The following is a 72,089-nucleotide window of genomic DNA, read 5'->3' as shown; positions in this document are numbered from 1 at the left end:
ATAAAATCTCTTCTTTCCTAGTGACTGACTCACAGATGATTTCTAGAAAATTAAAAAAAAAATAAAAAGGAAAGAAAGGAAGAATTTAGCTTTTTAAAACTATGTCTGCTTGTCAGTGCATGCTTGTCAGCCTGCTAAAAAGTAAATAGTAATACAGAATGGAAAACTGCTTGTCATATTTTAAGCACAAGCGAAATCATAGACTAATGAACTGCAAACACCTTCTTCTTTTTAAGAAAAAAATGGTCTTTTAGAGAACAAATTTCTACTACAGATATAGAATATAGGTATAGAATAAAAGATACAGATGTAGAATAAAAGCTGTGTAATGGTATGAATGGAAAAGGTAGGCACTGTTAAATGGGTATCAGTGGAAACAGAGGCCCCATGTTTCCCTTGAGTTGCACGGAAATTATAAGCGCTTCAAGGAAACCCTCACATACTGTGTGCCTAGAAACTGAATTTACAGCATGTATTCTTCAAATAATTGTATTCAGACACTTTCTATAGCTAAGCCTGGAGACTTTTAGGACAGCATGCTCTTTAAACCATCAGGGTGATGGTATTGGACCCACCCTTGGTGTCTGTTTGGCTGATGCCAGAGCTCCCATCTGCTCACCTTCACACTACATGAAAAGCTGCTGTTTTGTTTATCTTTCTACTTTTCTCTTTCTTTATCTATCCACCTTTATCATCTACTTTAGATTATTTTACTAGGCTGTAATGTCAGTCTGGTTAGGGTCATCCTCTTCACCCACCAGCAGCTTAGTGGAGTATGAAACACACAGCAATAATAACAAGCCCACCCTGAGCGGAGTTCAAGCTGGGCTTGCTGCACGTCAGGCTCTACCAGCCTGCAAGGAACAGTCTCAGTCCTTCAACTGCTCGTGACAATCTGAATCCCAAAAATGAAAGCCTTTCTTTCAAACTCTTTGCTGATAGTATATAAATTCAAGGCTCCACATCTGCCAGCCCAAAGGTCAGCACTGAGCTTGGGAAATTTGTTTCTCTTAACCAGTCCCTCAAGGCACCCACCTCATCAGGCACAAATTCCCTACATGGAAGATCTTTCACCTTGCTGAAAGAACAAATGGAAAAACTTGTGGCAAGATAAATGATGGTGACGACTTTTGGAAGATGTTCGCTAGGTAAGAACCAATATCAGCATCAAACTTACTGAATTATGTGCTAAAACATGTCTTCCTTTATGAAAGCCAAAGGGGTCTTCATAACTTACTGTAAACACAAGAGAGTAAATATAAAATTAGACACTAGGTGTCAATAATTGTGTTTATGGAGAAATACACAAAAATTATCATGGATGCGGAGAAGTATAATTTCGTTTATTTTCTGAACAGACCACTGTGAATGACAGCAACTGAAATATAAGTAGCAAAACCAGCAATGGCACATTAAGAATATTTTGTAGACTTGTCTTCTGTTTCAAAATGGAATTGCTGAACTTATTTATAATGGAAGTAGAAATCAGAGCTTGCTGGTCCTGCTCTTAATTGCAACCTGGAAGTTAGGCAGTGTTCTGAGCTAAATTTTTCTAATGAAGGTGAGTCTTTTCAATTAACAGTGTTAAATTAACTTTTTTAGTTAATCTAGCAGAATAAATCTGCTGTTTTACATATGGTAGCACATGTGATTGTTTAACGTGAGTGCTGCCCTGACATATCTTAGTATAGTTAATTCAACTCTTAGTACAGTAAACCCAAATGCCAAAACCATGAAATGGGCTGCATTAAAATCATGAGACTTTTACACATAATAAATCTTGGGGTTTTTTTCCCCCATTTTAAGATTTCTGATACGGAGTTCACTTTGTAGAAAATAAAGACCAAACTTAAATGAAATATGAGGATGTCTTCTAATTAGTGCTTGATGGGAAACGGGTTCCGGTTTGGCTTTTGTGGGTGTTTTTAGCTTCTGAATGAGGCAGACAGGCTGCAGGCTCCACTTCCCAGGCCAGATGTCTTGATGGCTGGGTTACCCACGACACAGGAATAAATTTCTGCCTCTCTGCTCGCTGTCTCCTTCATTCTTCCTTTCCACTCTTGTTTTTTGTTATCCCTAATCACATGTTTGTGCAAGCTATTCTTTCTATGTGTATTGGGTGTCACAAGATTATTTGGTTTAAGGTCATGAGATTTCAAGTTCTGCTTTATTTCCAACTTTTTAATGGGCCTCTTAGAATTCCCCCTGTTAAGTTTAAATCTGCTGAGTAATACAGAAGGGTTCAGTATTGGTCAGACCTCAAATCTCAAGTGAAGCTGGTGATGAAATGCAGCATTAAAAAACAATTGCTCCAGTGAGGCCCTAGAACTCCAATGCTTGCAACCCCACTCTGCTCCATCACAGTAGGGTTTGAGACCTGACTCCTTTCTTCTCCTTCTTCTGGTCTGAGCCACTGATTTGAGTGGAATAATTGTTTGAATTAGCTGAAAGGATGGAGTTGAAGTCCCGTGCTTTCAGCCTCTTGCTAAGCAATGTGATGGTTCTTGTGCTGAACTGTGGCAACTAAGTCTCATGTGCTGTATTTATTTATATCCTGAAATAAGAAGATGGACAATCATCATGGTACAACCCTCACGACACTTTTGTTGTTTTGGGTAATATTTGTTAGTTGTTAACACATGTAATAATCTTGTAAGGAGGAGTTAGCCAATACAACTGAAAACAGTGGGAATTTTAGCACTCAGGGTCTGTCTGTATCATACAATGATTTCTGAGAACATCCCCACACTTCCTGTGCCTCCACTGGCTCTGGAGTTAGATGTCAGTCTTGTCGGTCCCCTTGGCCCTGCTGCCAGCTGCAGAGCACCTCCTCACCAAGGGGACTGAGCTGCTGCTGTGGCTTCTGCAGCACTGGGCTGTGTGGGCTATCCCAGGCTCCCCAAACAGAACAACTGTGGCCTTATTTAAAACTCTAGTGGAATTCCAAAGCTTGAGTTGGTGGTTTTAGTCAGGATTTTTTAATTAGTAAAAGAACAATACCTCTTCTTTCTTCTATAAATCCATTTGTAAATCCAGCTCTGTTTCTGTTAGTGGGTCTAAGCTGCTCTATGTAACTCATAGGTAGGGTCTGTTAAGGTCTTGAAAGGAGGGGGGATATTTGCAAGACAGTGCCTCCATCTGGGTTTGAAATTGCATCTTTCAAATTTCTTATTAGTTTTCTGATTTTGCCTTTTGATTTTTAACACTAATGCTTCCAAAATGTGTGACTACACTATCCTGCAGCAGGCTATAAAAAGTTAAATATGGAAATATAGTTAGGCATTCTACTCTACTGAAAAGATGCTTCAGGATTTCCATTGGCAAATCTCATTGCATTTAATTTGTCAGTATAAATCATGACAAATTTTTTTGATGCAGTATAGTAAATAATTGTATTCATAAAAGATTACAGAGGATCTTAAAAACTCCACCAAACATGACAACAGCCCTTGTGCCCATAGAGTGCTCTGTGAGCCCCTGGTGGTGGATGGCCCAGGTCATTAACCCCATTGATCAGGAAGCAGATATTTATTAGATTTCACCAATGTCTGTTACTGAAGGACTCTAACATAAACTCAAGATTCCTTGCATGTCCTTTGATAAGTGCCTCTGTTTAGAGTTCAGGACCACACACAGTTTAGTTGTTTGGGTTTTTTAAAATTGAGATCACTGTTAATAAAACCCAGTATTTGTCCTTGCTATAATTTATTACCTTGTCTTTCTTTCATTTTGTTCTCTTATCTTGTATATTTGAGTTCCTCACCTCCAGTACTTAAAAGATTAGCCTTCAGTGTGAACAATCCTGTTTATCTTCATAATAGAATTAGTAACCAGATACATCAACAGGATAAACTTGTCTCACAGGAGAAAAAATCTCCCACTTTCTTAACCATCCAGGGAAGTAGTTGCTGGATCCTGCATATATTCTGGATGAGATCTTATCCCAAAATGTTTTTGTACTACCCTGATGCTCCAAGAGCTCAGTCAGAGCAAACATGCCATCCAGGAAACCATGGGAGAGCAGTGTATTCTTGCCAAGCCTCAAATATTTGCTCTGAGGCAGCCCTCGTCAGCTGCTTGCACAGGCTGCAGAGGGGCCAGGCACCAAAACACTGCCCTTCAGGCTTGGCAACCAGATCAGGGGACTGTCATGCATTTTTCAGACATGGCCACAAATATTTATTTTCTTGCTAGGGCAGTGGCTTGAGTGTAAATTCGTTCCAAATTCTTTAAAACATCTTTTTTGCCTTTTGTGGTTAGATGATTTTCAAGGAAATAGGAAAAAAAAAAAAAGTGGCTTGAAATGTCCCAGAGTTGAGCAAGCACAATAAATCTGGTGGAGTAAGGATTACCACCCCAAGATATACAACTGCTCCAGAACCCCTGTGTGGGAGAGGAGATGCTGGGCACAAATCTCCCTGAAAAGGGGGTGGAAATCTCTCTTCTACCACAGCATCTATCCTCCAGAGCACCCCAGGAGAAGCCACGAAAGGGGTCCTCATTCATGGTATGTCTGGTAAATGCTGAGGTCAGCTCTTGGTAAGAATGTCCCAGCTCTGAGCTAAGCAATTTCTGCGTGGGGGTGGTGTTTTTGTTAACATCAGCACAGCAAGCATAAACACAGGTTTTGTGGAAATTTGATGGTCCTGATAAAAATATTCAGTCCAGAAGATAAACAGCAGCACATCTGGGTTTGTTTAATCTACCATTTTCTTTTCTTTTGACTATAAAAAAATGTGACTTGAAAGGAAAGAAACCTCCACACAATGTTACAGCTGACCTTGCAGCCTAATAACATATTTTGATCAAAAAGTGGAAAATTTTGACTAGAAAACATGATACTCTGAGAGGTGGAGGCAGCTCATAACCATGCTTTGTCTAGGGGATGAAACCCTTGCCACCATGGCTGCAGGTCCTGGCATCCTGCTTCTGTGCAAGAAGAGGTCTGAACCTGCTGCACCTGAAATGGAGTGGCCTGCACTGCCATCCCCACAAAGCACCACACCAGCATTTCTGAACTGTAGGGGTACGTAGCCCGTTATTTGACTTTAAATTTTATGGAAAGCAGTCACTTTTTAAAGAGAAATAACATATTTTATTTAAAGAGCAGATTTTATATTTCTTTTGATAGGTATATTTTTAATGGGAAACAGTCTTAGTTACCCATAGATACTGAACCACCAGTGAAGATTTGTAGGAGTGAAGTTACTGATGTTGCAATCTAGATTATGCTCCAATGCTGGTAATCACAAAGTAGGTATCAACACTCCTCTGCTATCTTATCTTTGAAGATTTCTTTGCAGCTTCTTTCAATGGGTGTGTACTGGTGAAGAGCACAGACCATGTCCCTTAGCAAAAGGAGTTTGTTTTCTGGCAAAACAGTTATTCAGTAAAACACCTAATAATGAGGTTTCACTTTATTTCAGAATATTAATTTTTTCTTGGACTGAGATAAAGTGATCAATCTAGATGTAAGAATTTCATTCAACTTGTTAGCTAAACTGAGAAAATATCAAGTACCAAATCCAGTTTGGACCTGCAGCTTTGCAAAGCTCTGTCATGAAGCTGTATTTCAAAGTAGATTTTGACTGAGAGAGGGTGGCCTTTTTTTTGGTGGAGAAGGTGAAGTTTTGGGCTATTTCTTTTTGCTGAAAGACTCTCAAGGTGAAATTCTACAGTAATAAGCAAATTAATCAAATGGAATTTTTTTTCTCCTGTGAAATTTACTGATTGGTTCAGCTCTCCTTTTAGTCCCAGGACACATGAGGTAAATTGGAGGAGGCAGTAACTCTATTAACAAATAAAAGATATAGGGGATGATCCCCTTAAGTAAAGGATGGTTCACTACCTTAATAAGAGCCATGGTGTGATGCTTCTGCCCTTGAGCACTCTTTTCCTTCTTTGATGTCTTCTATCTATTTATAAAGTGCTCTGAGATTACAAGGATGAAGCACTCCATATAAAGTACAAGGTCGTTGTCTGTCTGTATTAAAAAAAGGCAAGATAATTTATGTTTTAAAAAGAGGGTGAAAGAATTTGGCAAAGAAATCAGCTTGCCATGTTTTGTTATAAGACCCAAGAAAAATTGATAAAGACGACATATTTTTCCATTACAGCCTAAATTACACACATAGCTTCAGAAAGATTCATCTGGTTTTCTACTCAGAGCAAAAGAACCTGAAAAAATAGAAACTAAATCTTAACAATAAAAAAAAAATCGCTGAAAGTTGAAATGGATGCAGAATTATGGGTTCTGGGCTGTAATTAGAGTCTAATTCAGGCAAACTGCAATTATACATAAATAATAAGTTGAAGTTACTCTGCCCTGTGGAGATGAAGTACTGAAACTAATCTCTGTTTTAAGGGAAACTTGCTACACCAAGGTGGAATAAAACATGCTGGAGCTACCATAAAAAATGCTTGGTCTGTGCAGCAGACTTTATTTTATTAAACATGTTGAAAGTGATACACCTACAAATATCAAACATAATGGTTCTTCTGGCTGATATCAGGGATTTTTAGTTTTAAGGAGCAAATCAAAACACAGAAGATTACTCCAGGATCTGTTCAGTACTCTGTGACTTTTTGATGCTGTTTTCAAGGTATGTGAATCCACATATGCAGGTAACCAGGGTGACCACTAAACCACAGCTGAAATGCAATGAGATTTATTTCATTACCTCGCTGACAATACCGGGTGGCAGAGACACATGGGGACACAGGCTGCTGTGGGCTCAGTTCATCCCAGTGCCCACAGACACACGGGGACACAGGCTGCTGTGGGCTCAGTTCATCCCAGTGCCCACAGACACACGGGGACACAGGCTGCTGTGGGCTCAGTTCATCCTATCAGCATGTGTGTGTGGGCCCCTGCCTGCCCCACTGTATCAAAGGGCTTCACGCATGTGTAGTTTATCACAAGGCTGTGCTTTTACAATCTCTGAGGTTTCAATCTCCCTCTCTCTCTCTCCAGCAGGAGGCCCAAGTGTGTCTGTGAGAGTGTGTTCTCTCTACACAGGAATTCTACTTCTCAAAACAGGGAGAGGAATGACTTGGGGTGTCTTTATGATCCCATATCGCTGCCCTATGCCCAGAAATTAATTTTTAATTAATTAACAACATTAGGCATAATAACTGGGGTCTGCCCACTCTGGTACTTTTAGCATTCTCAGCTGCAAAGTCACTTGAGTGAATTTACTATCCTCCTTGACATCCTTCTGCTTTCAACCCTTTCCTCCCAACACAAGGTTTTGACCAGACCTACCACTTTTATGGTGCCCAGGTCCTCTTTGGCTGAGGAAAGCTATGGAGTTTATGAATCCTACAAGAGTTGGCAGCAATCTTGATTTGGCTGAGTTTATATGATCAGGCTCTTAATCCCTGCTATATGTCACTGAGGTTGGCAGGCTGGATGCTCTGCCCTGGGCGCAGCAAGTCCTTGGGCAGGGTCTCACACTTAAGACCATCCCCTGCTGGATTCCATCTGCCAGCCCAAGAGGTCCATGAATCTCATCCTTCCCATTTCAGTGTATTCACTGGTGGGACATTTGGGGCAGTCCAGCTTCAAAGGGCTTCAAGCACCTGAACTGAACCATCCCAATTCAACAAAGCTGCCAAGCACATCCTTCCTTGCCCTGCTGAACTACAAGTGAGTTCAGCTGTTGTGTTCCTTTGTACACAGAGGCCAGTGAGACTGTCACACTGCCTGCTGTGCTGGGTTAGAAAGAGAAGATTAAAAATGACACTCTTTTTCCTTGTGCCATGCAGCTAAGAGGTTTTCCAGTTCCTTTATTCTTAGGAATTTGGGAGCTGTTTGAGACTGGCTGTTACAAACAAATCCAGTTAGCCGATTATCTGCTGAAAAACCACCCTAACAAATACCAAAGATTTTGAAAAAAAATCTCAGCCCCAAGCCCTTGTGTTGTCTTTCTTTGTATTTGAAGTTAGCCATCAGCCCTTTGATTGACATATATATTACATTAAATAGCAGAAATGAGTGAACTATTGGACATGGTGTTAATTTATTCTGGCCTAACTCTGGGCTCTGTGTGAGGACAGCTATTGCTTTGTACATGGCAGATATTTTATATGGTGTGTGTCCTGCTGTTGTGACTCTGTAAAGCTTCTGAGGATTAACAAAGAATGTAGAAATATACTGTCTGAAATGTCAAACATAAAAGTGAAAGAAAGAGAAATATATAGGAAAAATGGGCACGCTAGTACCTAAAAGTTTTGGGGAATCAGATAACGTAGGTTCAATTTCTGATTCCACTGATATCAGTTTTTTATGTGACCTTGGGCAAATCATTTAACTTTCCTTTCAGTACTTCTCTTCTGTAAAACCAGGCTTTGTCGAAGGAAGGGGAAAGGGATAAGCCTTATTTCATCATGGAGATCATCTCACGTGGACAATGAAAGTATGAATCAATTTCTTTTAAGAAAATAATTTATAATATATGTTCCTCTTGATCTGGTCATACAATATGCAGTGCTTAAATTTTTCCTCTTTTGTGTTGTAGATCTCATATCTGAATAAAATTGATTGTATTGAAAACTAACTGCCCACACCTCCCCAAAGCCATTCACTCAAATGAAAGCAGATATTTGACCTCTTGAAGCATAAAAAATAAGCATTCTACTCAATTTTTTCCCCCATTAAACTGATAGAGTTTTTCCTAGAAGAATTACCTTTGGCAAAAGATTCATTTGTTGCGAATCTTCAGAAAGTGTGGCAGAAATTGGATCAGAACAGTGTCTTGCATGTTTCAACAGCAGCTATAAAAATATTGAGAAGATTAAGGTATATCTCTTGTTACCAGTAGACTTTTGCTAGACCTCCCCTGGGCTGACAGCACTTTTCAACGTTTACATGTCCTAGGATTTATATCCTAACTGTGCACAAGTGAAAAATTGCCCTAATTGGTCTCAAAAAGTCTTCGTGGATGTATTATTTTGGAAATAATTTATTTAGCTTCATGCTGAACTGAAATCATGCATTCTGCCTTGAAGAACTGCCTCTGTTCCACAGTTTACATACGGTGAATAAATATTTAAATCACTCTTTCCTGTGAGCAAAGCTCAAAAGGAAGAGCTTGGCCAGTCTTTACCGAAGACAGGCGAGATGTGGTGCTACATGCCGGCTCCTGAGGGCTCCCAGAGAGCTGAGCTCCATCGTGGCCCCATCGTGCTGTGGTCGAGGGAAGGCTTTGTGCTTCTGTAACCTCCTTGCTGTATATTTCAGAAATACCAGGGGTCTGACCTGCAAAACCAAAAAGTGCCTCTAAGCAAAACTACATTTATAATAAAGGAAACAAAGGCATTTTTGAGCTCTTATAACATGGATATTTGGAATATCTGAGGGGGAAAAAAAAAGCATATGATTATATAATTAAATTATCTAATATTGCACATATATAAAGACTTTGGAAGGAGGTTATTTACCTATTTCTGTTGCTTCCTAATTTTCCATGTTTAACTTGGCATCTTTGGTTGTGTCATTTACTATTCATGAGTCATATTTAAATTATTGGGGCAGCACATGCTCTCTGAATGAAGAGATTTTAAAAACATCATTATTCATATTTTTATGAGCAAAACCTGCTTCTCAAACATCAGTATGTACAAAAATCACAGCCATCTGAGTACTCATGGGAAAGGGACTGGAATGGTATGAAATGCAGAAGTCATGCTTTACCTCACCTTTCATAAACTCATTCATTCTATCCACAGCTTTTTATTTGTGAGTCTCATGTCTGTCTAAATACCTACTAATTCAGAGAAAGCAAAGCTCCACTGTTTTTCCAACACTAAGAAAAGAGATATTTTTATGTGTTCATCACAATAAAAATGTACTCAATTTTTTTTAAACAATTATTTGACAGCCTCTTTCTTTACAAGAGTTCTTTCACTTAGAAGTTGTCTTTCAATGTGTCCCTGAAGTTTTTAGCATTATGCACTGATGTGGTACAGGAATAAAGCTGAATTGAAGGCCTTTATTCTAGGAAAATACAGAAGGTATTGTCTCCTTTCTGTCCTGAAACTGTTTTTTAAATTCCTTTCACATTTAAGGGTCAAGCCCTGAGGAATGCCAAAGGTAATATGCATTATGAATTGCACATGGCATGCTGACCTGTTTTTTCATATACTCTAATTTTTAGTAGACAAATTCAGGTTTTTCTTTTCATGTAAGATTTGTATCCAGGCAAAGGATACAGAAGCACTCGGTGATCCAGGCCTATGAGCTATTCTGCCAGGTTCTGCCTTGTTAAATTTGCACACACCACATCATCTTCTTGACCTCATTTACCTCTCAAGAAGCCAGTGCCTGAAGCAAAGGATATTTAGTTTTAAAGCAGTTGTTTTTGCTTCATATGTTTAAACCTTTTGAATAAATGTCTCTCTGTAAAAGGGCTTGTGTCCCTGCAGCTACTGTTTGGTACATAGAAAATACAAGAAAGCATTACAATGTACTGGATCAGCAAGCAGGCAACCTTTGACAAAAACATGAAGAGAAAACAGATATGTAAGCTACGAACATGCCTGCTCTTAACCTTTTATTTCATTGCTCATAAAGAAAAAAAATGGTTTTAAACGATTTGATGTGCAAGAATGGCACAGACACAATGGCTTCCTGAAGGCTCTGAGTCTAAATATAGAGGTGGGTGTTGGCAGAGGTCTGTTCCCCCTGGAATGCAGATGATCCACTAAGGGACTTGCAAATTCCTTGAAGAAATGTGTTGAACCCATTTGGTCAGAGAGTGTTTGGTTACATGGACAAGGTGTTCAACAGTGTGTCTGCTCAAAAGGGGACCTGTACAAAGAGACAGACAGGTGTGGAGCACTGAAATGCAGGTGAACTGCAAAAAAAATGGCATAATTCAAAATAGCTCAGATGACATACAGCTTAATTCCATATCTCAAAATATTACTTCAGTCTCTGCAGCAGCTGGAAGGCTAAAGGCTTTTAGCTCCATCAGAAGGATTTAATCAGTCCAAGAGAGGTGGGTATATGTGTTAAAAAACAGGTAGAGAAAAGGTAGTGTCCACAGACCTGGCTTATTTGTATGGAAAAACATGTTGCTGATTCCCTGTGATACCAGTGCTACTCCTCAAGGGAGAGACTGACACTGAGATGGAGGGGTGATCCTCCTTCTGGAACTGCTTAGTAGATGTTTGTAAAATCATGTAGATTGTTTGTTTCTTTCTTTCTTTCTTATTTCCCCTCTGTCCTTCTCTCTGCCCCTTTCTTCCCACCTGATCACATATTTTGATTTCTTTTGAGTGTCTAAGCCTTTCCCTACATTAATGAGAACCAGGGCATTTCATTATAAAAAAAGAAAAATGAAGTTACATAGAAAAATGAAGTTACACACCCTGCAATGTGAGTCTCAGGAACTAAACAACCAGCATAACAGTTGGTTCAGTTTAAGGGACAAATCCAAAGCTGAAAGTGCGTGTGGCTCTCTCCAGTGAATCCAGTTTATACACATGGTTGACATTAGTTGTGGAATCGGAATTGAAGTGTGTCACGTTTTTGACAAGGTCTTTGAGGGCACAAGAAAAGTCAGAATTTACTCATATTACTTTCTACTTAACTTCTTTACTTCCTTAGGTATTAATTCTTCTGCACTATTCCTCCACATTAATTATTCTAGTTGATTGCTATTGCTGTTTCTGGGTCTTGGTGTCTGATACCTAGACACATTTTTTGTGGTTTAAATCTCATGGGTATGCACTGCTTGCCTGTAATCAATAATTGTGAGAACCACTGACTCAAGGCTTTTGTACTCCTACTCAGTCTGTGCATCATTTGATTTTACTTTGAGGGAGTTTAACTCAACAGTTGAGCTGGTGACACACTTCTGTAAAAAGATAACACCTTGACCACCTCCAGACCTGTCAGACAGCTATGGGAGTAATCTGGAAGCAAGGTTTCTGTGACTAGGAAGAATTTGTGGGAAACATCAGGTTCTGTCACTGAGAGATGAGTGTATATGTTTAGCGTGCTGCCAAAACCTCAGGGATGGATTTCACCAAAGAACAGCTTGTGGGAATTTTGGAATATTTGATCAGTATTAGAAGAATGGCACTTATGCAAACAGCCTGGCCTTGGCCTCACCCAGCATTCACAAAGCGTTTGCCACCAGGAACTGTGTGCCTTTGGCAGTGCTCCTGTTCCATGCACACAAACACACTTTGCCAAGTCCTGGCAGCACCTGCCTTGCTGGCTGCCACCACCTACACAGAGAACAGCCGAGATAGCTTCCTCTCTGACTTGAACTGCTGAGTCAGGAGTATGTTTCCCTCTCCTGCCCCCAAACCCATCCATGCTGCTGTGAACTAATGCTGGGACTTGCTTTTTATGGCTATTGGTGAACAAGAAACTTGTCTGAGAAAGGTGATGGTACAAGTGACTCAACCTTTGTCCCTCCATCTGAGGCAGATGTTTGTCATACATGCTGTGATCCCTCAGGAGAGCACACAAAAGTCACATTCCTCTCAGCCAGTCTCTGGAAGGTCCTTCCTCACTTCGTTGGCCTTTCTTTGCTCCCTGTGTCTTCTCACACCAGGACATCCTTCTCTTAGAAATTACTGGGTCCAGGTAAAGTGAGAAGGTAGGTGCTGAGTGTCCCGCTCGTCAGCTTTGAGTTTCTTTAGATGTGTTGTATTCTCAAACCCCATGAGCATTCGAGAACAAAACACTGGCTATACTCTGGCATTTCTCAACTGCACCCTAATCTAATGCAGGCTAATTCACAGTTTTGAGGAGAAGAACAAACCACATGCCCTCAAATCTAATTCAGTCTTTCATTATTTTCATAAAACCAGTGTGTGATTCACGGAATACTGACTACATATTTTCTTTTGCAGCCACTCATTCTGTGCTCACTTATGGAAGTAATTTCCACCTAAGACTTGCTTTCATGGAACTGAATTTTCTGGTTTCCCTGTCTGACCCTTTGCTTGCGGTCTCCTAACACCCACCCATTATACATAAACCAGTTTTACAAGCTAAAACAAAAGCTCCCCATGAGCCAGCATCCACTCTTCCACAATGGAACAACGAAGAAGTGGATATATGTTTATTACTGCATTGATGATCTGTCTTCAAGATTCTTTTACATTAAGTGCTGCACAATTTAGTCTTTTATTGAAGCTCAGCTTTATTACATTTATTGCATTTCTTCTAAATATTATTTCTGTTAAAGGAAAGAAGAAAGTGAGATCATATGTGTAAAAGCATGACTCTCTGGGGATGTCATTATTGCTTTGAGATTAAAAAATAACCACCAAGGGAACCAAAATGTTTCATATTGCTACAGGTATTTCATCATAGTTTCATTCTGTGGGTCTCACTGTTCCCAAAATCTCTGCTTTCAGGGGCAACCAATTATGAACTTGTTAGAGATATAATGAATTTATTGCAATTCAAGAGCATTTCCAGAGCTGAAAAGTTTCTTGCCCATTATATAATTTTTACTTGTTCTATAATATCTTTTTTCATGTTTTTTTTCTATATTTTTGACCCAAAGTTGGTTTTTTTAATAGATGAGTGCCTTTAAGAAGATATGAAATTGTTAATTATGTAGTAAATTATAATAAAAGGCAAGATTGTTAATAATAAGATAATTATGAGGAGATATTATTTATTTATTCTAAAGGCACAAAAGTCTGAATTAAATCCTATTTGAAAGTATTAATTAATGATTCTGCTGTTGCTAATATATAGCCTACAAAAAGATATAATATTATGCAGTGCCCAGGAAGTGATTAAATTAAAAGTATAAAATATTTATGTCTCCAGGCTGTGAGCTGGTACTGCAGGTTACAAATAAAACATGAAATATTGAGGCTGATAATTGTAACCCAGATAATTTTACAGAGAGATTTTTGTCCTTTTCCACGGCCTTCATTTTTCAGCATGTTTTCTGATGGTTGCCTCAAGAATATAAACACAAATGCGAAGGTGGACATGAGTCAGTATGAGAGTGGGCTCCTGTCTTTTAGAAAGACACTTCCCAAACAGGCAAGCATATCAGCAAGATCTCACAGCCTTGAATTTGGTAGTTTTTTAAGTAAATGGCAGCTAGTGACCAATTCAGTACTGAAATGATACAGCAGTGGTGCTCTGGGGGAGATGATCAAACAACTCTCATGATGCAGGAGATGTGTGGAGCAGGTTATGGCAATTACATTGACCTCTCCTGTAAGGCACACTGAGATGAAAATGGCTGTGCCACAATTCAAGGAAACACGATTTCTTTCCCAGCACTCTATGAATGCAGTGCGATTACAGCGATCAACTCTGCCCCCAGCGCTATCACAAACTGTGGCTGCTTTGGCTGGCATCAGCTGAAATGAGGCTGGAAAGAAAAGGATGAGGGGTTTATTCTACTCACAGACATGTAACAGTAGAGATTTAAATTACTAGGGCTCTTCAAATTCCTGCCAGAGTCCATTTTCTGGGTATTGGGACAGTCTTTGTGGATGCAAAGGGAGTAAAGATGTGATGAAAGGAACCAGGTTAATCAAGACTTACAGCACATCAGTATTTCAAAGGCAACTATTGCCACTTTCAAATTTAATGGAGTCCAGATTCTTAAAGAACAAGGTATTAGTATTTTCCAGAATACAGGTTAAAGATTGAGTCTTATCTTGATTTATAAAAAATCCTTATGGATAACACAAGCTTCACATACACACTTGGCCTCTTTCAGAGGAAGACGTTTTATGAGCTTACCTGCAAGGTAGTTGTGGTGTGTTCTTAAAAACTAGACGTGGCACATGTGTATGTGCTGAAACCTCATAGGCACCAGTAAAGGATGAACACTTTGTCATGGACACCAAGAGTAGGCTTTCACAGCTTCCTTGGGATTTAGGCTTTCAGGCTTTTGGGTCCCTTCCAACTGAGGATCTTCCATGATTCTACAGTTCCATGGCTTACCAATGCCTGTGAATGATGCTGAGCCTGTTGCACTGTACCTGTACAAATATGGATGTTCTACATACAAAATGTCTGTTGCTTTACAAGGTTTTTCAATCTCATTTTCAAATTACGTCATATTGCAGAGTGGCTTAGAAAGATAGCCAAAATTCAGTTATTACTGTTTGCACCTCATAGTTTTGTTACTGGGGCAACTGGGGACTTTTGCTATGGAAATGCTGCTTTCAGACTTTGAGTTATTGGCAGTACTACACAGACTTATTTTGATTCTTAAATAATTTTTAAAGATGTAACTGGAGTTAATGGGTATGGTTTGATGGAGGACTGAAATACCTTGATGTAAAAACTAGACTAACTCCAGCAGCAAATTCACAAAACGGCAGTAAAATGAACTTCCAAACATTTCAACATATATAAGATTAATTGTCAGAACGGAGAAAATCTGCATTAGCAATTTTCTGGACCAAGACTTCAAATGCAAATTGATGTCTTGAAACTGATGGCTCCTGAAAGACAATGTGGACTTTGAAAGAATATGCTGAGTGCCAGCTAGATCACAACCTGCACAGATCTTTCATGGTCTTCTTTTTTATGCTTCCTTCCCCATTTTTTTGGTCTGATACTGATCTCTTATACACCATGATCGATAAAGAACCAAATCTCAAACGTCAGCTTCTCTCTGATGTGCTTTGTCTGTGTGACAGAAAAGGAGCAGCAGCTTCAGAGCATCAAAACTGGAGCCCTAACTTGCTGATATCACTGAAGTCCAGGCAGACCTCCTGCTGCTCTCCTTCAGCTGCTGTTTGAGGTCTGCACAGGGCCATGTGCCAGTGGACAGAGCAGAACTATATGTGGTCCTGCTGGATCTTACTTGACTGCCAAAAATCTTTCCCAGAACACTGACTTGGGACCCACAGTGCAGTATTCTGCTAATATCTTCTGTTATTCCAATTGCTGTCTACAGTGGCTTCTCCTTCTCTTTTGGGGGAATGAAGTATTCAATACAGAGGAATGAACAGAGGTGAGGGCTTTCACATTTTTCTCCCATATCCTTTTCTCAAAATGTTGCCACAAAAAAAGGTGTCTTAACTTTAAATACAGATCTTTTCTTAAGACACTGTTCAAACTGAACTCAGGTAAGTCATAGGTATTTGATGGAATAGGAGAAAATAAGGAGTCATCTCAAATTACTTCAAAAAGTAATGTGATTAGTATCCTCTTACCCTTGTTGTCTTCAGTATGGCTGCTTCCATCACAGCTTGTCACCTTTGGAGTTCCTGCAAAAACCAAACCGGGAAAATAGGCACCTTTATAGTTGTCACCTGGCCTATTTTATCATTATTAGGTTGCTTCAAAAGAGATTCTTATACTCTGTGAGCTAAACAGCCTAAATGACTGGCTCTATGCTAGGGATGTCTGCATTTAATGAGATGAATTCCCTTGCTTCTGACATTTTTTGCCACGTAATGAAGACTCTCCTGACGGAACAGAGACACCAGCACCTGTTTGTCACCCACACTGCCATGAAGCACTGTGAGTGGGCAGTGGGAGGAAGTGATCACCCTCTATGCTATTTCTGGACCAAAAAGGCATACCTTACTAGGGAAAGAGCAGTGGGAATTTTATCTTAGTAAGGACGGGTAGGGAGGGGGGTAAAGTCAGCCAGCAATGGATAAAGAGAGGATCTGTATCTCTGTCAGCATCAGTCTGACATCTCTCACCTTCTGTGTTCATCAGAAAACCACACACACAGTGAAGTCAAAATTGTAGAAAATTTAAAACATAGCATGAAAAGAAATTGAACCGTTATGAGAATTTCTCGGAAGCATGGTTTCCAGAATTAAGATGCCTGTTGTTACCTATTCTTCTCTATATCTGATGCTGTTCTCTGAAATACCAAATTACACAGTTTCTCACTAAGTTTTCTCTCACATTTGCTAGTTACTCATCCACAAAATCCTGTTTCTGAGTGTAAGAAACAGGAAAAAAAGGTTTCCTCAAGCCTTTTGTTTCGCAGCCCACAAGCTGGCCCCAGCTGCATGTGAATCATTACATCCTGGCTGAACACAACCCATCCACAGCTTTTTGAGGAAGGTTTTGTTATTTTGGGGGGAGGAAGATAGGAGAGAGCCGGCAGGCACCTTCTTGTCGGCAGGGATTTTCCTGGGATTTACTCAACCTGCCAAAAGGTACTTCTAGGTTTTGTTTTGCCCATAGTAAAAAGTGCCCTAGAAACTGCAGATAACTGCTGCATTACCTAATTGCATTAGGTGGAGTATTTTTCATGGAAGGTCAGGGAAGAATCACTCTCACAGTTTGTTTGCAGGGACAAGTCCTAAATATTAGTGGTCTCGATTCCCAGCAGGCTCTGACTATAGGTTGCCACAGCCAAAGAGAATGCTCTTGGAATACTGAGGTCAGTATGTTTTAATAAAATTCCAATTTTCCTGGACTTCTTTTATTCCCCAAATTTTTCAGTCAGCCCCACATTCCAGTTTCACTAATGGGCCATTGTGGATCAAGTGAAATTTTCATTCAGCGGAGAATGCCCCCTGGGTTTCAAATGAGGGTTTCAAAACCAAGAAGGTGAAGTAGAAGCTTGAAAATATGACTTTTTGCAATGATCTTTCTCTTTAGAGTTCCAAAAGCTGCAGCCAAAACGTAGCTTGACAGAGAAATACATGACTGGCTGATTGATAATAGCCTGAAGACGCTTTTTCCAAAGCTAATTCATCCAGACAGATTCTTCAGGGAATTCTCACACTGTGAAAGTTTCTGGGAGGTAAATCAGATTGATGAATCTTCAGATGCTAGTCACATTAAAATGATCTAGTTTAAATGTGTCCTCTGTTGTGCACTTGCTATAATTGCCTGCAGACAGTAAATTGGATGCCATATCTGAACATTGGTACGGTTACCCAGATAAGGCAGAACAGATAGCATGGAAAACTCAGTCTGTGATTTGCACCCACGTGCCAAGACTAGAAGCACAGGGCTTAATTTAATAGGAATTGTGACAGTAAATTAGTGACAGCAGGGATATTGTTCTGTTTCACATGTAGGAATGTCTGGCCTGCTACCAAAGGAAGAATTAATATTCAGGAAGAAGAAACTGAAAAAGGAAGCAGTTGTTATATTTTGTTATTCCTGATTCCCTCAGCATGTAAATACAAAAGAGGAGAATCCTGCAGCTCACTCAGAGATGCTGAGTTCTGCTCTGACTCTTGCTCCAGGCTGGGGTCACTAACATAAGAAGGCAAGAGGAGCCATCAGGGAGCTCAGACACTCAGCCCCAAGATATGCTCAGTGGTGGAGACAGGCAGGAGGAGCTATCTGAGCCAAAAAATTTCTCATATCAGATGAACCAGACCACTAAAATTGAAATCTAACTGGAACTGTGTCTGCTTCTCTTGAACACAGGAAAACATGAGCTGAAGTAAGACAGGTATTTTCTGTTCTGTGTATAGACCAGCCATAGGTAACCAGTCATGATGAAAGGAACTCAAGTTTCTGAATCTCAGAGGTAGTCCCCCACTAAAAGAAGTTGTTTTGCTCTGGCTCTTAAGCTTCCCTGATGCACCAGAGAGGAACAAAACCTTGCCACATTCAAGTGCAATCCTCAAGGAATGTCGAGATGAGCTTTCCCACACCAGAAGAGCAAAGTGAGGTGAGGGACTTGTCAGGGCACTGGCTGAAAATAAAACCCCTAAAAGTGATGTTAATGTAGTGATCAGCTCCTGTGGTACTTTGATTAGGCTTTCAGTGGAAGAGAGTTGCTGGCTATGTGGTGTTTTAGGACACAAGAGTGCTAATCCTAGTGCTTTGCTCAGGGAATACAAGTCACTAATAAAGGATTTAAAATATTGGATTAGAAGATCTGTAAAGATTTTTTTTGTAGTGGTACATGTAAGTTTAAAAAGGATATTGTAATTTCAGGTAAATTCCCACTTGCATTTCCCTTATGCCTGAGCATAACCTGTGGAGCAGAACAGAGCTGGAAAGCTCTATAGTTAGTGATTCCAAACAAACTGGCATCCTCTCCCTCCTCTGGGCAATTCCCTGGGGCTCACTCTCAAAAGTATATAACCCACTGGATATTTTATTTCAGTGTTCCTTTGCAAGCTTTTACTCAGTGTATAGACTTGGCAGCCTGGAAAGTAGAGACGTTGAGGGGCAGGAAAGACTCAGTGAGTGGAGCACAGGAACCAAATTTAAGGCATTAAGTCTTAAATTTACTTCCTCACAGCCCCAGCCACATCAGAAGGCAGGAAGGGGTGACTTCAGTCCTGCTATAAGCATTTAATTTCCATGTGTTCTCACAGGGTGAATTTTGTTCCTCAGCAGATGTCCAGAGGGAGATCTGGTTATGTATCCATTTCAGTAAGGGTGTAGTGAACAATTGTGAAAGCAAACTTTGGAAGCAGATGTGCAGTGGGGACAGTTGGCTTTAAAAATAATTGTGTCAACACCTGCTGTCATTTCTGCACTGCTGTACATGTAGGGCTTGGACCTACGCTTGCCCCCGTTTTCAGCAGTGCCCTAATGAGGAGGCTGATGTGCAGAAACTGTTCACAGCTGTCCCTACCTGTCACATATTCAACAAGCCTTTGTTATAATTTTTGTCTAATTTTTTTCAGCAAAAGAAGCCAAATTTAGTGACAGTAATGATAATTATTTTTGAGTTTCTAATATTTTTGGACCCTGAATGTCAAAATGGGTAGGAAAGTAAACATTGTTGGCCATATGAGGTGATGTAAAAGATAAAAAAAGATTTTCATGAGCCTGAAGGTGAGATTTATCATAATTTGAATTCCTTTGCAGTTCATACATACCACACTCCTGATAAGAAAGACCTATTTCCTCTCTGTTTTTACATATCAGTAACAGTCAAGCATCAAGTATCTTTCATTCTTCTTGTTCAACTAACCATATAATATGGAATATTCTACTCAAGGAATTTGAAAGGATTCCCAAACCCACCTGTAGATGTGCTGTAATACAGTGCTAAAATCCAAATGAACTGTTCCTACGGCAACTACTGTTTGCATCATCTGTCACAAACAATCCATTCAGTGGTGCCTGAATCAGATACTGGTAACAATTATGGCATTTTATATTACAGTAATTTAAAATCCTAATACTTTCTCACTAAGGCTAAAATCACAGGCTAAGTGGACTATTACCAGACTGTTGCTGTGCTGAGGTGCATTTAAAAGATTGTATCTGTCTGTAGGAAGGATGCTGATAATTCCTTCTAATAGCATTTGGCAATTTATAATTGCTATGTTCTGTCTGAAGACCTTCTGTCATGTTCGTGTAATCTCTATCAGAGATTTCCAAACAAAATGATTCATAAAGAGCCATAATTAATTGGAAGAAAGCCAGCTATCTAAAACAAACACTACCACTAGCATCTCTGGCAAGCCCAAAAATAGTCTCTAAAGATGCCACGGTTACAATGAAAAAGCTTTCAAAAAAGTATGAAGATATATGCTACATGTTAATGGAATGATCCTGCCCAGCCCAAGACCTTGAGACCTTATATTTATGAAATATAAGATGGACATAAATTTCTGGAGTGAGTCCGGATGAAGCCATGAAGATGATCAGAAGGCTGGAGCACCTGTTCAAGAAGAAAGGCTGAGACAGTTGGGGTTGTTCAGCCTGGAGAAGAGAAGGCTCTGGGGAGACTTTAGAAAAGCTTCCTGTAACTAAAGGGGGCTACAAGGCAGCTGGAGTATGTAATGACAGGACAAGGGGGAATGGCTTCAAACTGAAAGAGGGAAGGTTTAGATTGGATATTAGGAAGAGATTCTTTACTGGGAGAGTGGCAAAGCACTGGCATGGGTTGGCCAGAGAAATTGTGGATGCCCCATCCCTTGAAGTGTTCAAGGCCAGGTTGGAAGGGGGTTTGAGCAACCTGGTCAGGGAAAGATGTTCCTGCCTGTGGCAGGGAGAGTGGAATGAGACGAGAGGTCCCTTCCAACCCAAACCTGAGTATCATAAAATCATTTCATGATTTTATGATACTCAGAATACCATTTTGTGAAGCTGACTACAACATTGCTGTTAGCTGTATAACAGCTGTCTCTGATTTAAGGACCAGGTCACAGCACACATTGCCCAAAGTTCAAAGGGAATCCAAAATGCCACCTTAGCTCAGCTGAAAACTCCAGCCTTGGAGGACAACAAGAAGGAAGGACTTTTCAGTCAACTGCAATTTGCCATCATTTCTGTGTCTGTGGGAAGGTGTGGAGTGTGCAAATTGAGTAATCAATATTTGGGTATGCAAATATTAGGGTGCACTGCAGAGCCTATAATCAACCTTACCATATTTTCCTGTAGTCTATCTGAATTGTGGGAAAGGGCATGTACCTTAGATAAGCACATAAGCATGTTACTGGTATTAATTGAGGAAATAAACCTTTTAGCAGTCAAGAGAATATTTCATAGAAGAACCCCACAGGAAAACACTACAGATGAATGAAATGGAGGGTGCTATTCAAGATCCTTCAACTGAATCAAACATGCTTGATCAGTAACTTCTCTAATCAATAATGATACCAAAAATGTACATAGTTCATCTTTTATTATAATGGGCCAAATTTCTACTTCATCAGCAAAAGGCATAAGCAGAAAGTTGTGGCTTGCTGGTCCTTTGCCCAGCACTGGCTTGTGAGCTGGTCTGGGCAGCCTTGACTCTGCTCGTAAGTGCATCTGCTGGCCACAGTCTCCACCGGGAAATTTAGAGCTGCGGGTTAGATAAGTGCACAGTTTTCTAACCACATTTCCTTTCTGCCCCTCCTTGTGCCCAACAGTGACCCTGCCTTTAGAGGAGATAAGAGGGAGTGGCAAAACCTAGCTTAACCTATATACCCAGAAGTGAAAAAGTCATCTTCGTGTGGCTCGCTGGTAATCTCCTTTGGGTAAAAGACTTTCAGTCTTTTTTATAGTGTATTGATTGGTTAAGATATACTAACAATTTTGTACTATAAACAACTAGGACCTGTACTATAACCCAGTCTTGTAAAGGGGTTTTGTCATGACATGTTTTTTTCTTTCTGAAAACTCCAACAATATTTGCTATATTGAATATGTGGCAGTGAAAGGAAAAGGAGCTTTATTTGTAGTGTGTGTTACTTATTAAAAATTTGAATTAAATAGATAGTTTCTACTCCATTAGATTGAATCTGAAATTCCTTCCAAACTCTGTATATGAACAGCAGAATTGAAGATATGTTTAAGATGGAAAATATATTACTTCTCTCCAGTTTTCTGATATACCAAAACAAATTGAGTTTTGTGGTAGACCTGACTGCAGATATGTAATGTCATTTAGCATGATGCAGAAAGAATTCCATATAACTGATTGGCTGAGGAGGAAAGGTAGGTGATTATGGGAACACTGTAAAGTGAAACATGCCGTCCTCAGTGAATTAAAAATGTACATGTGTGTGCTGACCTACAGTTGTGCACATTCCTCCTCCAATGCCAAGAGGAGGATTGCTAGCAGCTATCCAGGGTGATGCTAGAGGAGATTGGTTAGAAAGCCTGTTTTTACCATTGTTACCATTGCATTACCAGAAAATGCAATCAAACACCACCCCTTTCCATTTAAAAGGGATGCTGGTCTGAAATGTAAGCATGGCAACCACCAAGGGGTAAGATTGCAGGGGGAATGGACTCGTAGATGAGTGGTGCTGATTAGCAGGCCTATAAACAAAGTAGTTCATTAAAAGCCTGTTTTGTCCCTGTGCTACTGTCAAGCTCTCATCTAGAACTAAGAAATGGAGTAAAAATCAAAGGGCATTTTAAAATTTGTAAGATCTGTGTTTCATCTATTTCTGTACAGCTTTGAAGATACACTGTTTTGATAATGCAGGCAATAAAAGCAACACAGCTTTGCCTCAGTGAGCTGCTGCAAGGGAAGAGCTATTCACTACGTGTTCACTTTCTCTGCATGCAATAATTCAGCAGCCTCAGACTCCTTGTATTCTCAGTTAGCTTTAACCATTTCCTTGCCTGCTCCCTGCATGCAATAACACTAACGCCCTTCAGCAAAGCTGTTGCTTCCCCTACAGGCACAACTAGAATGTGTATGAATAATCTGTACACTATGACTCAGTCTTCTCCAATTCAAAATAAAAGCATTTCAGAGTAGGTGGACAAGACTCTTTCAGCAGCTTCAAGAGTGTTTGACTAGCTAACATGGGTGAATGTGAAAGTGTCAGAGTCCACTAGAGTACACTAACTGCACCTACCCTGATCTCTAAACTCCTCACTGCAATCCTACACCATTGTCCTCCTCATATGATGGCAGTAAAGCCACATGAAGATGACTGATTTGCTGAGATTCATTCCCAGCCGTTGATGTGCTTCCTTCTTGGTAGTAAATTAAAAGTGGCTGAAATCACTGTTGGTTTCTGTGAGAAGCTCTTAACTTCCATGTTTCAAATGTTAGAAGAAGTATATTCCATTCACATCCTGGTTTTATCCTGGATAATAGTACTGTCCTCTTTAACCTGTTCTGCTTTGGAAAACACAGACTCAGTGATATTGCCATATCTAGTTTGCTGATATGTTGGCACTGGAGCTGCCTTCGAATAAACACAGCATTAGGTTTGCACTAAGCAGGGACCCTCTTCCAGAGCTACTGCTAGAATGCTGTCAGATGAAAGCGGAGGGCTCTGCACCTTTTCCTTGTGTCAACAGGAGGAGATGGCCACATGGAGACTGGGAACTGATTAGCTTGCTTATCTTAAATCTAATATGCATTTCTCTCTCTCTCTCTTTTCTGAGACCAAAGAAGACATAAGATGTAACTCACCTAAAGACAATTTTTAGGAATTTAGGATCTGAGACGGAACTGCAGGTCAAGATCTCTGCCCAAGGAGTACATGATATTGCTGAGAAATGTAATGGAATGAGGAGGCATCTGCAGACTGAGCAATATTTCCCACTAGCACAAACAATGAAACTACTGTGATGTGTAGTACACTGTTACTGTCTCTCTTCATTACCTTGTTTGTTTAGGGATCTTCAGGATGATTGTCTTGCAACTATTGCTACACTGGTATCTCCTGCCAGAGTGAAAAACCCTACTGTGTCTGAAGAGACTTTCCTTTTCCAGTGGGAAATTATGCTGAAATGACTTATCTTTCCAACACAAGAAATGTTACAGGATATTTGATGACTTAATTTTGCTTTGCTCTAGACGATTTTGCTTAGTCAATGAAAACCTTTAGACTGTGACCTTCTTCTCTATCATATCTTGGTGTTGTTTTGATTTTAACCTACTGATAAGAATAAAAGGTCTCCATACTTTTACAGGGAGATGGGAAGTAAGAAACAGTTTAAACCCTGCTCTTACCAATAGAAATTGAAAAGAGCGAGAATCTGATTCTTCTTATCTCAACTGAGCCACTTTGCATCTGGACTAGAGCAAAATGAAATAGTCAGTACCTTATGTCATCTTTTCCCCTAGCTGAAACTGGTGAAGAATGATAAAACAGCTGTATTCCTGCCCTGAAAGAGGAATTCAGCTCTTCAGATGGCCTTTTGCATACTGGTATACCTTGCTCCTAATAGTGTCTGTACCACAGCTTGAAATTCTGGCAGTGAATGAAAACTACACATAAATGAACCTTGAATAAAAATTGTCACAGAGATCCTGCTCTTGATATTCAAAGAACCAAAAACATGCCAGGAACTATTTAATGGCAGTAGCTCTTTAATGATTAGGAGAAAATGTTAAATACACTGGGTAAAAACTCATCTGGTAGGAAGTCACACTCATTAAAGTCTTTTTTCTATAGTAGAGTATAATAAAGATGTAGGACCTAAGTGAAATGTTACTAGAACTGTGATCTCTGTCTCCTGTGGCATCATTCACATCATTGTAGTTATTCCAGTGAAGTGTGCTTTGTTTCATTTTTCTTTCTTTTCATCTACAAAGGAAAAAAAACCTTAACTAAAACCCCAGTTCTGTAATGAGAAATGAAGTGTGCAAGCCCTTGTACTCTGAGAACCAAATGTATCAGACTGAAAAGTGAATTCACCTTTAGAAAACCAATTTAAATTCAAATTAAGATCATATATTATGAATTCAATATGCAATAGTAGTATTGTTTTCTACTGAAGTCTACTAATTACTCTGTGAAGAGTGAAAACAGGACTTTCCAAATGAAAGTGGTCATAAAAGAGAGAAAGCTGTTCCACTTTTTTTTCTAACAAATCAGTTTAGAACTTAGTTGAATATTTATATGAGCCCAACTCAAGTTTTCTCTTTTCTTTTCTCTTTTCTCTTTTTTATTCTTCTCTTCTCTTCTCTTCTCTTCTCTTCTCTTCTCTTCTCTTCTCTTCTCTTCTCTTCTCTTCTCTTCTCGTTTAGACATAATGGGTGATAGGAATATGAAGGAATCCCATTCTGTGGACTCTACAATTCACTCATGAGCACTGGATTCTAGGAAATGAACCACAATAGAAAACAAAGTCCATAAAACTATTGTTTATCTTATAAAACCATAACAAGCAGATACCTTCATATAAAAATATATGTCTACATATCTATCTGTATATATATCTTTCTATCTTTATATATATATATCTATATATCTTTCTATCTTTTCAGATAAATTCATTAGTGCTTGATGCATGCACATTTATACTAATGAAAATTTATACACGTACAGACAAGTTAATGGGAAACATGATAGTCATAACCATCAGACAGATATGGAAAGCATCAATTTGCATTAGACTTTGCTCCTAGTGCTTTCTTGACTCACCATTAGATCAATTCCTTGCCCAGAAACATTTTGTCTTGTATCAGTGAGCAGGGGAATGGCACGAGGGATCAGCATCAACACCGAGCAGCAGAGGTTTCACCAGCACAGCAGAGGAGCCTCAGGCATGGAACTTTTCAGAACCTGAAATTAGCAGCTGAAGTCTCATTCAGTGATTTTTGGCCTGTAGGAAGGACAGCAGAGTCAGTGATTCCTGTGGGATATCTGCTCTGAGAAGGTCTGAACTTAGCAAGGCTGGTTCCATTGATTGGACCAGGCTTCATGCTGGGAAACAGAACGGCTGTTCTGGGTCAGACCAGCCTCTACCTAAATTAGAAGCTTGACTCCAATACTGATTTTAACCTTGAGAGGAGGTCAAAGAAGAGCTACAAAGGACAACAGCAGGACTAACATGCCCATGGCATGCTTTCTTCCAATTTTTCATATTTGGAGGTGTCCCTAATGAGGCAGATCACAAGGCAGACTGGATCCTCTCTCAGACTTTGAGGCTATTTTTTAAAATCATACCTAAGGATATTGTTTTTCAGAAAAACAAAGAAATATTTTAATTTGTAAGGTATATTCTTAAATGCAGGTGCAGTTGACAGTGTTCCCCCATCCATAAAACAGGCAGAAGCCAATTTCAGATCTGGAAGCCGTGTGAATAGAGATCATTTGCTGAAAAGTGTGACCTAATTAATCAGCTAGAGGGGAATTTTAGTAGATGAATGGTATTCATCATGACAGTCCAGAACACAGATGACCCCCTTCTCCCTTGCACCCCTCCCACATGACAGGGATGCCTGCATGACTTTTGTTCTCTGAAACACCCTGTGTGTCTTTTTACTTCATTTAGATGTTTCACCATTTATTTTCAATTAAAGTTTTGCTGGTTTTGAGAGTGCTTCTGATTCAAGCACTATTTTCCCCTTCTTATAAAGCAGGCAGAGCATCAGTTTTCACTTTACGGTCTGTGACCTGTACTTTTCTGTGTGCATGTGTTTGCTTGTGCAGTTTGGAGGTCATGGAAAATATGAATGTGAAAAAATTCTATCATGATGTATTTTCTCTTATTCATTGTGTTCCTTTGGTAGCCAGTATCACACTCTAGACAAAAGTTATTTTGGAAACAATAATTTCATAGAATTATGACACATCTGTGTGTTAACGATAAAAATAATCACCTAACAGAGGATTTATTTTTTTTTAAGTGCCCTAAACTGAAGTAAGACTGGATCTTTTTTTTTGTTTCCATTGTTATTTTCTCAAGCTTCAAATAGACTTAAACAAAACAAACATACAAAAAAATCCTTTTCCTCACAAAAGAGCTTTCAAAGTTCTTGAAGAAAGCAAGAAATAATTCATAGAAAGTCCCTGATGCCTACAAAAACCTTTGGGTCTTCATAGTGACTGAAACTCTGATAGCTGAAATGGAAAGACAGAGGTCAAACCTTGAGATCTGCAGAAGCTTGGAAAGAATTTGGTTGCGAGGATGTCACATTTTTTTTAATTTACTGTATAAAAATATTTTTAAAGATTTCAGATAATTTTATGTAAAATATTTTCTCAATTTAAAAAGCGTTTTTATTATTTGCCCTGCTTTTTTTGATTTGAAATGATAGTGTCATCTGCTTTCTGTCTTGCAAATATAAACATTTTACCTATGCTTTAGCACATAAGAGATTATGCCTGAAAATGCATGTTCATCCATGCTTGTACATGTGGGCCATCCCATAAAAATCAATGGGAAATATGTAAATATTATACAAAGTTTGTCACCTGTTTGAGCTTTCCTCAGAGATCTATTTCCTGTACCCCTTTTTTAGACTAAAGGCTAAGGAGCACACCCTGTCAGCAAATTCAGTGTAAATCCAAAACAAATCTCCCAAATCCACTGGAACCATCTGGGATTTACACCAGAGTGTAGAGGGAATGGCAGCACCTTGCCAGTGCACATGGCAGCTGGAGCCCACGTGCAGGGCTGCAAAGAGCTCAGGGAAAACACAGGAGTGAAGGTGGCAGGTCCTGGGATGGCTCTGTGCCTCCAGCATAGCCCTGGGGGCTGCTCATGATGAGAAAAGGCAGCAGGCTGTGCTCACAGCATGCTCTGCCTAAGGAAAATACTGCAACAGCAAATTTCCCGGGTAAACTGCATGAAAATAAAACCATCAATAAACTTGAAACACTTTGATGCAAGGTCAGCTTCACATTCTTTCTCCAGTCTGGCTATAAAGTGACATCAGCAATGAACTCAGACTTTATAGCTGTTCATTTGTCACCATGCCCAGAATAGTCCTCCTAGGCAGTGCAGTTTATGCAGCACAAACCAGATCCCCAAGATGATGGGTGACTACCCATGATGGGTGACTGACAAGTGATTCAGATAACAATGTGAGATTGAGGAAAAGGAAAAACAGGACCACATCCTAAAAATTTCTGCCCCATGAAAGAATCCAGCAAATAGTAACAGAGAAAAAAAATTGCAGTGATCTAATATTCCTATTATGTTACAATTAATTTCAGAGCCCAAGTTCTGCAGTCTTTCACTCTTTCTCTTGCTCTATGTGGGCATTTCTAATTTGTCTGTCAGCACACCATCTAAATGTCTTCTAAGCAAGAAGAAATAGCAACTCTTTTTTCTCCCATCAACAAAATATGGACTTTATCTCAGCCAGCATGGAGTCTTCTAAAAATGTCAGTGCGCCAAGAAGGAGAGTTTAGAGATTTATCATGGATGCAACACCTCATTCTCCAGTCTGCTTTCTGCTCTGTTTATGCATTGCTTTGAGTCTCACTGTGACGACGGGGAACGAGCTGATATCTGTGGTATTTATAGGGTATTTATATAAGGAATGGTTCTTTAAGTATAGCAACAAGGTTAAGTGTGATGTAGCAACTCAAGAAGTTCTTTGGCAGCTGAGTACCCCCTCCCAGAAAAGCATTGTCTGCTTTATTTTTATTGCAAATGCCACTTAAATGTAAGATACTTAGCAATACTGCCTGCAGCACTAGGTCTGTCATACACAGAAAGATAGACACCGACCAGAAGTGGCAAGATAATCACAAGTCATTGTGTAACAGATCCTTTAGTCACATTTTATATGATGTGAAACTCATTTAAAAAATGCTCAAAATAAGTTATGCTGCCTTGAGAGTGCTTTGATTAAAGTTTTACCTCAGTCAGCCCCTGCTCTGCTGCTGGCCAGAGTAACAGGATAAAGCCCTCTTGCCTCCATTCACATTTCAAAATGAATGAAGCTACCAACAGTGCTTTGTTTGCATCTTCACTGCATAGAGAGACAGAGAAGTAATGTGTAAAGGTCCTTATAATTCTAAGAAAATATATTTTATGCTCATACTTCATATTAGTAATTCAAACTGTCATACTATATACTTTACAAATGAGACAAGAAGGAGCTTGTTCATTTCTTTGTGAGTTTTTTCTTTTTTCTCAGAACAGTCCTTTGAGACCTTATTTGCATTGAAAATACTTATTGAAAAGCTGAGTGTCATGTCAGGGTTCCTATTCTACTCAGAGGATGTAATTTTGCTTTGTGAATTGGTCTCTCATCTTGAATGAGCAAATAAGCATCCTGGTGGATGCCAATTAGATGAACTTTTGTATCCCAAGTAGAGCTGCTGAGAGCAATTTTGATGGACTGAATTTGCATCTGAATATGCTTTCAACTGGATCTAAAACACATTGTAAAATCAGATTGATCTCTCCAGAGCTCCTCCAATGGAAAACATTCCAGTAATGTAATTTTATTTGGAAAGATTCAGAGCAAGATATTTTGGTTTCTGTTTAGTTCCTAAGACTTTTCTTTTAACTACCCAAATAACATATCTTAAAAAGTCAATATGAAAGTATTTCAGTTTTTCTAAAAGTAAGCATTAAGAATGCTTCCAGCTTTTTGTTTCTGTGCTTTTGAGACTTATCTTAAAAGAAAAATCTGGAACACTGATTCCTATCAGAATCAAGTCAAACACTGAAATCCTGAAATTCTTTTGAAAAACAATTTCCCTTCTCAGACTTAATCTGTAGAGGGAGAAACATTGATTGCTTAAAATGTTTCCAGCTGCAATAGTCTAAATTAGGAATTTAAAAATATTTTTGATAGATGCTGCCTTTGGAAATGGCAGCACTGGGTATAATCACTGACAGGAATAGCACTGATTACTTGTATCAGCCAAAAGCACTTCCAGCTCAGACTGTCTGTCTATCCTTCAGAGACAGCTTCCATACCATTATGATTTATGTTGTTGTCCCAGAGCTGCTGAGATTTGTACCAGGGTTTCTGGGCGCTAGAGTGTGTACTAACCTGGGCTTTCACTGTCTCCTAACATCTGAGGCTGATGTTAGGGGAATTCTAAGTAGATTCAGGGAAACTATTTTTGGGAGAAACTGTTGATCACCATCATTCCATGAGCAGGCAGGACTGATGCGCACTTTTAAAATCTGTTCCTCTGCATCCTAAACACCCAGGCTATAGTAAAAGTGCATAATTACTTCATCTTTCCTTTAGACAAATGATATGCCAGTATTTTGCAGTAAAAATACTTTTTTTTCTCAGCTCCATGGAGCTACAGATTGGTGCTATTGATGTACTGCTGTAATTCTTGTTCATCTGGACTCACAAAAAAAAACCCCTCCAACTTTTTTTTTGGAAGCAACTCTCAGGGAAGATGAAAGGTGGTGTACTGCCTATAAAACCTCTTGTGAATTGTTGATTCTGCTTGGATTTAAAAGACCAGCTTCAGCAGTGGTGGGTATTGCAACATAAGGACAGGCAGTGACCAGTGCTCTGTGATAAGGGATCTCACCAACTGAACAAAGGTTACCCAAGACATCACTCTTAGGTAGTTCCTGAAGTCTAAAATAAAATCCTGCACTAGTGTGAGGCATTAACTCCAGCAATCACTAAAGGAAAGACACCTTAGTGAACATATAGAGAGTCTCCTGTTCTTAAAAGTAACAATGGTAAAATTACCGTGCTTCACTGAAACAGAGGGAGAATGAGCAGGAGATGCCTCTTTCCCTTCAGCAGTCTCCTCTATGTCAAAGGTATTTTTCTAAGGAATTCTCAACATGGCTAACCTTATCCCAGTGCTAGACCTGAAGGAAGCCCTGACGAAGATATTTGCCAGCTACTTTTGTTTCATGTGTCAAAATAAACACAACTGAATCAGTCCTTTAAAATTAGCAACCAGAGGCCAAGGTGAAGGAGCCATTCTGTGGGAAACCTTCTCCTGGTCAGGCTGCAAAGATCAGCTGAAGGACTGCTCTGCAACCCAGACCCTCCTGAGAGTGGCCTGTGGCCCCCACAGGGTCAGTTCCCAGCCCCATCCTCCCTCCTCTGACGGAGTTTTCAAGAGATGGAGTGTAACACTGCTCCCAAGGAGTTCAGTTGCTTTCACTGCCTCTTACAGAGCCTGTGTGCACTGAGGAGAAATGAGGAGGAAGGAGAAATGTCCTTCCTAGGTTTTTGTTTTTCCTTTTGAAGGGAGATATTTCTTCAGTCACCACCTTTACCATTCCCCTGTGCTCCTGTGCTGTCTCTTTGTAGCCAAAAGGAGGCTGAATTTATCAGATGCTCTGTTCAGCCACTAAGTCTGTATTGTGATGAATGTTGCTGTGGGCAGACATTCATCTTCTCTTTGAAGAGCCTGCAAGGGAGGGAGAAGGGAGAACAGTGTCATCTTGACATCTCAAAAGCCCATCAGTTTCCAGGAAAAAAGACCACCCATATCCCTTCCCCACCCTCCCAGACAAAGCCCTGGCCTGTGCTGCTTTCTGAAGGCGAACCTCACATCCCTCACAGTGGTTGCATAAAGACCTGATGCACACAAAGGCAGGTCTGTGTTTATAGTGGCAGCTAGACAAACTCATAAACATTACCTCTCCCAGCAGCACAAGTTCATACAAAATCCCAGTCTTCAGTGAGCTGGAAGATAAACATGAATCTATGCTGTACTTTTAAATAGAAAGTTCTACAGCAAATGATGGCTTTATCTCTTTAAATGCCTGCTCCACAATTTTGGGGGATAAAGTTTGAATCCTTATTATAGGTTACTAGAAGCACAAGAAACACTTTGCTACAGCTAAGAAAAGCTTTCAGATGATTATGAGTTTGAAGCTTCATGTTGTAAATGCTGCTGGGTTAGCAGCCTCCTAACTGTGCTGGTTTTTTGTAGCTGCAGAAAATGGTATGTTGCACTTCAGAATTGTTTGGGAGAGAATATATATTGCATACAGATGGAGAGATTGGGAATTCTCCCCAGGAGAGCTGTGTGAAATCGAATATATCAAAAACAACCCTTAAAGTTTTCATATGCTCATATAAAGATGCTTGCATATATGCATGCATTCACATTTTGGCACATCACTGTTCTGACTTATGTCCAGTGACAGAGCTTCATCTTGTGGGCCAAGATTGCTTCAGTCATTTCTTTCCCAGAGAGACCTGGCTGAACATCTTCACCTCACTTGTAGTCAGCTAGCCTGCGGAGAGGTCAAAGTTAGGGTTACATAATTTCCAGAGAGTGTATAATCAGTGCTAGGTATGGCCAATTATAATCAGGTGATTATAGTCAGCAAAATTATCCAGGTCATCTTGCCCCTATGAAAAATGGGAAAAAAGAAATCCTTTCCTGAAGTTCCAAAAGCCTTTGGGTTGCTCGTCATGAGGTATGGGGGGAAACATTATCCTAATGCTGTACTCGAACTTCTTTTTGGAAATTGTACATACAAATCCTTGGAAAAATGAACTGGAGATGTGAATCAGTCCCACTGAAGGCTGCATGCTTCTCTGGGAAATGCTTTAGGCAAGTTCAGCCCTCAGTACATGGCATTTTTTTTTCCTCTTATCAAACAAAATTGCCAAAGTATAGAAGGTTTCCCTGCAAATCACTTTCCTCAGAGGAAGAAGGTGAAGCTAATGAACCAGGTAAACTCCATGTTAGCAATACTGAATCTCTCTCCTATTCATGAGGAACCCTCCTTTTCAGCATGACAGATTGAAGAGTCATTATTAATCCCATTTCACAGCACTGTAACATTATTCTTTTGTATTGTACAATGCTACATAAAACTGAAACCTTGAGGAGGTAGAAGCTAAACAGGGAGACTAACAAGAAGAATTATTCTATAAGCTAAAAAAATCTGACCTGTGGCAGTTTACACCTGAGCAGGAAAGATCCACTTGCTAATAAACTATCCAGAGAGAGGGAGGAAGAGAGAGAGAACAGGCTGAACCTTCTATAAGATGCTAAGTGGAAGTTTTTTCTTGGCTAACATTTTTTCACTCATGACAACTCTCACTCAATTCCAGTTGAAAGCAGCTGCTTCCCTAGAACGGGCTGCAGGTTTCCTAACTTTCCTCTCTTGGCCTCATGTCTGTCAGAATTTGATATACAAACTTTCACTAAAAAAGTATATGTAAGCATTTTTTTTTTTGTTATGAAAATATTCTTGCAATTATCTTTTAAGATACCACATGCTCTTTTGCCTCAGAAATGTGTTCTCTGTTACCTTTTTTCAATAATGGCTTCATGACCACTCAGGGTGCAGCTTTTTTACTTATTTTGATTGTATATATAAACTCCAAGATATGTTGCTGTTCTCTGTCATCAGGTGGATGTTACATTATTTGCTTTTAGCATTCAGTTAATGAAAATGGGAACTTTGAGGTACATTCAGAGTTGGCAATTTCACTTATTTTCACAAATCCTGTTATATACCATTCTTGTTGCAGAAAACATTTATGAAGCAAGTAACATTTAAGATTCCAGTTCTATCAAGGGCTAAATACTTGCAGCAAAGTGCTTGAGTCCTTCCACAAAGGACCTATGTAACAAGGTCTTTTTTGGTATCAGATTCTCCTTCAAAGAGGTGTCGGGATGCCCACTTGTGCTTAGAAAAGCCAATCTCTCTGCACCAAAACCTTCTCTACAGGATTGCCTATTGACTGCCCTGAGCTCCTGCTGCTGCATGCTGGCTCATGCTCACTTGCTGAAGTCTTTCCTCTCACTTTGTAGGGAACTTCACCACTATACTCAGGGGACTGAATTTTGCTTCAAGAGCGGCTTATTTGTGTCCAATTCCCTTTGCCTGTGTAAACTGCAGCATTCCCCTGCACCCAGGTCTGGATATGAGAGCCCCCACCTTATTTTATGTTCTTAAGAACCAAGAAATCTGAAAGCAAAGACAACCTCTGAATATGCCATACTTTAAAATCAATGAGTCTCTTTGCATTTTGCTTCCTGCTTCTTACTTCTTCTCAATCCATCTGTTGGATCTGTACCAGCAGACAGAACCACATGACTTGCACTACAGGATGAAATGACTTTAAATGGCAATGTGGCACTAGTACAGCAATAACATCTCAGCAGCAGACAGTGTGAGATTAATGTCACAATTAGCAAGTGGATGTTTGATATCTTAACCTCAAGGATCCATTGGGCTTGTAAATCTGCAGGGGCTCAGCTGGGTTCTCAGTTGCTACAGATCACAGAAATAATGTAAACAGGCATTTACTGGGGCCTGGTGGAACTAGAAAGTCTATGTTTGCTTGAACAGTCTTTATAAATAGTAGAAATATTGTTGTGATATAAACACAAATGTATATTTATATAAACATTGTTTTATGAAAGAAAATTCAATAAACCTAAATTCAGTAAGCAGAAATTAAAAGCAACTGCATATTAAATATTGAAAGGGGAAAGCTGCAGCTCCTTCTTATTTGCGAGCTCAGAGATGGTAAGTTGAAGCAAATACTTTGGGCAGAATTCCTCACTGTTCTTGTCAATCTGAAAAAAAACATAGAAGAGAACAGCAAAATACCTGTACCTGTGCAGCCCCTGAGCTGGGAGAAATGAGGCACGACAAGTGGACCTGATTCTGAGAGAGTTTTCTGGGTGCCACTTGTCAATTAGTGCCCCCAGCCCCCACTGTGGCCCTTTATCAAACAAAACCCACACACCCGGCAGGATTTAGCCCTTAATGATGGGGCTGCTACTGCTCTCTGCTGGTGCAGAGCCAGACTTAGGAAAACACTGCTGAACCAAACCAACTCTGAGAAAAAAAAATGCTGCTGCCTAGAGCTGTGCAAAGAGTGGGTATTCCCCATCAGGAAGGTTCTGAGGTTTTCAGCCTTTCTTTTTCTTTCTAGTTTTAACAGATGCTGGTATATCTTCACACCTGACAAGGGGAATATTTGGGATCTATCAAAATATTTTATTTCAAAAAACAAGCTGTTTTTCTGAGCTTTGAAGCTTTTCTGTTATAATATTAAAAAAAAAAAAAGATACCAAAAACAACCAACCAAACTGTTTTGAAAGGGAGAAAATGACTATTATTTAGTAAGAAAACATACCTGTCCTTCATTCAATTCCCTTTCCTCTGAGTCTGGCCACTTTCACCTTCTTTCTGTAGTTCCTACTCTCTGAAGCCTGAAAACTGTTGTACAAGTATTTTCTCTGCCTCATGAGGCTTTTCAGAGGGATATTTATTTAGAAATTCAGATTACTTATAGTACAAAAAACACTGGCTGAGAAAGAGCACTGGTAAACAAATGATAGTTCATTTATTCCAAAGAAGAGGTGTAAAGAATGTTATAAAGATCTAGATGTCATTTGACTTTCATGAAAGTTCTACTTGCTGTCTCTATTTACCTAATGACTTCCTTTTTTTCTGATGGAAGTACATCAGAGTAAATAACAAGACAAATTATTCAACAGGGTCATAATTGATTCCATGTAAAATAAAAACAAGAAAAGAGACAAGAAAATAGACTTAGACATTTACTCTCATAAATGCATACATAAAAAAATACATACATAAAACATACATAATACATACATAAAAATACAGTGGGACTTCTCGAAGAGACAATGTAAAAACTAACTACTAATTGCTGCTCTATTACAAATACAACATGCAGTGAACATCAGTTTTAAGCAGAACTCCTAAACAGGATTATATTGGCTTTTCAAAAATAGCTCAATAAGATATAAAAAAAGTTATAAAATCAAAGTAATCATGAGGAAAATATCTTCTGTAGTACATAATGTTGTTGATGTTATGCAGAACAACCCACTAACATTTAATTCATGGTGATCTCTGACCAAAATTCAGTGTCATGACATCTATATGGTGGGTGTAGCTCAGAAGCCAAATAACTGCCTATTTTACAGGGGAAAAAATACACTTAAGAGAGACATTAAGTCTTCCTCTTTGCAAATCTCTATTTTTAACTGGAATGAACATGATGTCCCCTTAAGCTGCAGCTCTTTACCACAGCTTCAATCAACACACACAACGTGTAAAAATACCCTCAGATCTACTATGTTCTTTCCCCTCAGAAACTAAATGGGGTATCAGTCTATCTCACTCCTCTCTACACATCTTGCTTTCACAAAAACACCCAATGAACAGTCCTGCTAGGTAGCAAATTTTAGTTTAGTATCTTTTGAGTAAGGTCTCATGTGAATGCCTCTCGTAGCTGAATAATTTAATTTTACAGCTCCCTGCTCCTGTGTGGACAAGATTTGCACTCAAGGGTAAACAGAGTTAACAGGTTTGATCAATGCATGTTCAGCATGTAAGTGCCCTTTGATCTTAGGCCTCAGAGGATCCTCATATGTACTACTTCAGAATTTGTGATTTGTTTTTAATGGATTGTAGCAAGGATAAGAAGCTTTCACAATGCTCATCCTCAGAGTCTCACTGTCCTGTGATTTATATGCCATTCCAATGCTTTTAAAATGTTACAGAAAAGGGCTGTATTTATGGCAGGTTTTCTATGATGTTTCAGAAAGTGGTTTCAGAACATGTAATGCATCATATAGGAACACATTATAAAGAGGGTATATTAACTTTTTTGAGCATCTTGCTACTTTCATTCACAGTAATCAGATTTATACATCCCAGTGGATGAACGAATGGACTGCAGAGATTTTAATTCAATCTATTAGGACAAGTGGCTGACTCAGAGTTGAGAAGGAGCATGACCTTTCCACATCAGTTTGCTCTTAGGGCCAATGTAGAAAATATTCTTTTGAGAAAAATAAACTTTGTTCTCTTTAGTGAGAAAAATAAACTTTGGATGTTTCTAGAGTGGCCTTTCTGGCCATTTTGTTCCCAGTACAGCTTGTGTGCATAGAGCAGGTTTCAGACTGTTGGAGACACCTTTTCTTCATAATTCTCAGCTCATGGGATCAATTTAGTTTCTAGTTCAGGCAAAAATTGCAATTAGGGTTAGGTATTGGAATGGTTTCTATTATTTAGATCCTTTTGCAGACACATTCCTGGGAAGATTTTCAGAAACCTCTGGCTATCTTTTCTCTGGAAGTCAAGTTGCATGTTTCCATATGGTCTTGAAGATTTCTTTTCCTTGTGAAAAATTCCTGTTTTCAGAAAAAAATGTGTGTACATGGAGAGAAAAGGATAAAAAGTCACCATGTACTAAACCCACATGGCAGATATCAGAGTCTTCACTCTTCTTCCTGTCCTCCGCTACAGCCTCTTCACCATAATCCTCCTCATCTCTCAGTCTATGTCCCTTCCAGGGAATTCAGGCCAAGTGCGGGCTGCTGCAGGGCTATAAAGGGTCAGGCTTCAGTGCTGGGTGTTAGAGCAGGTTTGGCACTGCTCACCCCGGGTTGGTGTCTGAATCCAGAAACTCAGTGACTCCACATGGTACATTCAGAAATACTTAATGGCCTTAAAGGATTAGCCAGGCTTGAGAAGAAAGTGATCCTGCTTGCTCCCTGGTGTAACCCAGCCCAAGCAGGTGCAGGTGACCTGGATTTTACCCCATGCAGTAAGAACTGTCACCCTTGGGCTCTTTCCCTGCCTCCTTCTGTGTCTGTAGGAAGAAATTAGAGGGATCATGAGGCTGCATCCCTGGGCATGGCTCAGCTGCTGTGCCTGCCTGTTCTGGGGCCGTGGGTGGCAGCAGCAGCCCTGGAATGGGATTTTTTGGGATGTAGGCACCAGGTTTGATCCCTGCAGCGCTGCTGTCCACAGCACTGGGTACAGGCACCCACCCCAGCTGAGCTCCCTGCAGTGTCACTGGGAGATGGAGCTGCTAACTGGGCTGCAGGAGGTCCCGAGCACCCTGACCTGTGCTGTGCCCCTCAGCACCCTGGGGCCCTGGTGACACTGCCTGCAGCCCCCTCTCTTGGAGGATCACAAGCTGAAATCTCACTCCTGTCATGGGGCACATTTGGGCCTCCCAAACTTCTTCCACATGATCTGGAAACCCAGTCTGAGGAGTCTTACCTGTATCAGCTTTGAGGCTGTGGTGTAAAACCTGTTTGACGTCTCAGGCATTTGCTTGAAGAATATGTTTGAGATATGTTTATTCATGGATTTCTTTCTTAAAGGCCTTGTCTTTTATTATTGCCATCGAGGCATCAGGAATTAATGTTGATATCACCATAATTCAAATTATTAATTTTAAGTTAGATTTATTGCTGGAAATGAATCCAGAATCCTGACCACTGGAAATCCATTACTTTCAATACAAACAAGAAATTAATCAAGCGAAGCACTGCAAATCAGGCAGCAGCAGAAATCCAGGCAATGTAAGACGTATTTTAGCTCTTCGCTTCCCACTTCTCTTGGGAGACCTACACATCCTGGTGGCCCTGCTCATGCAGACAGCTTGCAGGATGCTGTTTTTCAGTGTTTTTCATAAGTTCCCTATTTCAATCAGATTAACCAGAACACAAGGAGTCTATGGTGAAAATTAGGTTGAAATGTATTAAAAAAAAAAGAAAAGACAAAGGCAGAAAGAAACCCCTCATCAATGATTCTATTTAAAAAGTGAGTGTTATTTCAAGACCAAATTTCAAAATTCAGTTGAATATTTTTAGAACTCTGTCATGCTCTAACTTCAGCTGGCAAATAAGTACCACACATCCACTTGCTCACACACACCAAACCCTGAAGTGGAATGGGGAAGAGAATGAGGAAAAGGTAAAGTCTGTGGGTTGATATTAGAACAGTTTAATAATTGAGAAAAAGTATAATATAATAATAATAGCAATAATAATAACAATAATAATAGTAAAGAAAATGAAAAAGAGAGAGAAGAATAAAACCTAGGAAAACCAAGGGATGCACAATACAGCTGCTCACTACCTTCTAACCTATTCCCAGCCTGTCCCTGAGCAGTGATCATCCCTTCCTGGCCAATCACCCCAATTTCTTTACTGGACATGATGTTCTGTGTTATGGAATATTCCTTTGGCCAGTTCAGGTCAGCTGTCCTGGACATGCATCTTGTGCACCTGCTCGCTGGCAGAGCATGAGACACTGAAAAGTCCTTGATGTAGGATCAGCACTACTGGGCAACAACTTTTAGTTCAATGTGCTATCATTATTCTTACACTTAAATGCAACACTCAGCACTGTGACAGCTCCTAGGAAGCAGATTAACTCTGTCTCAGCTGAAACCAGGACAAAGCCCCAGTCTGTTTAAAAGAGTCAAATATTTTCTGTTGTTAGTCACAATAAACCAACAGGAGTTAAGGGAGAACAGTTCTGCATTAGCAAGATCTTTGTGTAGAGAAAGGTGCCCTGTGCCAAAGTTCCAAGGATGTGCTTTTGCCATGAGAACTGGTGGGTTTACATCTGCTCTGCAGTGGTAGAAGTTACTGCTGCCACTCCTGTTGAGTAGCAGGATTATTATTAGCATTTTAAGAAAGTCTCATATTTAATCGTAAACCAAAAAATGTTTCAACTTGCCTTTGTGGCTTATGCAGGAACTGACAGTTATTATAATTTTTTTACTCTCCTTAGGGATTTAAAAACTTGCCTTCATCTTACTGTGTTCAATTTTTCTCAAACCAGATAGCAGCATTTGTCAATTTTGTATGTGTGCAGTTTTTATGTACCGGTCCCTCAGCTCTTCTAACAAAAGAAGATTTGCACTGCTCTTTGTCATACACCATCTAAATCTGAGGGGGCTGTTTTTGTTGAATAAACAGCATGTCATTTTTAGTTGTTTACGTAACACGAATACGAAACAGAATGTAAATTATGTATTGGTGCTGTTAAATGCTATAGTTTTCTTTAGGTCTCAATTACAAATAAAAGTCAATTGTCTGTTATATATTATCTTTTTTCATCCCATCACTAGAAGACACAGAATTCTGAGGTGTCCCCAGTTTCCTGAAAAGTGTTGATTGCCTGGTCTAGTGGAAGATGTTGCTGCCTATGGCATGGGGGGTGGAACTAGATGGTCTTTAAAGTCACTTCCAAACCAAAGAATTCTATGAATCTATGATATTGATTTAAATAGGAATGTGACTTTGATTCCAGTAGGACTTATCAGCAGCTGGCATCTTTGGAGAACAGGAACAATTTGTTCAATCTTCTTATGATATATGGAAAGTCTGTGTTGGTCTGCAATGCTCAGGCTGTACCCAAGGCTTCAACTGATGCTAATGGGTGCCTAATTGATATTGTTTCTTACCTAGAGGGGTTTTTTTTTACTTCAGTCAGCACATCAGACGAAGAGAGGAAAGTGGACTGAGGCTCTGAGCAAGGGAATGAATGGTTAGAAAAGCCCACAGTCTTTCAGATTTTCTTTGATTATTATGTCTGTGACTGCATCAAAAACAAATTTGACATTCTGGGTGTCTGTGGCACAGGTCAAGTGACAATATATCTCTTTATCTTGTTTCCTTATGTTCAAGTCTAGAAATTGTTTCTTGATGTAATTTGCAGCATCTTCAAATGTGTTTTGTCCTAGTGGAAAGAAAAGAAAAACAAAAGAAGACGCATTTCCACTGGTACTTCCTCACAACTGCAGAGACAAGAAACAATGTTTTCTGCCTTTATTTTTTCTATTCTTTCTATTCAAATTAACTCCTTGAATTAGGCATGAAAATTTTGTATCTAAACTGGTTTTTCTCTGGTAATTTCTGACATAGCCTTATATATTCTCTTGCATCAGCTGGGAACATCTGGTGGTTTTTTTATTTCCAGTAGGCACTACTGTCACACAGAAAAAGAGACAGACTTCCCTTATGGAATGAGTTCTTAAATTAGGGACAAAAATCTTGGATTCAGTTGTGGTGTGTGTGTGTGAGTGATAAAATACTGATGTGTACTGAAATACTGGCTGAGTCCATCACAGTTCCCTTCAGTCATCTGAAATTTCTAGATTGCTCAGCTTAGGCTACCACCAATGGACAGAAATGAGCATCTCCAGGGAGAGACATGAAGGATAAACATGGTGAGTAGGTGAGATGAGTTGAATTCTGGCTGTGTCTGTCTCATACCATTCTTCCATGAGAAGATGCTCAGATAAGAGGCTTAGTATTTAAAAGGTTATATATAGGTGACATGAGTCAAAGTCTCAGTCTTTAATGCATGGCCTACACTTACTATCTAAACGTGTTTTCTTCTGAACACTCCAAACTTACCATTATACTCAGGAAAGCAGATATTCAGGTGAACTTTTGTTATTTTCTCTTGAAAGAGGTCTTTTTTGTTTAGGAACAGCACAATGGAAGTGGCTGCAAAGCACTTATGGTTGCAGATGCTGTTGAACAGATGAAGGCTTTCATGCATTCTGTTCTGTTGAGATGCAAAAGGTAAACATGAGACTGACAAATCTCATCCCCATATGTCATTTTTACTGCAATGTTCTTTACTGGAAAGAACCAATACAGCGTAATAGCCTTTAAATGGTTATCAGAGAATGGGAATAGTTTTGATGTGCCATCAGAGAGTACATTAAACTTAGAAGAAAAAAGGGCTGCTTGTCTGTTCTGACTCACCACTTCTTTATCTTCCACCAGAACCATGTCATAGGCACTGAGTGCAGCACAGAATATGATGCAAGTAACTCCTTCAAAGCAGTGAATCCACTTTTTTCTCTCTGATCGTTGTCCACCCACATCAAACATCCTTTGCAGGAAAAATAACATGTACAATGTAAAGCGCTAATAAGGATGTAGTCATGATTTAATGCACAGAGTTCAGATGGAGATGAATGAAAAATATCCAACTTTTCCAAATATTGGTCTGTTTCTATCCCAACAAGTCCAGGAGGGCTGTGTGTTGTTACTCCTGGCTTTGTAGTGGGTATAAAATGAAATATAAAGGCTTAAATACCTGCATGTAGGAAAAATATCCAGTACTTCCAGGTGGCACTCTGTGTTGAGGAAGTGGGGCTCAGGGCAGGACTAAGACCTGCAGGCAAGGATTTATTCAGGGCAGAGTTCTGAGACATCGATAGAAGACCCTCAAATCCAGTGTCATTTGCTACTTCACGGTTTTGCATGCTGACGTATTGATCAATAAGACGCACGACTGGAGGCCAGTCATGGATTGAGCCCTGTTTGTGTATGAATAGTTGTTGTCCATCTGCTCACTGCCCTGGTGTGATCACTGAGCCCACTACACAACCTGCACCACACCTGTGGAGGATGGAGGGTGTGTTCCTTGTCCATCTCAGCTGCTCTTTAAGCCGCAATTCCTGGAGAGCAGGAATCCCTTCTTTTGTGCAGAGGGAATGGGAGGGCTGTCCTTCTTGGCATTTATTTCCTTCCGCCAGGAATTCCTTTGCCAGGAATTGCTACTACCTTTGGGTAGTGTCATATGGACTTTATATGGACTCTATATGGGATCCAAAGCCAGCTGAACACACCGAGCAGGGACCTGGTTAGGGCCCAGCTGAGCCGGAGCTGTTAAAGCTACCACTGTTGTGCTTTGCCTATCCAGAGCTCCCACTTACATTTGCAGTTCTTCAGTAATAAGGACTAGGGCTTTCTTTTCACTATTTTTCTGGAACAAAAGGTGCCAAACTTGAAGATTTTTCAAGTGCATTAGAAAACAGGCAAAGCATAAAAAATCAAATTTATCCTACCCTTAGGTTTTCTGTTCCTAGTGTGCATGATGACTTTTCCCTGTGCTGCCTGTTGTTGAACTTAATACTGTAAAACTTAATCCCCTGTTGGATTACCCTTTCCTTCAAGAACATGCATTAGATCTCTGGATCCTGCAGAATCCGAAAATTAAACACAATTCTTATAGCAATGAATATAATGGGATTCAGTAAGAAACAATCATGTCAGTAGTAAGCAGAGAAAGAATAATTTGTTGCTGAAACATTGTTTTCTGCAGTATCTTAATCTTCTGTTTCCTTCACCATCAGCAGTGCAGTTAATGTTAAAAAAGGTTTATTTTTTATAATTTTTCATCCTTCTTAGAAAAAATGAAATGCTTTCCGATGCTCATAATGAACTGCTTCTGCAGCTGAGGAGCAATCATTTTTTTTCTGGTACATTTCATCTTTTTGATTATTGGGTGTCTACAAAAGTGAATTATTTTGGAAATCAGGAAGCTGTTGTGGAGCAAGATTTTGACAACAAAAATGGCATTCTTCCAAGCATATCTTCACTGAATTCAGAAGATCTACTTAAGAGTGGGGTCATAAATAAACTATCTCGATTTTGTCTGTGATTAGTGCCCAAAAGTCACCTAGGATTACATGCCTTTCTTGATTTGTGGTGTATAACTCTGACATCAGGGTTATGGCAGGAAAAAAAAATTTAAAACCTTCAAAATTTAGTCTTCAGGAAAATTTTGGTTTAGAATACATAATCATATGAATCAGTATTCACTTCCTGTGAGATTTTAGAATATGGCCCTTTGACTATTCAGGAGAAGTCAGTTAAAAAGGACAAGACCAAGGCCAGAGGCAGTGCTTCTGGGCAGTTTTTGTTGTACTGACCTTAGTTTTCTTCTCTCTTCTCAGCCCAGAACTTAACATGTGCACATATAAAATCAAAGTCCCTCCATGAATGGTAGAAAATGAGGTGATCTTCTTTTACCAAGATAGTAGTTTAGTCTAGAAATCTCTATATTTTCCTAGAACTGCTCTTGAAAAACTTAGCTGCAGATATAGCATTAGCCATATACTCAGTCAGTGGTACACACAGAGAGGCCTGAAGCCTAAAATAAAGTTTGCCTGCTTTCAGTCAAACTCTTCCTAGCACACCAATAGAAAGGACAGTAGAAGAGGACCTAAGAAGACCAGGCCTTCTTTTAAAAACATTTAAATATGTGTTGAGCTCTAAGTCAACATTAGTGAAATAAATTGAAGAGCACATGGAACCTAAATTGCACTAAACCAGTAAATTAACCACTAAGCAAGGAGCAAATAAAAATCGATGTTTTCTGTGCAAGTGTAATTCAGTTTCCTGGAGCAGTACCAGGGTTTAGACTTTTACTTAATGGATACAAAATATTTTCTGCCTCATTCAGTTCAGTAAAGGGATCAGTGTTTAGTGAATGAGGTATCTGTTCACGGATTTTTTGTATCCATGTATGGCTTGTGACCTGAAGCCCCATCAGCACATCAGCCAAAACTCACTCTGAATGTGGAAATGTTCCTCTCTTTATAGATGTTTCTATGGTACTTATCAAACTTGCTGCAGAGGTATCAGGGTCCTCCAGCTGTTTTGCATTGCTATGGCAATGCAAAGTAGCAGTAACTGGCTGGTTAACATGGATTTATAATTGTTCTGCACCACTCTAGCGGCTCAAACCCCTCGACTGCTTTGTAGTGGTTTTACCTAATATTACTCAATTGCCTGAAACCACCAATGAATTTACTCACATAACACTACCGTGATGCATAGCAGAGAGGGTAAAATCGGTGGGGTCTGTGTTTGTGGTGGCATTAAGAGCCTTTGTCTTGTTTGCAAACACTTGGGTAACTAAATTCTCAGTTGTGCCACATTTCAACTGGACCTAAACACTAATCTGATATTCTCATGTCAGGACTGGCAGCACCCACGTCAACAAGGATTTGCACTCTGATGGTTTCTTTCTCCACCCTGAATTTATTTCTTACACGAACTATGATTGTAACTGAAGGCATTCAAATTTCCAATGTACAAAGCTGTCTGGAAATATGTGAATCAGAGAAAAAGAAGATGATGTCTATGACATTGCAGTGTACCATTTGTGGGCAACTCCTGAATCTTCATGAGTGACCAGAATATTGATAGATAACAATAATTTATTTGTAAGACATCTGCTTCAGAATCTCATTTTGTATGTGCAACTTCTGTTGTGTTAAAGCATCTGTGTGGTAACATAGATGGTTTGGGGAATGTTTAATTGGCACATGCGGAGAAAGAAAGAAGCCAAATGAAAAATGTAAGTTATAATCCTCATGCTTGATGAATCTCTCTACAGGCAGTGTCTTGTCTAGACTGCATTCCTCAATGTGCGCCCCAGTCTTTAAATTAAGAATTAAATGGATTTCAGTCCACAGACAAAAGCATTATAGAACACTGAGACAATCATAATTCATTCAAATCCATTTTCACATGCAATTAGATGTTTTTAATTGGTTCACCAAGCATAACAAGATCTTGGGTATCTGAAAGTGTAAAATATTTCAGTCAAATTTCTCAGAGGCATTATTTTCAAAACTTTTTTCTGGACATTTTGGTTTTCATCTTAAATGAGCATGAAAGCATGCTTGATAATGCTGAAATTTCCTATGGGACAGAATTTTTTTTTTTCCAACTGCAGTGCATTCCAGTGCTAAGAGCAGCTATTTCCATTCTCAAAAGAAGAGTGAAAGGTTGAGAGTGCATGCAAATTAGTAGACATCAAATGTTTTTGCATGCTGTTAAGGACATTTAAGTAGGCATATTTCACAAATGTCACAATTCAAATGGCAGTATATAACTAATGCTTTTTAGACATTTACATATGTAAAAATGTCCTTTTAGAACCTGGTATTCTGTGACCATTTATAATAGTCCATTATATGCTCAAAGTTGGAGTACTGATAGTAAAATACCTTTCTTTTTCAGCTGTGTAAGAAAGTTAAGTAAGAGTGGGTTCAATGGAATCACAATGGGATTACCTGTGTTATAATAGGTCAATACCTTTGGAAGAAAATACTTAAGAAAGATAAACCCCAAGAAGATTGTCAAATATGGCTTTCATACCTGAAGTTTAAATCCTTGAAACAAAACTGAGTCTCTATAATCCCAGTTGTCTGCACTCTGGAGTGCAGGACATCTTGCTCAGTAGGGACATAGTCAGGCATTGCCAACCTGTCCAAATCGTTGAGGTAACTAGGAGAGTAAGAAAGAAATGGTGGTTGATGAATCCAAAAAGTGAAATGTCCATTATATAATTCCTCCACACTGATCCACTTTTAAATATGTAATGTAAATTACACATTTAAACACAATACTCTTGGTTCTTATGCAACTGAGTTCTACAATACAGAGCCTTTTATTTTTTTCCTACTTGCATATAGAAGTGTAATTTATTTGCACATAATAAACATTTTTCTGAGGATTTCAGCTGAGGGAAATCCTTATTTCTCTTAGGGATGCTTTAAAACCACCTTGTCAGCAAAGAGGTTTTGGCTTTTCTTCAGCAAGTGGGAATTTTCACCCCAGGGGAAGAACTACGAGCATCCTTCAGAAGCAGATGCATCAGGAGTCACCTCAGCCTGTCAGATGGGTTGCAACAGTATTTTCCTTCCTAAGTGAAAGGGAGGGCATAATATTTTGGAGAAATTCACTTTTAAGGGCTATTTTCCCTCTAGACCTCTCAATTAACAAGAAGGTACATGATGATTTTAAAAAATGTATTTTTTAGTCAAAACCAAAATCTTCTGTGAAGGTGAGGATCCCTTTATTGGTATTCTGATGAGCCCTTGGAAAAGTGTGGCTTACCTGCTTTTACAGAAATAAAATATCTCTGGTATACAGAGATAAAATCTGTGTGAAATGAGAACCCAAACCAGATCTCTGAAACATGTTTTTGCCAACCCTTCTCCCGTCTCTTCTAGGGGCACACAGCTTTCTTTAAATGGCTAGGCAGAGCTTCTGAATCCTATTGGATGGTCTAGGAATCTGTGCAGAGAGGTTATGAATTGGCAAAAGGAAAAGAGGTGATGCCTGGGTAACTTCCTACCTTTTAACTACTGGTATTCAAATAGAGAAGAAAGCCAAAAGCAAGAAACCCCACCAGGAGCTGAAGCATTTTCAGTGTCCCAGTTGGTACCTTCCTATTAGTAGCCCTGTGTCTCTGACAAACAAGACACTGTGTCTCTAATGTCTATTAGGCTCCTTGCCTTCTTTTTTCCTCTCTACACCAAGTCTGCCCAGCAGGTAGTGCTGCTGTTCAGTTTAACCAGAATCTTCCAAAATAAACCTCACAGCTCATCATCCTTGTCTGCAATATTTAATAGATCTGTAATTTTAAAAGATTAAAAAATAGAAGAATAAAATGAAACCAAATAAAATTTTAAAAAGCCAGAATCTTTCATTCAGATATTTCCAAGTAATGATTGGAAATGGGATTTTCTTATTTTAAGTTGAATAAACTGTATGCAAGGGGTGTTGTACTTGATCTGAGTAATTCAATGTTTTCCCATTATTTGAGTCCAGGAAACAACCTGTTGGGGAAAGGGAAAAAAAAAAAAAGCAATATAGCTCTGTTTCTCTGAGTAGGGCCTGAGGCAAACTCATCTCAGCTCACCTTTGTGGAAGGCAGGAACAAAAGACATTTTGTTATTTATGAAGCATATAAGCACTAAAATAAACACTTGAATATAAAATGAAGTTCTGATAGTTTTTAGACACAAATGCCTGAATTCAATTCAACACAGCCAATTGTAATTGCATGAAAAATTAGACCAAGTTAATTATCTAGTTAATGGAGCAAGAGGCAGTTCCAGGCTCTTCTTAGAGCTGTAGGTAGCTCCAAGGGGAGACTGCAGACCATCTCTTCACTGGCAAAGGAGGGAATGGAAACTGGTAGGTCAGTAAATGCTGATCTTTCCTTGGCTTGAATGAGGTGACAGGACTCTTACTCTGAGGGGCAATTGACTGAAAAGCAAGATGCACCATGTACTACTGGTAGCTGTACAATGACATTTAAAGTCACAGTTTATAATCCCAATCTTGCCCCTTCCATACCCATCATTAAATTTTAAAACAGAATTAGTTCCAGGTGAGTCTAAGGGAGAAATTCCAGCCAAATTTAACAAACAGGATTTTTCTATCATTCAGAAGATATAACTTTTTTTTTTTCAATTAAAATATACAAAGGAAAGGCAGTGATCAAACTTCATTAGTATGAATTAATAAAGTAAAATCTCAGAGAAGATAACCTCAGAAAGTCAGAGTTTACACAGTATCAATCAATATTCTTTGTAGGAGCTGATTCACAGGAGCTGAGAAACAGGGTTTGGGGTTTAAAAGAAATTGAACTGCAGCATTAGATGGTTGATTGACTGTAGTTGACTTTGAACTGATCATTAGAAGCCCAGCAGTAAGGGAAAATATTAAGTTGATTTTAATGCTTCAGAGCCAAAGGCTAGAATTTTAGAAGCATCAGGTACCAAAAGATGAAGACAGAAGATTAGCAGGATTTTCAAGAAAATAACACTGAGATGGAATTAATTTAGATTCTTCTATCTTCTTTGTTAGGCAACAAAACCTAATTTGCCAGGCATAGTGTACACAGCAGAGTGTTAGCTGGTAAACAAGCAATTTTTTAAAATTTTTCTTTTTCTTAATTAAGAGGTGGTTTTCCTTTTAATTATTATGACTGGTTTGTTAAGGGCTTTTAGTGATGGGAATGGCAGTGGGACCTGTCAGAATGGGTATGTTAGAAAAAAATTGCTCTGTACTATTCCTACAAGAATCCAATGCTGCTATAAAATACTGTCAAATTAGGCACAAATCAACACAGGCAATATTTTCTTTGTTTAGGAATCTTGCAAAAGGTCTTCAATCTTGCTTGGAAGATACAAAGAGATGAAGAATTTGTAATATTTTCTCTGCCTATTCCCTCCACTACCTACAAAAAGTGAACTATGGAGGCCTTCAGGTTGTCCCCTGAAGTCCAGTCTCCAGCCATGCCTTTCTTTCCCTGCCATGTAGAAGGCACACTCAACACCTTGGGAGACTTCCCTCTGCAGCTGCCCTCAGCCTGTAGGAGGAGCTGCAGGAACAGCAGGGAGACCTCCACCTCCCCATCTCAGAAGATGGACCTCAGCTGGAAGGAACCTCTGCCCCAAGTCTGGAGTCAGACTTGAGCACTCTCAAAAGACTCTGATCTAGTGACACCTCCCTTCATGGCTGTGTGTGAGCTGAGAGACAAGGCAGCTGAGCAGGACTGGAGCCTGCAAGAACAGCTGCAGAAGCAGCTGAAAAGTCTAAACTCACTGACTATATCTGAGGTAAGAGATGTGCCCCAGCTGGACAGTGACCCTTTGTGGGGTCGGGGCTGAGCAGCCCTAGTCAGTCCCCTGCTTATCTGTCTGGTGCCTTCCCAGCACTCAGAAAGGGACCTGGGGCTGGAGCAGCTGCAGCACCACTGGCTCAGCTGGGTGCTGGGATGGTAATGGCCCAGGGAACACTTGTCCATGCAGCCGGGTTAGTTTAGAGGAAAGTTTTTATAGTTTCCTCCAGACTTATATTTAGTATCTTGCAATATATACAAAGACTCACTCTAGGTAAAAACCTAAGCTGTTTCAAGTCACCTTTCCCTCTATTTGTCAATCTCAGAAATACCCAGAGGGAGAATATACTGGTTTTTTTTTTAAACTGTTCAAACAAACTCACAGAAACAAATTTTTTCTGAAACCTTGTTTTCACTTGTTTCCTCCAGTTAAACATTGCTGATATATTATAAACCTTTGCAACCCCCTCATTTTTTCAGGCTGATGAGCAATGATCGTTGCAGGCTGTTCTGCAGGAGGGACAGTTTTGCTGCAGCAATAGCCAGCTGTTCAGCAGCTGCTGTCACCTACTATGCAGCCGAGTCGCTGAGCTGATACTCTGCTGCCCTGGCGAAGCAGGCCTGGGTCCCGCCGTCACACCACAGCTGTTTGATGAGCTCAACCAGTTCAGGAGACATGCTGCCATCCTCCAGAGTTGTTGCCATGGCACACAGCTTCCTTTCATCTTCCTAAAGAGAAATTTCAGTAAATATTGTGCAAGCGCGCTGGGCCCCTTCACCTGCTTGAAGATGTGCTTGGTTTATAATGAGTTGCACGGGCAAAACTTCTCATTTTCACTGTTTTTTCCAGGTGGCTGTACTCGCCTGTGCATGTAAACAGCCTTTTACAAGCTCACTTCCCTTTAGGTTAGGCTTAAATTGTGATGGAGTTTTCATCTTTTTATTGTTTTGTTTGGTTCGCACAAAGGCTCCGTTTCACTTTGCCATCAGCATTTACAAACAGTCCAACCTCAAAGCAAGGCTTTTATATTAAGAGAGAGTAATAGGGTATCAAGAGCTAAATTAAAAAGGACATTTAAAGTTAAAACTTATTATAACTATATCAATGCAGAAATCTAAATCTAAATGTATTTTTGGATGCATCTATAAGAAAAAAATTCTAGCTTTAGGCCACAGTGAGAAATGTGACAAAGTGAATATAACTAGTGAAGTCATTTCCCATATGTAGGGAAGCAGAAACCTGTAACAGAATAAAATCTCAAGCATTTAAAATATATTATTCTGTGATTTCTTCCTTTTGTAGTCAAATAAAAAAAAGAGTTTTAATAATCTATTTCATTAAAAATATTTCTTTTCAGTAGTTAACAGCTTAGGAATTTACTGTAAATAAAGACCATGATTAAAGAGTCATTTGATACACTGCCACAACAAGGGATAATTATAAAATATAATTCCTTCCTAGTTGTAGAACTAGACAATTCAGGTGCCTTGCAGTCAATAGTTGCAAAAGCATAAATGGATTCTGACAGACACTGTTTTGGCAGGGAGTATGTTTTATTCAGAACCAGGAAACATCCTCACAAAAATTTTTCACAAATTTATTTTAGGAATGTGCTGTATCTTTATGTCTCAAGAGGAATTGCAGTTTATGGAAACTATAAAAGTCAGAGACAGATCAAAAATGAAACACTGCATTTTTTCTGAAAGAGAAATTGAGTAGGCATGGAGGAAGAAAAAAGGGAAATTGAGTAGGCATGGAGGGCAAAAAAAACCCAGGGGAAATAACCACTAGTGAATTGCCTTCACTGGTAGGAGGGAGGAGGACAGCAGGATAATTTCCCTTCTGCATGAAAAAACACCAGCTCCATTTACACCCCCATACCCTCCTGCAGTGCTGGGATCAGCAGAAGCGAGTCACGCTCTCTCCTGTGTGTGCGGATCCACTTTTGAATCCAGAGTGCACACTAGTTCAGCTGCAAGAGAAGAGCTGGAATGTTCTCTTCTCCAAGATATGACATATCACGGAATGATTGCAGCTATCCACCTACTTGGCTGGTTGAATGGCCTACAATGAGAAGCCTTGAGCTCAGAGTCTCTAGGTGTAGAGGGTAAATGTTTATTGATTATTATGTGAAAGGTGGCAATTGTGGATTTTCGTGCTTACATAATAAAGGAAGATAGCAGCAGATTGAACTTGTCACAAACATGTACAAAGTTTTGTTTCTCTCTGGCATTTACAAAGACTTCAGATAATTTTCATACTAAAAATAGATTGGAGTGATGCTTTAGAAAAAAAAATTACCTCCCTCTCCAGAACAAATGTTCTTTAAATAAGTGCTAAGGCCCTTTCAGTACCAGTAAGATGTATTTGCAGGCAGACCTGCAACATGGATAAGCACATTGCTTTTGGGACCAAGATAATCCCAATCCTTGAACTAGATGATTTTAAGCAGCTAAATCTGGACTAGAACATACAACAAAAACAAAGTCTGGCTGAAATCAAAGCTTATATCAAAATAACCAAGCTTATCAATGGCTTATGATTTTAAGGGTCATGTAAGCTAAGTTTTTGGAGGTTTTTTGGAAGAAAGGGCAGTGTTTAGTGGCAATTCAAATAAATGTGATCAAAATTTCTATTTTCTCTAAAAATCACATCCAGGTTGCTCTTCTGTGGTTCTTGGCGAAAAGAAGACAGGCACTGCAAATATTCTTCACAGCTGTATTCAGCTGTGTTCTTAGAGGCCCATTCTGCAGTGACAGCAAGAGTGAGCTGACTGTGCTATAAATGAGAAACTTACAAAAGTTATATTTTCTGCATTTGGTTATATGTAATGCTAAGAAATGGACTATTTAAGTTATTTAATTTTAAGTATTACAAGTTCTCCAGGCTGTGAAGTCCTTTGAAAAGACTGTCTATGAAACTGGCATAGATGGAGCCTGTACAGATATCTCAGAAAATTTGGCAGGGCTGAGAAAAGAGTCTGAAATACTGGGGGACAGGGAGAGCATATCTTAATTACAGGTGGCAGAGTCTGCACCACCCAATGGATACCATGGGCTGAGCCAGGCCTGACCTATGGCCAGTGCTGCAAGGTCCAGCTGTAGCCACGGCTTGGGCCATGCAGACTGGTTGATGGCTCAGTACAGCACGTTAACACTGGCCTATTTTCTGTCTGCTGATTCTGGGCCTTGTTACATTTGTTTGAATGACTTGCATTCATGGAAAATATTTAATTTCTATTTTGTCAAATGCCTGTATGAGCTTTAGTAACCTCTGAAGATTTTGTTTATCATTTTTTAGGTCAAAGTACCACATGTCACTATAATGAAATGTAGACTTCTGGAACAAGTAAAGCTCTTTCAGATAAGCAGATGTTATTCTCTCCAAGATAAACCTCTAGGGATTAGGTAGAATTTGCCAAAACTGGAATCAACTGATATTCTGACAGGCATTTGAGAAATTCTCAGCAAGATCTGAGTTACAGGCTAACAGACTAAATCATTGCATGGAGAAGAAAAGTTATTCCTTTATTTCTGTCCTTGAAAATTCAGCGTGATTGACAGAAGAAAACAGGTCTTCTTCCTGTGGCTTTGCCTCCCTGTGCCTGTGCAGAGGATTGTTGACTGTGTCAGGAATGCTGGACTCCAGTTCCCAGAGGTGCCAGTGTGCCAGCACTGCATCCACACAACAGGGAGGTCTCTGCTCCAGGAGCAATGCCAGACTGGAATGCTCCCAACATGTCTACATGACCTTTCCTTGCATAGCTAAACCCCAAGGGCTGGTCATAAAAGGAAAATATTTTTTACATTTCCCAATAGCAATAAATAAGTAACTATCAGCTAAGAAAATGTTCTGGTTTTTACTTTTTCTTTTTTTTTTAATGTCTTTGGCAAGTTGAATATTTCTTTTGTAAAAATCAAAATGGGAATTTATGCAAAGGTTAGACCTCAGGCATCAGTTAATGAGAAAATTAAAATAAGTAAGGACATCTTGTCACATGTGACTCAAATGGTGCTCAGTTTCCACTGTCATATAGAAACTACTGGATCCTCTTTGTTGTACTAGTCTCCACAATTATATTACAAAAAAATGTGTTCCAATGCCTATTTCGAGAGAAAGGGTGTCATACTCACAATTCTAGCAGGGTTTTCATAACTGATTCCTAACTTAGTCATTGCTTTCACAATAGCAAGGATAGACTGCACTGCATTACTGTAAACGATAGGTCTGAACTCCAGGCGTTCCTGGTAGGTGAAACCATCTTTATGGATGATCCTGGTGAAAAAAAGAGAAAAAAATAAGGTTTATGGAATACACCTGCAAAAAAGAAGAAAAAAAAAAGAAAGCAATGCAATGTTGGAACAGGTGCTTTCGTGGTCAGTGTGAGAAAGAACAGAATTTGGCCCCTGTAAAAGCATTTATCAATGGTTGATCTGCCTATTCTGCTAGAACAGGGAAGCAGCAGTTTCTGTCTATGTGAGGTTGAGTCTCTGTACCCAGTCTGAGTGAACAGATGCTGTTTTTCCCCCCTTTTGGGTTAACTTAAGATAAGGTAGGAGTCTGGAACAGGATCCAGGCCCATCCCTATAGATATAGGGCAAGATGCATTTCCATACTTAGATCCCAAATCTTTTATTATTGGAAACTACTGTTTTAGTAATGGGCTGTCACATTGCTTGTTCAGTCATTCTTGTTTTTATCCAGAATCTTACCTAGATAGAAAAATTACTGCAAAAATGTTTCAACACTGGGAGGCACTTATCAACAAAACAAGAAAAAAATCTTTAATTTTTTTTTTTTTGTACATCAACTACAGTTTCTAGTTATAGCAAGGTCTTACTCTTATTATCTCCAGGCTTTGGAGACCTACATTTTACTCCAGAGGGTAAAGAGCCTTAGTAATCAATTTCAGTAATCTAATTCTGACAGAAAGATTAGAATTTCATAATCCTCTTTGACTGGAGGATGGCATGTGGTTAAAGTTCTCCAAACCAGTATTCAGATTATATCTTTTTCCATGAGTTGTGAAAAAGGATGAAATCTTCACCCACTTTGGCCTGGTGTGCTCTCAATGAACAGACACCAAACTGCTTTGGCTGCTGCTGGAACCAAGGCTCTGTTCTTCCTCACCTCAGCTGGTCAGAGATGAAGGCCAGGTTATTAAATACAGAATTTCTGGGCTTTGGGGTTTGGTGTTTTACCCCATCTTGCCTGAGATACACTCTGGTCAGAGCTACCCAAGCAGCCAACTCAGCCCTGTCAGAAAATAATTCACTCACATACACACACATGCACAAAACCTAGATGACAACTCATGTGTCTTAACATCTCTCTGACTTGTGGATGCCAGGAAACTCAAAAGTTGCCTTCCTGTGCCTGTAGGAATTGTATCTGTAGAAAAAAAGGCTCTCTAAAATGTTTTCCCAATCAGTTCTACACCAAGCAAATCTATGAACTCTCTTTTGAAGCTTTGTTTTTTTGAATGCTGTTTTCATCATGAATTCAAATGAATTCTGCAAGATTCAAAGGAATTCTATTGAACTTGGGAGAAAGAAAAAAGAGGAGCTCGTGGAGCAGAGACCTCTCCATTTTATGGATGCAGTCTTCTGGGGTTTTATTCACAAAAGAAGGGCTTCTCATCAGATAGGTGGCTTTGATTCAGTCTCAACAGGCATGATGAATTACCAAATATTTTGCTTCCTACTTTTCATTCACTGAAATATTTGTACAAGCTTCATACTACGAACTAAGAGCACAGCACAAAGATACTCAGCTTGGTTTTAAAAAAGATAGATCACACTTTGGAAAGCATGCAGTTAGAAGCACAGAGTTCCAGGAATTGGGTTTTTTTTTTCCTTTTTAGTAACTCTCATAACCATCCTCATCTTTTTAGGGCCTTGCAGCATGTCTGTATTTTGAGTATCAGAAGATATTTTGTAAAGCTTAGTGGATGGATATAACTTTGATTAAGACTGGAAAAAAAGAGATTTATTAATTAGAAAGTTATGTTATTAAGAGTAAAATTATTATGATTTTAGTGGAAACTGTGTTTTCAGTAAAATTATTTGTTTTGTAAGCCATCATCAGTGTTCTTTAGAAAATGTTATGCTTCACTGAAAAAAAAATTAACAACTAATATTGGGGGTTTTAACAGAAAAAAATCTGTTAAAAAGAAGTTCTTGGTTGTGACAGAAAGATGACATTTTATATGAACAAATACAATTTTTTGGAACCATTTTCCTGCAAAATAATTTGTTTTTGTGATCAATTTGACAGCTCATAAATCCACAGGTTTTTAAATATAACTCTCAACTTTGCAGCGTTCCCCCCTCCTCCATGCAGTTAAATCTTATCAGCCTTTTTAAAGTGCTCAGTTCAGAGGAACATCTTTAATATGCTCCTGCTTGGGGCACCTTTGAGCACAATACACCTCAGTGGTTTGCTGAATAGGGAGGTCTCCTGAATGGAACTCAAACCAGAAATAAATTTATCTACTATTTAACTGGAAAAAAAAGGTTAGCAAAGTATTTGATGGATGGTTCTGAATCTGCTTTGTTACAAATGAGCTGCTTAAATAGTAGAAATTTCTTCTTATGATTTTTTTACTCAACTCTTTAAAATGCATTGGTGAAGATAACAAATAAGGGAAACTTAAGTTCAGAATAGTATTACTGATTTCATAAACAGGTTGTTTTATTTTTACACAGGAAGAGATTGGTGCTTAAAAAGTAGGGGCAAATCCAAACAGTTGCAATCCCTGTATAATTTTTTTCTCTATTTGGACAGGTTTAGGAATCAGACCTGGACCTCTCTATGAAAACAAGACTAGACACAACAGCAGTATTTTATGAGGCTGTGCAGCAAAGGAGGACTTTTGCTATGGGTGTAAGATTGGTCCCTTGAATTTAGGGGGATTATTAATTTAAACCAGATACATAATTAGCATTTTGGCTACCCTTAAAAGAAGAACACAAATGAATTTAGTAGCGACCTGTTTTACTATACACGAAAATATTGTCAAGGTAAATTGTAAATCAGCACACACACACAGGTAGAGAGATTTGACCTTCCTCTGAAGTCAGGGTAAGTGAAGATCCTGACTTCAATCTGTGAGGCACCTTGTGCCCTTTGAACAAACTACAAGTATTCTTGCTGTAGATTTATGATGCACACACAATATCTCTGTAACCAGATAGTCAGTCCAAATTCAAACAGGGGTTTCTGCATTTGAGCTTGCACAGCCTGGGTCTTTTTTCCCAGAGTGATTATTGTATGAAAACTTTTTGTGTTGATAATTTTCTTGCTAAATCAGTTCTTACATCGGTTCCTACCCATGGAATCGTGGGTAGGAGCAGCTCACTGTACAGGCTGGTGGCTAAATATGTTCTCACCTGGCCTGTAGGAGACCTTTTTAATCTTGGCAGGAGCTCTGGAGACTAAGAATGATCTATAGAGGCCAATTTGGGGGAAAAAATCCCCAATGAAACAACAAAAAAATGCCACCAAAATAACCCCACCCCCAAAAAATACCCAGGAAGAAAATTTTCTGTTCTCTCATACAGTATGAATATTTTGATATTTTCTCTTGAAATACAGTGAAAGCAAACAAAATTAATAGACACCAAAATAAAATTGAACAAAGAGACATGATTGAAATCAAGCATAATTAAACTGTGGAGCTACTTGCTGTAGAATGCTGTGGATGTTGTTAATTTACATTGGTTCAACAAAAGATTCAGGGGTAGACATGAATTAACTGAGGGCTAATACAGAGATGAAGTGGTGCTCTCTCTGCTTCAGGATGGTTCCCAAGCCATAGATCATTAGATACTGCCAGGGTATCCAGCACAAGTGTGCTGGCATGGCTGGTCTGATGATCTTCAGCAAACATCATTCATAGGTGTCTGCTGGAGACAGGGTCTGCCAGGTGGATCTGCCATCACTGGTTGTCTCACACAGTCCTATTCCCACTACAGGAACTCCCACCAAAGCCAGGGAAGCAGATTGCCCGGTCTCCATGTGTGGGCCCAGTGCATGATTTGGTCAGTCAGATTTGACTACCAATCCACCTGTGTGTCTCACTCACTCTGTGTTTTTCTTTATTGTGTGGCTGAATGGGAACTTGATTTGAATGATGTTTCTTTGCATGTTATTCAAATAAGCATAAACATTGTAATAAGACATTAGCTAGACAGCATACACTACAAATACCAAATTCAACAACTGCTATGCATATTCAGATACTTACTTCATTTGCTTTACAATAGTGCTCTTTCCTGACTCTCCAGCACCTGCAGAAGGGGAATGTTGAGAAGATATGATTGATAGATGAATAAGAAACAAGTATTAAAAATAACTCTCTGGAACACAGAATTTTCTATCTAGGAAGAGAAGTACAAATGTCTTAGTTTCTCACTGTACTAAGTATAAACCCTCCCTAATGTCCATTTGGATTTAAAAAGAACAAAATCTTGGTAAAAATATTAATACTGAAAAGGAAAGGGACACTTGAAAATAACTGAATATTCAGTCAATTAAGAGAAAATTACAGAATTTTCAATTAGCAAGTAAATAAAATATGGATAATATTTTGATTTAATCTCTGGCAGATAGGCAGGAAAACATGTACAAAGTACAGCCTCTGACAGTGTCCCATTTATTACCTGATTTGTAGCTGCTCATTTAATGTGTATTATGACCTTTTGTAAGCCAAATGAGCCACCTCCATTCCCTTTAGCCAGCTTCCATGAGCGACTAGAAAACCAGAGTGTAAAGACTTGCATGTGGTCTAGCTCATGATGCAAAGGCAGGACATGAGCAAAAGTCTTGACACCGTTTTTTTTGTCATTCCTCTGCCATGTGGTCTTCTGCCATGAAGTAGTGTGGCTGGAAGTGGGAAACCTGCAGAGTAATGCAGCAGCTGGGGATGATTCTGCAGGATAACCCCACAGCTGCTGAGGAGGGGCAGACATTTGCTTACACAGCCAGCTGAAGAACTAGGGCATAGGTTTGGCCAGATTACGTACAACTAATTTGCCCTCTTATCTCATGGAAAGTGAGTAATCACAATGCAAAGTGTCTCCATTGCAATTCAACACAGTTGACTATCATCTTCGGTCAGCGAGAATCATGGGGGTTGGCAAAAGCTGCCAAAAAAGAGCTTTTTTTTTTGAAAGCACCTAAAGAGAGGATTTAATTTTGTGAATGCATGGGACAGGATTAATAGAATCTGAGAATATGTTGGTCCTGCACAAGACACCCCAAGAATCACGCCATGTGCGTGAGAGCATTGTGCAAACACTTCCTGAACTCTGTCAGGCTGGTGCTGTGGCCATTTCCCTGGGGAGCTGTTCCAGTGCCCAACCACCCTCTGGGGGAAGAACCTTTTCCTGATATCCAACCTAAACCTCCCCTGACACAACTTCATGCTCTTTCTTTGAGTCCTGCCACTGGTCACAAGAGTGAAGAGATCAGTACCTGACCCTCTGTTTCCCCTCAGGAGGGCATTGAAGACTGCAATGAGGTCTCCCCTCAGTCTCCTCCAGCTGAACAGATCTCAACTGCTCCTCATAACCATTCCTCTCCTGACCCTTCACCCTCGGCCTGGCCCTCCTCTGGATGCTCTCTAATAACTTGATGACCTTTTTTTATTGTGCTGCCCAAAACTGCACACAGTACTCAAGGTGACAAATATTTGTCATACTTTTAGGAAACTGAATGAACTATTCATTACAAGAATTTGTGCTCCCTTGTCCAGCTGGCGATGCTGTGCCTGATGCTCCCCAGGACAGAGTTGGCCCTCCTGGCTGCCAGGGCACTGCTGACTTGTGTTCAACTTGCCATTGACCAGGACCCCCAGGTCCTTTTCCACAGGTGCTCTCCAGCCTCTCATTTCCAATCTGTCGATACATCCAGGGTTGCCCTGTCCCAGATGCAGAATCCAGCACTTTGCCTTGTTGAATTTCATATGGTGGGTGATTGTCCATCTCTCTAATTTGCTGGGGCCTCTCTGCCCTGGAGGGAATTGACAGCTCCTCCCAATTTAGTTTTGTTGGCAAACTTCCTTAGTATTCCTTCAAGTCCTGCATCCAAGTCAATTAAGAAGATGCTGAAGAGAACTGGGCTGAGGATGGAGCCCTGTGGAACCCCGCAAGTGGCAGGTCACCAGCCTGATGTTCCCCCATTCTCTATTACCTTTGTGCCTGACCTGTGAGCCCATTGCTCACCCATCATGTAGCCCTGTTATCCAGGTGTGAGCTGGACATTTTATCCAGAAGCATCTTGCAAGAGACAGCATCAAAAACTCTGCTGAGTACAAAAAGATTCATCACTGCTTTTCTCTTTGTAGATTACCTTTTCCCTCACAGTATGGTGTCAAATAATTCTGACAAAAACAAAATCTGAGGCCTAGGTTTTTTAACCTAGGACTTCTCAGTGAATGGAAAAAACTGATTACAGAATTTCCAAACACATTTTGTAAAGGTAACAATATTCAAATGACAGGGATTAATTTACTCAAATCACAAAAGACAGCAAACCATACTCAAATCGTTTCCTGAAACCCATGATGTGAATGGTAGAAAGTGAGAGAGAAAAACAAGCCCATGCAAAATGGGCTGATGCTGCCATCTGCCACAGTTTGGAAAAAATGCAAATTTGTTGTAGTTCATTTATTATACTTTCAGTGACCATCTGAAGAATTTGGTAAATCCCTGCCAGCAAGGTAGTGTTTGCTATACTTTTTGTGGGAAAGAGAGGAGGCTGTATTGAGAACTCCTGCATTCACCTCATGGAAAGATGCCAGGAAACATAATATAGAAATTAACTTCTCTTCCAGATCTGAAAGACAGTGTTAAAATAGAGTGAGACACAATTGATATATTTTAGATGCATTTTTCTACCTCTGCTCATCTTTAATTTATGATCCAATAATGCTTTTATGTAAACAACAGGTGACTTTCAGACTTTGGCTTCACCATGGAGTATCATCTTAGTTGTAGCAGCACTTTCACCCCAGGAAGTAGATAGGAACTATTTGCTTTGCACCTGCTTTCTTTGTTACTTCCCTTACCATGCAGCCTCCTCCTTTGGCCAGTCCCTGCTGCAGGAAATCAGGGACAGGGCTGCATTTCCACCTTCAGCAGTAGATTTCTACTTGCAGAAATAGTGGCAAAAAGTGTATCACAAAAGACCTTGTGTGACTACGCAGGGAGCTGAAGGCATCTTCTTCAAGCCCAGATTTTTTAATCAAAGAACTTAGGACAAGCAATCTTGTCCTGAAGCACAGAAAGAACTCTGTCAGCTGTGAAGATTTATAGCTCAACCTGATAGGTACCAGTGATAATATGTCATAGCCATATTTTATATTTCACATATTTATGGTCTAGCTGAAATTTACTTCTCATTTCTGTCTCTATTTCCTTGACATGGATAACTGCACAGAAAATACTGGCACAAAAGTTTCAGTCAATGCCTGAAACTCTGACACTGTTCCTGGGAGCTGAAAGATGTCCCCCCCCACCAGTAAGATTGACACTTCTTCCCAGAGATCACATCCACCATGCCACAGGGCATGTCACATTCACCTTCAGTGAGGTGCTGAGCTCTGGCTGGCTGTAACCTGCATCTCTTCTTGATTTGGGTATTCCAGAACTGCATCCCACCATCTCCCAAGCCTACCATGATTCTGGGCACCCTGGGCCTGAACTTGTAAGGCTGCAAAGGAGCTGGCCCCCAGCAGCTGGACACAAATCTCCCTGCTGCTCTGGGACTGCTCGACCTCTTTCCCACAGGACACTAAGGCATATAGAGAGCAGAAATAGAAAAAAAAATGGAAGTGCCTTGAAGCCCTGTGAGAATCTCTCAAATGCAAGGGGAAACAGAACCCAGGCCCTCAGCTGTAACTTGACATTATTGTTTTTCTAAGCAGAATTTGGTTGAACAGTTGCAGACAGTACAAGCTTTCAAGATAGCACCAGCTGAGACATTGAAGAATATATATTCTTATATAATAAGGTGCTTTTGTGACTCAGATAAAGACTTATTATCTCTTCACAGTTATTATCTATGTGGAAGGAAAGGTTTCGTTTAGGAAACTTTCCAGAACTAAATGTAAGGAAATAAAAATCCCTACTGAATACTTTGTTTGAAACCTGTTAGAAAACCCACTGACAATGACAAAAATCAGCAAAAAGCAGGAAAAGAAAATATTAAAATTAAAATAAGAAAATGTTCCACACCCCTTTCTGAGCCTTGTCTGTGCCATTCAGAACTCTGGATATTGTGAACTAGAAAGGAAATCATATCTTCCTGATCCTCTTACTAGACTCTATGAGAGAAAGAAACTTGAAGAAAAAACCTAAGATCAAACCCTCTTGAGACAATAAAGTCCTTAAATGTCCCACCCTCCGTAAAAGAATATCGGTATATTCCCATCAATGGGATTATTGGTCTGTCTTTGTGCTCAAAGCCTATGTTTCCAGGCTAGATTTTAATAACAGGAAATTAAACTTCACTACTACAGTAACTGATTAATCTAACTGGTTTTAAATATCTATATTATAAATTTCTACATTCAGACTACTTACCAGAGACCTCTTATAGTCAGTGGAAAAAAATATTTGCTACTAAGCCTAAACCAAACATCTTCAACTTCTGTTCCCCTGAAGCAGATGTTTAAATTAAATTGTGTGAGTTGTGCCCCCACAGGGAGTAAAGTGAGATGAGGATAACCAGTTCTATTAAGGGTGGCTTTTGTCCCGACACTGAAAACTGTGGACAAGACATGGAGTAATACTTTGAAAATAGGTAAGTTAAAATTTTAATGATTATTTAAACTGAATATAAGTTCTTATTTCTGTGAAACATCACTGTGAGCATCAGCTGTTTTGGCCATATTTGGAATGTGCACTGTACTTTGCACACCTATAAATTGAAAGCTGGCATCCTGCAAAGCATATAAACTACATGTGATGTGGCAGGCCAGATATGGTCCTGATACAAAGGAAATAAAGCTTTCACTGTGGAGTTCTTGGAGTTTGTTCCAGACTCATAAAACAACCTGATCTTTCTGAAGTACAAATATATAGAGACCAGATTTGTGGACATGTTGGACATAACATAGAGGAGTTAACCCTCTTGGCTCCTGGACAACTGGTGACGAACATCAGAAAGTGACGTGATTTCTCTCCTCCCCCAGTTTATAGGTGCATATCATATAAACTGTAAATCATCTCAACCCAGATAGTGTGTTTGCCCGGGTCATTGAGCTTCATATAAACAAACATGGTGCCTTTTTTTTCTTAATGTAATTTCTATTTTTTGGAAAGGGATCTACTGGAGGCTGTAGAGAGATCACGCTAGATTTTAAATAATTCTCTCAGAAAATAGTCAGAATACATTGTTTTTTACATTTTAAGTGTAAGGAAAAAAGTGATTACACTGAAAAAGTTATGATATACATCTCATTTTTTTCTATTTTCTACCAATCTGCCTACTGCAAAAAGAAATTATGACATCCAGTATGCAGTATAAAGGCAATATGAAGTCTGACTGAACAGAAAGCTAGGACTAGGCTGGCTTGAATAGAGCTGCCCTCGATTTATGAAGTCTAAAATTTATATCATTTCTGATATCGTCTTGGAGGTATGGAAAGTTAACAAATCTGAATAAAGTAGATTTAATCCTTTCTTATCTATCCATTTCACTCAGCCCCTGTGGAAGGGGTGGTATGGAGCCCCTTATGCACATTGCTTCTGAATCTCTGGTTACAGGTGCTCAAGAGACACTGTCACTCTGGTCGTGCAATAGGCTCCAGATTCACAGTTTATTCACCTCTCATTTCTTTTAAGAACAAGAAAATTCAAGTTATTTAGTATATTATATTTTTTTTATCTCTTCAATATGCTTTTTACCCAGACTTTCCAATCTGCTGTTCAGGAGAAAAAAAGCCTTCCAAAACATTACCCACTCAAAAATTTGAATTTTTATCATGTGTGATGTAAGTAAAGGAATATATTTTAAAATCTATAAAGAAGTATTTCAGATCCAAATGATCATCTTGCCGCATGAAGCGTGCTTGGGAAGCTAATGAAACTGAAATATATTCAGGTTTGAAATGAACATAATAGAAGTCTTTTTCATGTAGCTTGCATTGAATTTCAAAGTATTTTACTAAAAGTGTCTCAAGGCTGACATTAATAGTGTCAGAAGAAGACTGATTGTATACATTAGGAAACATTTAAAACTAAAGTCCTTAATTCTAAATACATACATATGTTCAGTGTGTATGGGGGGTAATTTACTTGATATCCTGGTGTAAAACAGTCTTCAGTAATACTGTAAGGGCATAAAAGCTTGAAGATAAAACTGCTTAACTTATAAATTTCTCTTTATCTGGAAAATTCTTCTTTATCCTATGCATTCCTCTTAAAGGATTTCTTACTTCTTCCTCATGGATAAGGTTCAGGATGCTGAATTAGATGGATCCTGGTTCTAACTCAATGTCACAATACCTTTTCATAACAAAAAATAGAAATTATTTTAAATTTATGACATTTTAAATTAAAATATTGTTCTGGGGCTTTTTGACCAATTTAAGCTTTCCTCATTAGGGGCAATATTTTATACTAATGTCGCACAGAAAATCTTTGAATTCTTAACCAGACTGAAAAGTTTTGTGAGCCACAATCCAAATACTGATGGCAAATAAAGAGTATCAAACTTCTGTTTTCATATTATTATTTGAGAAACCTGCATGTTCTTCTCTATTTTTGAATAGTAATTGTTTGATTTTTAACAGGTATAAATAGACCTTTTTCATAAGATACAAAACAACAGAGTTGATTTACTTTATCTAAGAGATCTAGTTATGTCTGAATAAATGTCAGTTTAAAAGCAATTGCAAGAACTGCAGTTACAAGGAAGGCAAAAAGAGAAACATTTGAATGATCAAAGACTGTTCTTCTATTCATTGGGAGAAACCAGTTTTAACTTTTGTAAGAGGTTGTTAAAAGAAAAATATTAAGACAGTGGTGATGTCAATGTGCTCTTGGACATTTCTTGTAAGCTGCACAGAGCCATGGGAAAAAATAGACAAGAATAAAGCTGTATCAAGAAAAATAATATCTTTTCTTTTGCCACTACAGCTCCTGGCTGCTAATAAATTGATCATAGTGTGGATTAGAAGTAGTAGTTTATGAGAATATTTATCTGTATTAAGCTCAGTACTTCTCAGTCCACTCTCCATTATACATGAAAAAAAGCCATTCTAAATCACTTTCTGCTTCTTTAAAAAATGGAGTGAAACACTTTGCAAGATAAATAATATCAATACCTTGTGGCACCTGTGGATTTTTTATGCAACCACTTACCCTACTTAATCTTCCAACAAATGAATGCATATAGATCCATGAAGAAAGTCTGCTCTGTTCTGTGTAAGTTTGTATCATAACATTTATTCTAACAGCAGGTTCTCATTTCTCAAACATTTTCAAAGTCAAGGATTTATAACATTTGAAATTTAATACATCCAGTGACATGGCCATTTCCAGCCAATTCCTTGTGACTTCATAAGTGGCCACAACCAGAAAACATTTTAAACACATATTACATTTTCTTCAAATAAAATAGTGAAAGGTGAGAAATTCACTGCACTGAAATGTAGTTCCAGAGCTAAACAACCCCTCAATGGAAAAGCATTATGAGAAATTTTAATTCTATTTACCCAAGAGTAGCAGTTTGACTGTCCTGGCTTCCCTCTCTGCATCTTCCTGGAGTTTCTTCTCCAGTTCTCTGGATCTCCTGGCTGACTCTTTGCTCTCTGAACTGGCTCCACTGCCCATCTTGAGATGTTAAAAATTCTCTTTATGCAGCTGATTTACTTCTTATCAGACCAGTTGCTTTAATTCAGAAGGACAACCATCTGTGCTTAAAGAAAATTTTAAAATCCCATTTGACTTCTCCAGTCAGCCTTCAAATCAAATGGTCCTTTTTCACCTGTCACATGACCTGGAGATGCTATAGACAAGGATTTACATAGGCACACAAAAAGGTAGTGTTATGATGTCATAGAATTAAAGTTATCCATTCAAGATCAAACCAAGGTATGGATAGATCTCTCTTTTTGTTCAGGGAGGTTTTGTTTCACACACTCCAAAAAAATGCACAAAATGTCTTGAGGCAACAGAATTGGGAATAATACAGAGTAAAATTTTCAGCTTGTGAGGCAGTGTGATGCCCTGAAGCAAAAAAAGAAGAAAAAATGTACAGTTTGGGTTTTCATCTTTCTTGGTGCCCATAGCTCTAAATATATGTATCCTTTACTTTTGAAGGACAGAATTTGAATTTACATAGTCAAGACATTTTTAATTTATTATTTTGATTGATTATTTTTGATCTATTAACTGGCACGCAGAATATTTGCTGCATTTTCGTATTATGGCAAGTACATTTATTTCCTTGGAATGGTAAAGGACCTCTTACTACAATTTGTAACATCTTTGGAATAATTTTGCACAGACATTCCTTGACTAATGTCAGAGTCTTTTCCATTTTTTTAAAATTAATTTATTAGCAGTTATCAGTTTTGGCTGAAAGCACCACACCTTTTCTTATGTAAGAAAGGACACAGGTCAGATTCTCCCCACTGATGTAATAATTTAATTTTAGCTTATTCACAGTGCAGTAGGATTATAGAAATGTTTTATGTAATATGATGGAAATATTACCTGGCATGTACTATCAGCAGTATATTGAGAAAATATATCTGCTGTAATAGTGTGGCAGTGAAAAAGTGTAAAATTACTGTCAGAACTAAAAGATACAAAACCCATTTTTTGTCCCTTCTCTTCAGATTAAGGATTTAAATAAAATAAATCTCACCAGTGTGTAAGATTTATTCTAGACTTAAACTTATTCACTTTATAAAGTATTTTGGTTATATAAAAAGCAGAAACATGAAATTATATTATGATACTACAATTATTCACTAATATTAGTCAAAAATGCTCTAACTTCACAGTATATAAATATATAAGGTTCAGCATGAAAATAAAGTTTAATGGTAAAATAAGTATGAAGGTTATTTTGATTTATGTTAGAAGTATTTTTAGGTCAGAAGATAAATGAGGAAGAAGGCCAGAGGCAAACTCATCCCATCCTAGTGAAAAGAAACTTCCCCACAGCAGAAGTGTGTGGACCTCAGACAGGAGGGCAACTGGTACTGGGTGGGGAAGATGAGAGCGAGCAGAATAAATATCATGAATTCTGAGCCATTAGAGATGGAGAGAGCTGTCTTCTGAAAAGGGACAGGTCTTTTGCTGTGCTCATCCCATTCAGCACCGAGTGTCTTCTCAGGCTTAATTTTCAGACCACAAGCTGCAGTAAAGACACAAAGCTGTTGTGAGTCAATATATTCTTCTCAGTCAGCAGCACATGAAGCTACCCAATTTTCAGTCTCCTTGCACTGAGATGCCAGAAATAAACAATCAGTGCTTGTTAATGGCTGAATTTTTGCATATGTATTTACAATGCAAGAAAGTTCTCTGTTTTGTTAAGCTTATATTCCTACTTTGTTTATTGTTTAAAATAGGCCATCATAAGATCTTTACACAGCCATAGTAAAACTGATTTGTTTAAAAAATGAAAATAGCAGCTTTGGAAATGTGGTATCAGTGCCAGGTGTCTGTTTATCAGAACTGTAGGCAAGACAGTGTTCCTATGGATTTCACGGGGGGGTTGAAAAGTAAGCATTTCTGAAAACTAACAGAACTAAATATTAACTGATATGGTCACAATTCATGGAGATGAACATTATCTCCAAATTAAAGGCCCACTTCACTACTGAGTTGTTCCACATATTTAGTGTAACTCTATTCATTTTGCATTTAATTTTTACGGTATCAAACTAGAATAGGGTAAGGGTAAACTATTCAGTTTACTGGATGGGTGTAAATGTATCCTCACTTACATAATTTTTCCTAGATGGAAAACAATGGAAAATCAATGTGCATCCCATAATATAATTTTCCTATCATTGTCTGTTATTGTGACTATGTACAGGAACTGGCTTTAATAAGTAGGTGTCTAAATCAAGCAGACTGTAAAGAGAATATGCATAAACTAAGATAAAAGCAATTATTTCATAAACATGCAGTGTCTATAACATATTATCCATTTGATTTATTTAGTTCTACCGTCAAACTCTAAACAGTTTACTGAAAAAAACCCCTCAGCAATATGTTTCTATTTCTCTAGAGAGAAAACAGGTTTCTGTTTTGCTTTAGACATCCTCCTCCTCTTCTCTTCCTCCTCATCCTCACTAAAAATGTTTTGATTGAAAAAAATTCTGATTATGATTAAGCCAGAACTAATAGACAATGCCTTACAGGGTTCAGTTGATTCCAAAATGCTTTTTGATCTCTTTTCTTGACCTCTTCTAGGTGCAATAATAAAAATATGGTCTCACCTTGCTTCTCTTCTATTGTTTCAATCACCTTTATTTGGTATGGGAGCGTTTGAAGGTGTCTGGAAAATGCTCCTTTGAAATGCCATCATTACAATGCTTTGTAAAGAATACTAGTTTTGTGGCTGGAGTTGTTTCTGGTGATTCGCTCTAGGTGGTGCTGATAATACAGAATGTTCACTAAAGCATTCTGCAGCTGTACAAGCTCTCAGACTGCCTGAAAGGCTGTTTCAAGTGATCTCTTCAGAATTCATGGATGGGGCATTTTGGATTCCAGTTGAAAATTTTTTTTTTATATTAAAGTTGTACTGGCCTGGGATCTTTTTGGCCAATAATGTAGATTGCCCTGGTAGTAGAGTTCTCAAGTAACAGGTTTCATCTGAAAGTGCTGAACGTGTCCCAGTCAAAGAAAGAGGAATAGCTTGGGAAATTCACACCTTTTAAGTGTTATCTCCTACTTTCTGTCTAAGTCTTTGCATTTTCAATCTGTTCAGACTGGACTCTGGTAATCTTTTCCACATTTTCACTAAAATGAATGTTTTCCCTTTTCCCTGATAAATTTTAGCAGAATGACATGGATTAAAAAGGAGGAACCTTGAGAAAGAATAGATTTTTCTAAATTTAGGAACGCTCAATACAAATCCTTCAGTATGCTTCTAAATAAAGGAAGCTTGAAAAATCTTCAGTACAATGCCTTTTACAATCAAAGGAAACTGTTCAGCTCTTTCATCTGGCTACTGAATTTCTTGAAATGCACCTCCCAATTAAACACTGGCAACATTTCAGTGGAAAAAAGACCCACTGAAATATTTACAAACCCATCCAGACTTCAGTCTGGATGTGCAGAGATCCAGATGATGTGCAGAGATACCTGCTCAATGACAGATATTTTAGCTTTTGAGATCTGTTAAGAGCCTTATCTCTGGCACTGGGCCACAGTCACAGGGTCGAAATGTTTGTGGAGCTCAGGCAGTGTCTGCACACAGGGTTGTGCTGAGCTGTGTGACCTGCACAGTCTGGACTGTCACCTGCCCTGCACAGTGCAGGGGCACTTGCACTGCCTGACTGCTGTAGGTGAAGTGCCAGATGGATGTTAATCCTCCTGGGACCTTTGCACAAGAATGTAAGGTGGACCCAGAAGAAGCTTCATAGTTTAGCAATGAAAAGCCCTGAGAAACTTTAACTTTGAACTTATTTCTGTTTTGAGCTGAGGGCTGGACTAGAGACCTCGGGAGGTCCCTTCAAACAAAAATTGTTCTATTGTTTTGTAAAAGAAATTTCAACTAGTTTTACCTTGGCTTTAATTTATAAAGTTTGTCTATGAGATACTAAGGCCTTAATTTTGCTTCTTTTTTTCCCCCTCAAAATATTAATAAGAACATAAATCTTGATTGTTTTCTTTTTATCTGCTCTGCCTCTTGCTAAGCTTTCTGCTTCCCTACTCTACACAGGATATAAATGTGAAAATCTAAGTGAAATCTAAGATTTTTGTGTCATATCATCCCCCCACCTCCTAATTTGTCATCTTCTCTCAAGAAAACATTACCAAATAGCAGAAGAAAAAAGGAAAACTTGGCCCTTAGCTCTGTAATAGTACAGTGATGATACTGTAATATTTGCAAAGACATTTAGTTCAGTAAGAAAGGTAAAAGGAATTATGTAGTCATTCATTTTTACTGCTTACAGAGGGGAAAAGAAAAGGAAGGATAGAAACTACCTTACAGATGTCAAAAGAAAATATTTTAAAACGATGAGTTCCTGCATTTTCAATCCTGTCATTTTTTCCTCAAGTGTTGATATAAGCATGAATTCTTTTCCCTTTTTGTGAAAATCTCAGATCTGCTATGACATAGGTGAGCTGTACTGGCTTCAGTACACTCATCATCCTTGGCTCTGTATTTGCAGTTTGTGCTGATTCAATGGAATATGTGACATTGTGTGAGAAAAGATTATTGAGCACTGGGCGGGGCTCACTGGATGAGTATTGGGCCAGGCAAGACCCACTTATATCTGACAAGTTTGCCAGTGCTTCAGCTGAACCTTTGTGTTATCAGTGAACCTCTGCCAATTTTTGACAGTAGATGTGTGGCTGAGCTACTGTGTTCAGATTAAGAACTGGACATTCCAAAACTCTCAAACTTGATGTATATATCTGTCTGACCAGTGGAAAAAAGGCAACATCCAGTGCAAAGCTGTAAAAGCCCAAATCCTTCAGTGTCTCTCGAACCAATACTCTTATTCCAGTCTGTGCTTACAGGATGCCTGGGATGTGTTTGACAGAACTGCACTAAGCATGGCAATTTCCCCTGACTTCCCACACATGAACAGCAAATATTTCAGGGTCTGACCTTTCTACAAAGATTAACAAATGATCTGTCTGCTATGGTAAGTTTAATTTTTCTTCTGGCTTATTGCTGATTCACACAAGAAAATGGAAAAAACCAGTCAGGATCTAGTGCATTATAAAATGGTTTGAGGTCTTTGAACTCACATATTTCCTGCTGGATTGTCTGAGACTCTCTCCTGCTGACTCCTGTGAGAGGTGCACCTGGTATTTTTTGCGGGGGGAGAAAAAAGAAGAAAAGGAAAAGGGAATCTTAGTGGAAAATGGCTGACACCTGCTATCTCTGATGAAAGGGTTAAGTTTCTAGTACAAGGTGAACAGTCAACATGGTATGTTAAAAAAAGAAAACAGCTTAAAACAATGGGGAAAGATTTTGTCAACATCCCACTCTGAACAATTCCAATTCCCAGCAGAGCCATATATTAAGACTCATCAAGGCCCATTGTGCTTTGATAGCCTGAAGTTAATGAAGAGTAAAAGCAAACACAATTCTGATTTGACTTGTACAACCCTTTAAATAACAAATATTTTAACCTTTGCTTTTAGTGTCAAACAAACATGCAATGCAAATTATGGAAAAACTAAAGACACTTTTCCCAGCAGATTAGCATTCCTTCTTTTTTATTTGGCAGACTTTTTCCAGCTAAAAACCCATGTGACTGCAGTCCCCTCATCAGAATTCATGCAGCTCTGTACTGACATAGCTATGTAGTGGCTGGATAAAATCTGGTTTCTGAATGCTGACAAGGATGTAAGTCTGTAGTTTCAGAGCTTGGAGTGATTTCCAGGACGTCAGCTGAATTGAACTGCTCTGTGTGGAGTGTGTCCACAAAATTTCCGTAAGAGCTGTTGCCACAGTGCAACAATACCTATAGAAATGACTGTAGAAGAGCTTGTTCTGCTGCTGTTCTAATGCACTTCCTCTGAAGAGATCTGTTTTATTCTGCATAGATTCTTATACTACATACTTATGGAAGCTGGCTGATATCTGCTACGTGATACTTGTTCTTTCATTCATACTCCAGGACATAATAACTAAACAAGATCCTTATTTTGATAGGTTTTTAGAGAGGATGGTATTGTTACATTTTTTAAAGATAAATTTCATTGTAATCCTATGTTAAATCTAAATATTTAAAAGGATAGAGCATGACAGCCAAATGTGGTAAGGCAGAGGAGAGAGATTTCCTAGTAATCTATAATATTGACATAATTCTGGGAAAACTCTTCTCTCTTGCTCAGTGTAACTCCTGAAAGAAAAGTTATTTCTTCAGAGAAGAAAGTTGTCTCTTATTATCTTTGTGGTTTGTAACCATTTTAGGGTCTGATTTAGTCCTATACATTGTCTTCCTCCGTAGTCAGATCTCCCTAACTTTGAAGTGTCTTCAACTAAATACATAAAGTGCTTTCTGTCTTGATGGTATTCTGCAATACTGTGAGATGGTGACATGACATACCTCATCCCAACCCATGCAGCACATGGAGGTAATACCGGGAATTTTAAGGATTAATGATGTTTTTAGTATTCTTCTGTTCTACTTATAAACTGACACTTCCCCTAAATAAATGTGCATTGTCCTGGGAAGAATTCAAAGGCAAAGGGAAATTATCTCATTATTCTCAGCTCCCACTCCCCTTAGAGAAATTTAAAAAGCTGAGCATTTCTTCCTGAGCCAGGCTGGCCTCCACCCCAAAATGTTCCGTTCTTAGACAGGCAAAAGAAAAACAAAATGTTTTGTTTTTACTACTCTCCTGAATGGATTGAGCATAGATCAGGCTTCCTGGGTATTTGAGAAGGGACATCCTAAGCCCATATGTTAAGAACTCCACCCAGATTCAATAAGTTGATAGGAAAAATGTAAACCTCTGAAACATCAGGTCTCCTAAGAAATGAGGTGAGGACTTAGGTGCAAAGGAAATGGAAGAGCCTACAAGACTAGCCAGACATTTTGTGAATACTAGTAGTGTCTAAGTTCCTTAAGAAACCACAGACAGGAGTGGGTCTCCAATCAAGGGTAAAAAGAAATGTAATTGAGTAATTATAGAATGACATGTTGAGATGGGGAACAACACGGTACTTTCACACAGCATTAGTCTGTGTCTTTGGGGATGATGTTTTTTGCTTCTCAAAATCAGACAATCTTTTCCAGAATAAAATATCCCTCCAGTTTTATTCTCAAAATTACAAATTTAAGTGGGCTTACTTTCTAGCCTTTTGAGATCTTGTTTTCTTGGCAGCTACAGATGTTTTGGGAAAATGTCTCCTCAAGTTCTTATTTTTCCAGCATCTTTCATGTCTCAA

General features: G+C 39.0%; 1 protein-coding gene across 1 annotated transcript; it reads right to left on the bottom strand.

Annotated features, from left to right (window-relative positions):
* Positions 1–38,844: 38,844 nt before the first annotated feature.
* LOC104686890 (guanine nucleotide-binding protein G(t) subunit alpha-3) lies at positions 38,845–64,822 on the bottom strand. The gene is made up of 9 exons (XM_039570423.1): positions 64,705–64,822; positions 60,660–60,776; positions 57,229–57,271; positions 53,114–53,255; positions 49,551–49,708; positions 45,721–45,849; positions 41,524–41,653; positions 41,167–41,320; positions 38,845–40,486 (listed from the first exon to the last, which is right to left on the bottom strand). Exons 1-9 carry the CDS (start codon positions 64,820–64,822, stop codon positions 40,296–40,298), a joined length of 1,182 nt encoding a protein of 393 aa, XP_039426357.1. The 3' UTR covers positions 38,845–40,295.
* Positions 64,823–72,089: the final 7,267 nt, after the last annotated feature.

This window comes from Corvus cornix, chromosome 1A (genome assembly GCF_000738735.6).
Source record: "Corvus cornix cornix isolate S_Up_H32 chromosome 1A, ASM73873v5, whole genome shotgun sequence".
Lineage (NCBI taxonomy): Eukaryota > Metazoa > Chordata > Aves > Passeriformes > Corvidae > Corvus > Corvus cornix.
The sequence above is the reverse complement of the archived record's forward strand: the minus strand, read 5'-3'. Positions and strand labels throughout refer to the sequence as shown.

Coding starts and splice junctions, on each gene's coding strand:
- LOC104686890 (XM_039570423.1), bottom strand. CDS start 64,822: ATGGGCAGTGGAGCCAGTTCAGAGAGCAAAGAGTCAGCCAGGAGATCC. Junction 57,272..60,659: donor CCAGGGTGCCCAGAATCATG/GTAGGCTTGGGA, acceptor CCCCTTCTGCAG/GTGCTGGAGAGTCAGGAAAG. Junction 49,709..53,113: donor ATGAAAACCCTGCTAGAATT/GTGAGTATGACA, acceptor ATTTCTCTTTAG/GAAGATGAAAGGAAGCTGTG.